Source organism: Coffea arabica, chromosome 4e (genome assembly GCF_036785885.1).
Source record: "Coffea arabica cultivar ET-39 chromosome 4e, Coffea Arabica ET-39 HiFi, whole genome shotgun sequence".
Classification (NCBI taxonomy): Eukaryota; Viridiplantae; Streptophyta; class Magnoliopsida; order Gentianales; family Rubiaceae; genus Coffea; species Coffea arabica.
The window spans coordinates 11,451,403-11,520,241 of record NC_092317.1 but is presented as its reverse complement, the minus strand read 5'-3'; the positions used below and the strand labels follow the sequence as shown (position 1 = coordinate 11,520,241).

Genomic DNA, 68,839 nt, shown 5'->3' with positions numbered 1-68,839 from the left:
ATCATGGCATTGTAAGTCCAAAACTAACTCTTCGAAAGAATAAGAAACATTATTCTAAATCAAATAAATAAGGAGCTAATATCTATTTAAGAAAAGCAAAAGGCAAGAAAAACATATGAGGCATTTTTGTTTAAGTTCGCCTTTTCTTGGGTTCTTATTAGCTACTCAAAATAGAAATTCATATTTTAGTTACCAAATTTATTGCATTAATATACTCATGTAATTTGGCTTATTCCAGGTGAAAATCCAAAGGAGTTTCAACTGTTGTAGAAGTTTTGCTTTTAATTAATATGAGTGAAGGACTAAAAGGTAGTAAATTTATTTGGAGAACAATTTTTGCATCATTAACTATTAGGACCCATAACATAAGTATGCTTATATAAGTATGCCTCCAACTGAGGAGTAATAAGACAAGACAGGTTAAAAAAAAAAGCAATCTATACTTTGTGACAAAATTATTAATCACATGGTCTGATTAAATATTTTTTGAGTGTTATATCTACATTATGATATAAATGTAGAACATCTCTACTAAACCGATGATTCATTCTTCTTAGATAAACATAATTTGGAATAGCTTAAACCATAAAACTCTTTTTCTTTTTAGAGTAAAATACACTTTACCTCGCCTGTGGTTTAGTGATTATTTGCATAATCCTCTCATGATTTGGACTAAAATATCAAAATGATGAAAATGATCCTCTATAACGGAACTCACTGAAATGTTGAAATTAACATTATTTAAAAGTTAAAAGGGCAAATTATCCCAGTGGCCACTAAACTTTAGCCATCGTCGAGTTTTGGTCACTCAACTATTAAAAGGCTGGTTTTGACCATCAAACTGTATAAAAGGTAGACTCGAGCCCATTCTGTTAGATTTAGTCGTTAACTTTGCAGAGGTGTCCGTTTGCGCGATTTCCAATACAAAAGGTAGGGTCAATTTAGGAAGTCGAAAATAGATCTTCTTGTTCTTCTTGTATAAAACTAATAAAGATTACTTACCCGAGAGAAACTACAAGAGAAGGAAATGGAAGAAGCCCAACTTGGATTAGAGGAAGCAGGACCAAGATCAACGCCACCAAGAGTCGGGCCAGCAAGATCCATGCCACCTACATCGTTGACACCCATTTTGCCTACTTGTGTTTGTGGGATGAAGACAGTAATGATAACTTCATGAACTGCACAAAATCCGGGAAGAAGATTTGCCAAATGCGCATTGGGGGAGGTTTGTAACATTTTTTTAGATACTTAATTTATTATTGTGTAAGAAATATAATGAATTTGTTTTTTTTTGAAGGATGGCTGTGGCTATTGGGGTTGGATAGATGATGAAATGTGCGCTCGATCTACAATGATTATACCGGGTCTACTCAGAAAGATCAATGGAATGGAGGAAAAAATGGTTGAATTTGAAAAAGTTGCAAGAAAGTGGGAAGCAAAAGCTGTGAAATTGGAGGGTAAAATGAAGCCACTTCAAACTGAAATTGCCAAGTACAAATCAGCCAATAAGCGACTCATTCGATGCGCAGTGTTGCCTTGGCTAATAGTTGTCTTAGCAATGTTAGTTATGAGAATAGATAATTCTGGTGGCATGCTACAAATTTGTGGCATCGTTGAAAATCCTTGAAGAATAGCTACTCTGTTGTAATGGTAGCATATTGAAAGGGAAAGGGCAAATGGCTTTATAAAGCCCCTTTTGTACCCCTCTGTATAAACATTTTGATGTATAAAAGTTGTATTGTTCACATGAATAAATAGTTATTATTTGGTGTCAAAAAAGGTTTGAAACAACACATTTCAGCTCTACTAATTTCATCAATAAATGACAGAGACATAAGAACTAAACAAAAGTGCTGCATTAACATAGAACAATCTGTGTAGATTGGACAAAATAAATTGTTTGTACATATGGACCATGTTCGTAATAGGTCAGCATATCAAATCCAAAACAAACTTCAAACAAAAAGACAAAATGTAGTTGCATTATGTCCCAATCTAACTATAGCTTTACTTCCTCTTCAATTTGATCCTCTTTTGACTCTTGGTTGTCCTCTGGTAGTTGTTGCTGAAGTTCCTCCTCTTCTAGTACCAGCTCTACTCCATTTTCCTCTCCAATTTTCAACAGTGAAAGGAGGTTCTTTACCTAAATATGCATAATTGGCATTGATCTGCCCCTTTTCTGAATCTGTTAACTTTCGTTTTCCTGCTTTCCTTTGTTGATGAGCCCCTTGGCTCTGAGACTGTTGTTGATTTTGTACAACTTCTTCCTGCTGTCGATACTGTGCATGTTCACTTTCCTCAACAGCAGATTGTGATTGCTGTTCTTGTTGGTTCTGCTGATACTCTTGATCCTGCTGCTGCTGTTGATTCTGCTGTTGTTGCTGATCCTGCTGCTGATGTTGATTCTGTTGCTGGTGTTGCTGATTTTGCTGCTGCTGATATTGATCCTGCTGCTGGTGTTGCTGGTGCTGGTGCTGCTGTTGGGTCTGCTGCTGCCTCTGGTGCTGGTGTTGGGTCTGATGTTGCCTCTGGTGCTGGTGTTGGGTCTGATGTTGCCTCTGCTGCTGGTGTTGGGTCTGTTCATGCTGACTCTGGTGTTGGTGTTGGGTCTGTTCATGCTGACTCTGGTGCTGGTGTTGGTTCTGTTGTTGCTGCTGCATGTTCTTAGAACCACGTTGCTGCTGTTGGTTCTGCTGCTGCTCCTCGCTATCCTGATTCTGCTGTTGTTGATTGTCTTGTTGCTGCACCTTGCAACCAGCTGCATTATGGCCGGCAACACCACATTTTCTGCAATGGATGACTATTCTTCTCCGCAACCTGTTTCCAGTCTTTTGAGTTTCAGTAGGATCTCTTCTCCTGGCCTTCTTAGGTCTGCCAGGTTGCACTATCCTTTCTGGTGGATCAAGATCCACCCCATCAGTTTCAGGCCACATTACTTGTCCATTGATAGGATACAAAACATTTTTGTAAATTTTTAGAAACAGATCTCTGTTGTAGCAGTCATACACCTCTTTATAGGGGTCGCCATTATTTCTGTGAATTGCTGCAATAGCATGACAGCAAGGAATACCTGATAGATCCCACAGTTTGCATGTGCAGGATTTTTTCTTTAAATAAACAGCAAACTGGGCCCCCCTTGGTCCCCTAACCTGGTATCCATCCACAACATTCCAAATGGTCCTCCATTGTCTTGATTCTATCACCCTATCATCAATTATTTTTTTAATTAGTGGGCCAATGGACAATTCAAACTTCTCCATTGCAGTTGTCCTTCTCTGTATCCTCTCCATCAGAAATATCCTAATGGACTCTAACATTGTGATAATTGGCTGCTGCCTAGCTTCAAGTATATGACCATTAAAACTTTCACACAAATTATTAACCAACATATCGCATCGAGTATGTTCTGAAAAAAAAGTCTTACACCAATGACTGGGATGTGGTGCTTTCTTCACCCATTCATATGCTTCCTTGTCAAAATTTTCCAGATCTGCTGATGCTTTCTTGAATAGTCCCTCAGTAGTACTTGCTGCAATGTTCCACAGTTTTGTCTTCAGGGCAAGTCCACGATGTTTCTTCTTGAAGTTGTTATACAGGTGCTGCACACAGTATCTGTGCTCACTGTTTGGTAGTACCTCAGATAATGCTCGGTCAAGACCCTATAAATTATTACAAACAAAAGGCATTAGTAAATTGAAACAGATTTGTGTACTGTGCATATACAAAGGGAAGGAGTTAATACCTTCTGCTGGTCAGAAACAAAGGTGTAGCTGTACCCATTTTCAATCTGCAAGTCATTCTTCAGCAGCTCAAAAAACCATTTCCACTGTTCAGTTGCTTCCCTCTCAACCACTGCCCAAGCAATGGGCCACCATCCATTGTTGGGATCTACTCCAATAGCAGTCAACAGCTGTCCCCGATATTCAGCCTTTATGTGGCATCCATCAACCCTAATAATGGGCCTACAACCGTCAAGAAAGCCTTGTTTTAATGGTCCCAAACAACAATAAAGTCTCATGAATTTTGGGTTGCATCCAGGTTGTCTGAAGGGAGTAAACATAACTTCCATTGTGGTATTTGGGTGTGTCCTCTTAATTTCTGCACAATATCTCCATATGTCCTTATATTGCTGCTCTGCATTCCCTTGAATCTCCTTTTTAGCAATTGCCCTTGCATTGTATGCCACCCATTTTGAAATTTCAGCTTTGAAGTCCTCATCAACTATTTGTCTTAATAATCTTGGAGGCATTTCAACATTACATCTAAATCTCTCCATGTACTTGTTTGCAAGCCACTTAGCAGAAATATTCTTGTTCTTCCATACATGACTGCAGTTTGTGTGCTCATTATTCATGCTCTTGACAACCAAATCAGCTATTCCAAGTTCCCTCTCAACTGAAGCATAAACAAACCATTGGCAAGGAGGTTTGCATTTTGCTCTAAACCTTTTTTTTTTCATTTGTGTATGGCTTTACTGGTTTTCCTTTCATGATGGAATATGTTCTAACAGCTAATCTTAGCTGTTCAGCTGACTCAAACTTCATTCCTATGTGAAACTCAAAATTAGGGTCTTTTAGATCTCTCTCCGGATTGAAATCAACATACCTATTCCTCCAGTCATCATCATTCTCTTCATCTGAGGAGCCAGCATCACTATGCAACTCAGTCACCACTGTGTCTTTATCTAATGCATGGACATCATCTAAATGAGGAGCTGCCTCTTCTCCTGATGCTCTATTGTTGTTTCTTCTCCTTCTAACTTGCTTCTTCCTCCGCGACTGTTGGTTTCCAGTTCCCACATCCGTGGGTTGTTCTTCATTTGTCTCAGGCTGCTGCTGATGTTCAAATTCAGTTTCAAGTCCTGATTGTTGTGACCATGGATCCATCCCAACTGTTTGTTGTTGTCTGCCTAGCTCATCTACAACTGATTCTTGCTGTTGTGCAGCATTATTACAATCATCATTAGAATTGGGATGCTGTGAAGATCTAGGTTGCTCTGTATTTGAAGAATCCACACCAGATTTTAGCCCCTCAACAATCAATTCTTCTAACATTTCTTCATCCCTACAGAAATCCCTATCAGCACTAAAGCGATCACAGTCTCCATCCGAATCAGTATCAGTCTCCACTTGGCCATCTATATTTCCTCTATCATTTGCATCCCCATCATCCCCATTATTCAAGGCATTCTCTTTAGAAGAGTTCCCAACATCTATCTTGCCAATTGATCTTGTAAATGGCACTAGTTCAAATCCAGGTTCCCTAATAACATTTCCATTTTCGTCAAGTTCCTCGATGGTGACTGCGGCTTTTTTACTCAGTTGTAGATCAGAAGGAAGGGACTTTGTGGCCATCATCTTGATTTCATTCTTTGACTGGTGGTCACAGTACACCTCCATGATTTTATGCTTATAAGCCCAATTGCAAAAACTGATAATGGCTTTATCAGTAGATAATTCCTTCAACCCATTTCGAAAATCTTTTCCAGGCTCAACATAGTAATACACCATACATCCATAATGCCCTAATTTATCCACCATGTAGTTTATTTCATGCACAGACATTGTTTCCGCATCACATAAATCAACATAATCTACATGCCCATCAATGTATCTGTAATTTTGCCAATTGAATTTACCCCCATGATACATTCGTATGGTGAACAGAGAAGAACCTGGCACTGCATGACATGCGATTAGTTAAAAAAATTAAAATTTTAGTCAAAACTAGTAAACCCAAATTCAATGAATGAATTATTTATTAACCCCTTTTTCCAGCATTAAGAATACTTTAATCAGTGTACTATGAAATCTCTATGCTTTATTGCAAAAAGCCAAAACAACGATAAAATGTAGCCCATACATACATGAAACACACAATCTATTCTGGGATGTGGATAACTAAATAAACTTAGGGATTTTAAAACTTTACCGTATGCATCAGATGGATCAAAATGCTGGCCCCTTGGTCTAATCACCCACTTGGGCCACTCCATCGTTCCACGAAATGAAGATCTTGTTTGTCAACCCGTTCTGCTGTCGCTCAATCCCCCAAATTTCTTCGTTGTTGCGTTTTTCTTTAATTGTCAATTGTTTGATGTTTGGGTTTAGGCAAGGAAGAAAAAGAACAGATGCATGGGAGAGGAAGAAGAGGTGCAAGTGATATTTTCGACTTCCTAAATTGACCCTACCTTTTGTATTGAAAATCGCGCGGACAGACACCTCTGCGAAGTTAACGACTAAATCTAACAGAATGGGCTCGAATCTACCTTTTATACAGTTTGATGGTCAAAACCAGCCTTTTAATAGTTGAGTGACCAAAACTCGACGATGGTAAAAGTTTAGTGGCCACTGGGATAATTTGCTCAAGTTAAAATGACCGAAGTGACCAAAATATATAAACAAAATATGCATGATACTTTAACCTCTTGTTGTTTTTGTATTTTACCACATAACCCACTTTTTGTTTAGTACTTTATCATGTAACCCTTGTATGGTTTCCAAAATATATAGATAACTTCTCTATGGTTAATAAATAATTTCTAATTTTATATAGGGGTATTTTTGATATTTTAGTTGATTCCGTCATGCAATGGAATGCAAATTCTGTCACTTTGATACTTGAGTTCAAATTATAAGGGGATGATATTTAACTTTTGAAACTACAGGAAAGTTACGTGGAATAGCATATTTTACCCTTCTTTTTATTAGTTTTGAGATGATTATCGTTTCACTAGCTAGAATAGAGGTAACGAACTAACATGCAAAGCATGTACTGTTTGACTAATCTTAATAAAAATAAACAAAAGAATTACCTCCAATTCTATGTTAGTATTCCTCGCAGTATTACACCAACTTTTGTAGGTTTCTCGTAATCTTATTATCTTAAGAATGACACGAAATTTTTTGTACATAATCGTGGAACCTCCATTGTTACTCCCTATCGTTATTGCATATTAATCATCACTTGCTGGAGTAATATATATGTATAACAGTTCTCAAGAATTCATGTATTAACAATTCTTGTCAATGCCATTAGTAACTTTGACGGGGAAAATTGGAGATTGAAGATTGAAAGTTACCATTGCTCAAAGACTTTAGTATTGGTGTATCATCTCCTCCAAAAATTCAAAAAGAAAAAAAGATAAAGTCTCATCCCGTAAAAGGTTCCTCCGGCATCAGAATCTACATTTCCATGGAGCGCATAAATGCTCTAGAATCCGAACAATGTGTGTAAGATAAAGAATTTTTTTCCCTATCTTAAGGGGATATTTTCATAATTGGTTAATACCACAGACGAACCACTGCAACTTAGAGAGACACCAACAAATTCCTCTATGGTCCATCTTATCTAATACTATAAATCGTTTCAAAGAAATGTTAGTGTAGCGCATCTTGGTTGATATGATAATGGTTTAAGAAATTTCATTAGATCATGCTGCAAAAAAAGAAAATGAAGTATGAATTCTAAAAGTTTTGCTTATTCAGCCAAAGAGACTTCAGGCTATAGCAGAATCTACAGATTTTCACACAGTATACTTTACTTTTATCAATAATGTGATATGTTGATAAAATAAATGAATAACTGAACGGTACGGGGAAGCTTGAAAGTGGAAAGAGGTATAGTCTTTGAACATTATGCAGAATGAGAAAAAGATTTTTAGTTTTCCTGATTAATTAAAATATTTCAGGATCAGAGTCACACATTCTTCTAAAATGTTTCATGATCCAGTTTTGTACTTGGTCCAAATTTCTATTTTTTGTGACTAAAGGTAGCCCATGTTTCCTCTAGTAGCCAATCTTATAATATTTGCACAATTCATGTCAGAACCTTTAAGTTGATCAGTTCTGATCTTTTGTAGTGTTTCCTCTTGTAGTCAATCTTATACATGTTTGCACAATTCTTGTCAGAACCTTTAAGTTGATTAGTTCTGATATTTTGCAGTATGGAAAAACCATGTAATAAAACCTATGTTAATTGATGTTTGTCTCTCTTAATTCTCTTTTTGAGAACTAAATATGGTGGGATTTGAAAGCAAACTTGCTTTCTGAAGTTCAATTTGAGCACGGCAAACCTTGCTTTTCCTTTGTTTCCTAGCTTGTCTATTTTCATATAAAACCAAAACATCTTGTTATACATTTGGGGCTTTCATAGTCTGATATGTCTATAAAGAAAACAGCGCATTTGTGCTTTCTTCCAGAAAGATGGTAGAAAAACTACAAAGCTTTTTCGTACAATAAAGATTGCATCACATGCTTTCCAGTTTGTTCATCTTTTCAGTGAGCCATCGTCATCTTGTAATAGAACATAGTGGGATGTTTTGATTAGTGATTTCTAACCTGGCACAGGCACTGTTTATAGGACAAGCTAACAGTTCTGATAGGTGGTGTTGTGATGGAAAATTGAGGGGATTCCCTACAATATTCCCATGCTTAGATGGCACATTTTTCAATTATCCCTCTTTGTCCATGAGTTGGCTGATTTATCGAATTGATTGACCAAAAAAAAATAAAGTTAGAGAGACTAGTTCTTTTTTTTGGGGTCCATTTTGCACATTTTTCAAGTTAGAAACCGATATTTTAAAGTTGTTTACCTTTGTAATGTGGTAATCAAAGTATTAAAACCCTCGCTAATTCCATAGTCAAGTGATATTTGGTCTAAATTCAAGCTGCCATTTTCACTCAAAATCCAAATTCATTATCTTCTTTCTTGAGGGGGGCTCAAGAAGGGCAACTTATTGCTCAAAACCAAGCATGAAATGATTCTAATAATTAATTTTGGCTAAGGTTGAGGTATGAAAACGTGAAGATTTTGAGCTCTAATTCTTTCTTAAATTTCATCCTTTCTTTACTAGGAAAAAAATTTGAAAATAAACAAAGAACAACAGCTCGAGCAAAATAATTGGATAGTTCCTTCAGGCATATAAGGCAGGCAGAACCTTTTGATTCCTAATGGCTGAAGCCTGAAAGCCTGAAACCAGATGAATATCTTCTGCACAGGGAATGAGGCCTGTATGCTATATATTCTCTAGTAGAGTAGAGTAGAGTATAGGCTTGAAGAATTCAATGTCTCTGTCAAAATATGCATTTATATAATTGGTGCTGTTGAAATCAAGAGAGAATGTGCAAAAAAAAAAAATGATAAAGCTGTTCAAGAATAATGCTTTACAATTAATTTTAAAGGGTATACTTTTATTATTTCTATGTCAAATTCAACAGGCTGGCAGCCTTTTGTGCACTTTATCAAAAAAAAGGTGACATATAAAACTTTCAAAGCAATTCCGTCTAATTAATCTCCTTCATATCTAAGCAATACATGATGTAATGTTCTTTTTTTAATATACATAATCAGAATATTACAAGCAAGCAAACATTATACATGTCACTAACACGAGTTTTAAGAAGATATATGGTTGCAATTTATTAAGTAAAAACTCATATAACTATAAATTATACTTTTTTTTAGGTTGTGGGTGGGAATCTATTCTTTCATGCCAACTTTACAAAAAGGGCATGTTTCCACTGAGATAACATGAATACTCTTTGCTATTGTTTACAAGGAGAGTGACACTTTATCATGGGCCAATATCAAGAAAGAATACATCCTTATCTTTGCAGCAGAAGTGGATGGGAAATGTGAGTGGGTTTTTGTGAAAAGAAGAGACAATTAAAGTAATACTACTAGTACTAAGGGCAGTCTTATAGTGGAGGGCACCAGAACCCTATAAAAGAGAGCCTTTGATAGGGCCCAAACTTTTTGTGCTTACCCAAATTAAGTGGCATACCACAATGCTAACTCTTGAGGATTCCCCAAGTAGTTGAATGTCTACATTTCTTCTAGTGGTTGATGCATTCCTGACTTCAATTGGAAAAGGACACTACTATATTAAATGAATGCAAAAAGGGTTTTTCTGAAAATAAATTCCCTAAATTTTTTTTTCATATTTTCACCTCATTTTCTAATTCACTACATATTCTAACATGCAGGTGGTTACCATATACTTCTTCAAACTGGAGAAAGACGCCTACATGAAATTGGCCACCTCTAAAGTGGTGAAAATATAAGGCAAAATATCTTTCTCTTTTATTTAGAAAAAAAAAAATTTGTAGTGAACAAGATGCTATATGGTATCTCTAGATTATTTTATTCTTTAAATGGTGTGAAAAAAATTAATGTGGGAAAAGTAGCATTGAGGAAAAAGATTGCAGTTGTTCGAATCCAATTATTTGAGGAAGGAGACAATGTCCAAGAACCTTTTCAATCAAATCTCTGGTTAATTAACTACCACATGAGTAATTTATTTCATCAATTAAGAGGTTAAGTTACAAATAAAATAAGAGTAAATCTTATATATACTGGCAGTGTATACATTATCACCGTTGGATCTATGACATATGTGTAAAAGTTAAATTTCAAATTCAAATTTTGCATAATTGTTATTCATCTAATGCTGATAGTATATACACTCTCACTGTAGAAAAAATTAATCCATAAAATAATTCATTAATCATTTTCAAATTTATGAGGACCACAAAAGGGCCATTCTGTTAATATAAAGAGGAGCAACATTATTTTCTTTCTAGATGTTGGATCTTATTCGACTTTTCCACTGCAAAGTGATCCAAAGCTTCTTAGGTGAAACTGTTTTTCAGCTGGCAATGGTGCAAAATGCTAAGGAAATGTGTCAACAGAAAACGCAAATATTTTTTTCTAGAAAATAGTAATCCAAACATGGCCTAAGATGCATATTCTATCCGGGGCTCCGCAATTACCATGCAATCACTAATGTTAACTGCATGATGGAATATATGTACTACTATGACGGCATATATACATAGTAATGTAATAAATATAGACACTAAGATAATAATGTGTAAAAAAATAGATAAGTTTTTTATTTGTTGAAAATTATATATCATAATCAAACCCACTATTTTATTTTAAATTCACCCACCTAGGCCATCAATTAGATGGTGCAATTGTTTTCACAATTTCACAGAATCCCTTCCCATTCTGATTTATGTAATGCAATTGGATTTCTAATGAAAGTTAATTCAAGATATGCTTAATTGCAAGTTGCTCCTTTGTAATTAGAAAATACATGAATTGCCTTTCTACAAACACTTGGTCAAGCATCTGGATTAAATTTTAGGTGTGAAAAGATAGTCATACCCTTGATTACATAATGATTTCTTCATTTTATTCTTCGGAACGGATGTTACTATATTTTTTTTGTAGTAAAAAACATTTTGTGTCTAGAAAATGGTAATAGAATAATAATATATCTTTAAATATATATATATGTAATATTCAATGCTTATTTACATATATATATATATGTACATTTATGTATGTATGTATGTATGTACATATGTATATTTCACTTTCAAAGAAAGAAAAATGACATTGAAATACATATATGCACAACCTTGATATTATTCAATCGTGAAATGTATTTTTCAGTTTTCCTATAAAAAAGCATTCTATCAAAAATGAAAAGTAAATATTCATCAAAAGTATTTCACTTTCAATTTTCTTTCTTTGTTCTTATTAATAATTTCTTTTGATGTTTAAATGCATGTCATCATTTTCTAATGAAAAATATTTAAATCGAATAAATTATCATAAGTAACTAGAATATATATTTACTATAAATAATTCATGGAAGTCTATAATTATTTATTTCTACAATTGTATTGTCATTTTCCTAGATAAAACACTTTTTTAATTAAAAATAATAATAATATCATTTCCTTAGGATGAAACTATCAAAGCATTGCATATCCGAAGGCATCATTGTCTTTTCATACCTAAAATATAACCCAAGTGTTTGGTTATTTATTTGCAGGGAATAATTTGTAGGTTTTCTAATTATAGAGGGCAATCTGGTACTTACTCCATATTACAAACAAATAATGCTACAAGACTGCTAGTGCACAAGTTCATTGGCAGAAGAGAGGGATGGATGTGTTAAATAATACGAGGAACCAAATAAGTATACATGAGAGCTGTAAATAAGAGATTTCGAATTTAAAACCTTTCTCCCCTCACACTAAACAAAAGTTCATTGGTAGAAGTGCTGCTGAGAATCTTTTACTTTTAGTTATTCAAGGTCAAAATTCATAAATCATGATAATCTTGATTATGATTTAGGTTATGATGATTCTCAAAAATAGCAAGTCAAAAATGATATACTTTATTTTTTGCATCATCATGATGTGTCTCTATTCTAGTGTATATTTTACATTTTTCTGATGGTAATCATTATCTTCATGTTTGTGCAAATCATGTGTCTTATATATGGTCCACCAAAAAATGTCCGCTTTGTACAATCCTTCATTTACTCTACCTGTATTGGTACTGCAATCATTATGTAGCGACCATTCATACAGATTCATCATTATATCAAGTAGTTGTCCAATTAAACTCCACTTCATTTTAGACTCAAGAATCAACAGTCAATGAGTTCCAATCTACAGTGGTAAACATTCTCCACTTGTCTTACTAATACGCCAAAACTTGCAGGACAAAATATAAGAAACAAGAATCTGAAAGTTTGAAATGTGGAGTTTTTGTTTTTTAACTAATGAATTATACTAGTATATTATACAGGATTGACGAGCATGCAAAAAGTGGAAATAAACATGCAAAGAACCATAATCTGAACCCTGCAAAAAGTTGAAAAGATGGAGAAAAAGGAAAACAAATAATGCCTTGAATTCTAGTTCTATCATCAGGTAAACAACCCCTAATGCCTGTTACTCTATTAAAATAAGGCCCTTTTGACCAGAATCCCTTGTGTCAATAACCTCCTCTGGTAGGGGCCTATTTTAACAAGCCCAGGCTGAAGGTTGTGTGTGTCAGAAACACAAGACCAAGACACACTAGAAACACAATCCCTGAGGAAGAGAGAGAGGAAAAAGAAGTATAGAAAATGTTGAGGAGTGAACCGGTTTAACTTTTCTGTTGGATGTTTTAGTTTGTACACATTTGAATTGTTTGTTGATGGGTATGTAATGCTGGTGGCCATTCGACAAACTTTTGGAATAAACCATGTTTCTGTTTTGTAAATTAGATCATAGACTATAGAGAGGACACACAAATGCATACAAACTCAAACCAAATTAACAGAAGAAACAACCACACAAGGACATTCAACAAGAAGCTGCAGTATGGCTTCTTCTTCCACTACAACATCTTACAGAAAACTTCCAATCATTTTCACATTTGTTGTTTTGTCAGTTCTTGTTTCCTTTAATACTGCTCCTGTCTCGTCCAAGCCTACTATCCATGCATCAGATTCCAGTCATAACGTTCTCTTATCCAACCAAACTTTCCGGCCGCGATCAGAATTGCATAGGTTGAGGAGGATTAGAAGTTATCTGAAGAAGATCAACAAGCCAGCAGTCAAGACAATTAAGGCATTCTTCTCTGACTTTTGTAGTTCTGTTTCTTACCAAATTTGATAAGTTTTGATGTCTCGTTAGGTTTGAGTCTACTGATTTAATGTTATTCTATAATTCCTGCAGAGCCCAGATGGTGATGTAATAGATTGTGTTCTATCTCATCTTCAACCAGCTTTTGATCACCCTCAGCTCAAAGGACAGAAGCCACTGGTACTCTTATAAGTTCAGATCAAAGCAGAACTCTTCAATTTTGTGTTTGTATAAAATCTCTGTCATTTGTGATTCCCTGAAAAATATTGATCAAGTAAATGCAGGAACCGCCAGAGAGGCCTAAAGGCCATGACTCCATTGATGCATTGACAGAGAGCTTTCAACTATGGACTGATTCTGGTGAAGCCTGTCCAGAAGGGACCATACCAATTAGAAGAACTACCGAGAAAGATGTCCTGAGAGCTAGCAAGCTGAGAAGATTTGGAAGAAAAATCAGAAATGTACGCCATGACACCATGAGCAGTGATCATGAGGTTAGTATGTGAAGTTTGTAGCATAATTCAGAGGAAAATACACAGAGAAGAAACCTTTATTTCCTAAGTGAATTAGATTCTATTTACTAAGGATAGGGAAGTGGGGGGACTAAAAAGCCTTAGTTAGTTGCTTTTATAAAACATGTCATTTATTCAGATAGATGTAGCTGAAGATGTGACTGTTCTATCCATAAGAGAAAAGATGGTTAGACATGAGGTAAACTGTCCTATTCCGCCCTCTTCTCTTTTGTGTATAGTTACAACCAAAGGGCTAGTGCTCTTTCAAATAAAATTACTAATTGGAGTGGCATGGTATAAGACCTTAGTTATATTTGCGGAAATTTCATTTTGAAAAAGTGAATATACCATGGTTGCTTCAGTCTGTAGTCTGAATTCCAAAGCCCCTAATACATCTTTTGCTCTCAGCTTTAGTCTAACTGTAGCATCAAAAGATCAACATAAAGGGGTCGAATAACAGTGCACAAATTCATGGTTATCTAGCATGAATTTGGTCATTGTGATGATACTTGTTTCTTTGCAATGTAGCATGCAGTTGCTTTTGTAAATGGAGATCAGTTTTATGGAGCTAAGGTCAGCATAAATGTATGGACACCTCGCGTCACAGACCCATATGAGTTCAGTTTGTCCCAAGTCTGGATCATTTCTGGCACTTTTGGAAATGATCTTAATACCATTGAAGCCGGTTGGCAGGTATGTACAAGTGGAAAAGTTTATCTTCTGTGTCTTTTGTTCTAAGGGGGAAACATGTTTCTTTTGTTCAATTTTTCCAGTATTAACAGGAAAGATGTTTCTTGTGAAACTAAACACCTTCTTAGAAGCATGGTCAAAACTTAATTTTGTTCCGCAAAAATGATAGTCATCTAGATTTTATTAGAAAAGTTTCCCAGCAGATAGGTTTTTATGATTGTATACTGCATTTTATGTTTGAGTCAATGTAGATTGAGCAAGACATTTAAGAATTTGCCAATTCACACTTTTCCAGGTTAGTCCAGAGTTATATGGAGATGGCAATCCGAGGTTCTTCACCTATTGGACGGTAACTATCAAAAGTTGAATTCTTCATATGCACTTATATTCATGTTTTAAGACATTGAAAGCTTACCGTTAATGACCTAATTTACAGACTGATGCATACCAAGCCACAGGATGCTACAATTTACTGTGTTCAGGATTTGTACAGACAAATAATAGAATTTCTATAGGGGCAGCAATCTCTCCAAGGTCATCTTACAGTAGCAGACAATTTGATATTGGTGTTATGATATGGAAGGTAAATGACAGACTCCCTAATACTTTTCTCCAGGTCTCTTTTCTTTTCTTTTCAACCTAAAGATATCTAACATTTTTTGGCTACTTCAGCAACACGAGTGATTTCTTTAAGCCGTACAATGTCATTTCCATCTGAACACATGAAACTAGGAAAAGAATGAGCCAACTAAGCACTTCCTGTTCAATTACTTAATGGTTAGCATTGATTATGATTTTTCTGTTAGAAGACAACAGGTTGACCAATGTTTTAGCAAGTCTACGATATGCGCGAAACATCCTCGATTACATTATTTTGTATTTGAAGTTGTCCAACTGTTCTTGACATTTAAATGTCAGATTCTCCTCTCTGTTAGGGGCATCTCTGAGTAAAAAAAATTCTCTTTCCCTTCCTTCTGAATTATTAAGTATATTTCTTGCTAGTAGACAACAACTGGCTTTTGAAGGTAATAGTAGAATACTCAGACTATCCTACATATTGAGTTGAATTATTGCCTGATAGGCCAGAAATAAGTAGAGCAAACGCGTGAATGCAGCTGGTGAATGCCCCTACTTATGGCATTTTTTCAAATTACATTTCCTTCCCATTGACTTACAAAAAATGTTAAAAGAGGAAGCAGTAATTTAAAATTGCATTCATGAAATTGGGAACTCATAAATTTTGATTTTGTAGGATCCTAAGCATGGACATTGGTGGCTCGAATTCGGTTCAGGATTGCTTGTGGGATACTGGCCATCATTTCTGTTCAGTCATCTACGAAGCCATGCCAGCATGGTTCAGTTTGGTGGAGAAATAGTAAACACCAGATCAACAGGATATCACACATCAACACAGATGGGAAGTGGCCATTTTGCAGATGAAGGATTTGGCAAAGCATCTTACTTCAGAAATTTGCAAGTTGTTGATTGGGATAACAGCTTAATTCCTCTATCTAATCTTCATCTCTTGGCTGATCATCCTACTTGTTATGATATAAAAGCAGGAAGAAACAATGTCTGGGGAAATTACTTCTACTATGGTGGCCCTGGAAGGAACTCAAGGTGTCCTTAAAAGGGCATAAAAGTGTAGGGTGGTCACATATTATTGGCCTAAAACTTTCCATTGGTCCCCAATTTCCCCTTTCCTTTAAATAGACATAGACCATTTCAAAATTCTTTTGAAAAGCATTCCATTTCACCCCCCCAACAAAAAGTTTTTACCCATTACTTTGTAGCAAGAAGATAAATAGGAGTATTGTGTGTAATTTACTTTCTACTTTTGTACCTTGTGGATATGGAAAGTTACGTGCATGCACAGAGAAGAAAGCTATGTATGGTATTAATGCAATTCTTTATCCTTCTCAAAGTTGATGTTCAGGCAAAATGACCAATATGCCATTGATTGTCCATCTTGAAAGCTGAAACAAGAACCTAGCCAATGGCACTGCAGTATTAGTCTTCCTTTGTGTATTAGATTAAGCAATTTGATTAAGACATGAAAATGAGTGGTTAACGTTCTATGAGCAGACTTGCATGTGCCAAGCATGGGGAAAACAAAAAAAAATGTAACATTTCTGTCACCAACCTCAGTTTATAATATAACATGAACCTTCCTTGTAAGACAAAATCACTTAAACAAGACTTGATAACAGCTCTCAAGCAAAGAAAAACAGTGAAAATGACAAACTAAATCTGAGTTAGGCCATCAAGACAGATTGTTTGTTTGCCAAAGACAGATTCTGCTTAGGCACATGCAACTAACAGCAAGTACTGATATAGATACATTTTACCTATATGAATTGGCTATATTTTTCTCAGATGGAATCATGGAATTGATAATCTCTAAAATAAAATAATAAGAGGGTATAAAACAATTTTAGACATAACAGTGATTTTCAAGTCAGCATATGTAGAGTGAGATGCTTTTACCTGAACTAAATGTCAAATACATTGGAATCTGAAGTCAACTAAATTTGTGTACACCCACCCTGACTTCTTAGGTTAGAAAAGAAGGAAACAAAATCTGAAAAACAGGAAGACAAATTAGCAAGACAAATTGAGAGTCGATTAATAGATTAATATCGATGAGGAGGCTGATATGCGCCCACCAACCAGCTAGCTGTGGAGATTAAGCAAGCCACATGAATTTGACCTACACAAAAGTGAAAACCAAGCAGCAAATTATAACTTAGATTCCATCTGCATCTGCTGTCATCCCTAAGCTAGCTGCACTGAGCAAGCAAATAAGTTTTGAATCTTTAACTTATGCATTAATTTGCAAGTCCTTTTGTCTGTGCACATTCTTTATGATAACCAGTTGAGTTTCGTAGACTATCAATATATTACTGGTGAAACCTCCTATACTCATTAATGCTTATTGGGAGACTACTATAACATTATAGAATCTTTGAAAAGCCAGAGATAGGAGGGAAGAAAGTTCAAAATGTTGAGGGAGAGTTGATTTGACTTTTTCTTTGATTGGTTTGTTGGGTAATATAAATGATTTGATAAACTTTCTAACAATCCAGGGTTGACTTCTTGCATTTGGATGGCTTCTTGAGCACTACAGCTATCTTGGTGGACAATCATTTTTTAGTAAACCATGATTCTGTCGTTCAGAATGTCATGGTGGCCAATACAAATGCGTGATATTTGTATTTAGGAGAAACACTAAGTTAAGAGAAGCAGAAATAGATATATACAGAACAAGCATGGCCTCTGCCAGATGTTACAAAACAGTCCGAATTATCTTCACTTTGGTTGTACTTATTGCTTCTTCTATTTCATCTGCCTTTTCTATGCCAAATGATATATTGGATTCCAGTGACAACCACCTGTTACGCAATCAAACTATCCATCTGAGTCAAAGGGTGCAGAAGTCAAAGAGAATTAGAAGGTATCTGAGGAGGATTAACAAACTCGCAATCAAGACAATTGAGGCAATTCTTTTTCATACCTTTCCAGTACTGTGGCTAGCTAAATTTGGCATCTTTTTAGTGGTTTTCAGGTTTACTAATTTCAATTTGCCTAACTTCTTTGACACAGAGTCCAGATGGTGATCTAATAGATTGTGTCCCATCTCATCTCCAACCGGCTTTTGATCATCCTCTGCTCAAAGGACTGAAGCCACTGGTAATTGTGTTCAGAATCAGATCATTTGCTCTATGTTTCTGCAGAAACTAGAGTCTAAGGAAACTATTTTGTTAAAAGTACATTTACACATACCTAGTAATGGGCTGATAAAATTAAAGCATATCCAGATTTAACCTGGCACTATGATGAAAGAAATTTGATGTCTTGAAAAAGTTTTGTTTGGACTGATTCTGGTATCGACAGAGCTTTCAACTGTAACTCCGCCGATATTTGGACAGAGACCAACCAACCATGGCTGGAGGAAGAGCATTCAACTGTGGACTGATTCTGGTGAATCGTGCCCGGATGGTACTGTACCTATCAGAAGAACTACAATGAAAGATGTCCTGAGAGCTGGTTCACTGCACAAATTCGGCCGAAAATCTTTCAGTAAACAGAATACTAAGATAAGCAGTAATGATCAACTGGTAAGTCTATGAAATGAAGTAAAATGGCACTCAAAAAAGCTTGGTTCAGTTAGTTTTTAAGAAACTAGTTAGGTCAGTTTCTCAGATTTATCAAGGCAATGATTTCTAAATCAATGCATAAGCGACTCGAAGTTTGGGGAAACTTATCTTATCTTCTTCCTATAATTACATCCAAATGTCTCTCTCTCTCTCTCCGAAAAATAGATCATGTCATTTTCTTATTCTCTCCTCAAAATAATTACATTTCTGGAACAATGCCAAACAAATGAGAAGTTTGAGAAGAGAATAAAAGTGAAATTCTTACCAAAGGAAAAAGTGATATTTAAGAACCTCATTGGACAATATGAATAAATCAAGTTGCAAATCAAATTGCTGTTAACATATTTTGGCTCTGTCTAAGCTTTTAAGTTTCCAATCGTAGCATCAAAAGTTCATAGATTCGGATTTTATACACCTGATCTTTTCTTTATTTGCAATGTAGAGACCTGTTGGCGATGTTACTGGAGATTGTTACTCTGGAGCACGGCTCTACATACATGTCTGGAAAGCTAATGAGACGGACCAATATGACTTCAGACTGTCACAAGTCTGGATGGCCTCTGGTAATAGTACTAGTAATGATCTTAATACCGTTGAAGCCGGCTGGCAGGTACGTAAACTAGACACAAGAGTCACTTTTTCTAAGTCTTCTAGGGTGGAAGAAGAAGAAGACATCTAAGGATCAGCCATTTTTAAATTCTCCAGGTTAATCCGAAATTATTTGGAGACAACTCCCCCAGATTCTTCACGTATTGGACGGTAAACCATCAAATATGCATCCTTAAGTTACGTCTGTATGTGCCAGACATAAAAGTTCTTGATTGCGGATCACTTTCAATCTACAGGCTGATTCATATGGAACCACAGGATGCTATAACCTCCTGTGTTCAGGCTTTGTACAAACTAATAATAGAATTTCTTTAGGGGCAGCAATCTCTCCAAGATTTTCCCAGAATGGCAGAGAACTTGATATCGGCATACCGATGATCATCGCAAAGGTAAGCTCAATGCTATCTTATGTAACCTTCAAGTTCAGATTCTTAGACTTTAATTGAAACATCCTGAGTTTTTGTCTTGCAAAATCAAACTAAATTCACATATTTACATTCGACACGTGAAACTAAGAAAAGTACAACCCTGTTATTATTTGCCTGCTCAAATTAGGTAAGAGTATGTCATAACATACAAATGGTTTTATATCATCCTCATTATAATATCTTTCTGGCTTTCCAACTATTCTTGATATAGTTAATTGATTGTCAGATTCTCCTCTCTGTCAGGGCATCAGGATTTTTATTAATTTATTTATTTTTCCTTTGTTGACAACAACTAAACATTTTTTTTTTTTTTTGGTTGACAACAACGAAACTTCTGTTACTAGTTCATAACAACTGGTTTTAAATGAAGCTTATACAAGTAGCTCTTGTCCCATTTCTTGAACTCCACTAAACCACACAACTTCCATCAAAGTAATGGATCACAAATAATTAAAGGCAAGTGGCAAGGGCAGTTAGCAAGTGGTAAGGGCAGTTAGCAAGTGCATGCCACCTTTAATATCTCCACAAAAAAAGAATATATTGGGTTACTAGTAAAATGCACGTGCTTCTGTTGGTTTTTTGGGGCATACACTAAAAAACAATACCTTAGTGTTGCAAAAAAAAAACTTATAAGAGACTTGTATTGAAAGTAGAAAATGAGTTTGTATTATTCATTCATCAACTTACTATTTATAGTGATTACATGAAATAAACTAGCAAAATATCAACTAACAATTATCCTAAAAATCTCAACAAAATGTAATCTTCCTCTACTAGCAATCTTAGGTAAAATATTTGTTAACAAACCAACATGATCTTTGGTTAACAAATATCCTTATTTTTCTAATAACTAAATTATTTTGATATCAAACTCAATCTGATAAAATCTGTTATATCCCCTCATAGTTTGGATTAAGGTATTAAAGTGATAGAAATGATCATCTGTAACGAAACCTAGGACAATATCGAAATTACCATTGTTTAAAAACTAAAATGACTGAAGTGACCAAAATATATAAACATAATATGCATCACACTCTAACCCCATATGATTTTATATTTTATCATATAACTCCCTTATGGTTTAATGCTTTATCATATAACCCCCTTATGGTTTTTAATATATATAAACATAACCCCCTTGTGGTTAATAAGTAATTTTCTACTTTACATGGGGATATTTTTGACATTTTACTTGACTCCGTGATGGATTGCAAATTCCGTTACTTTGACGCTTTAATCCAAACTATGAGGGGGTTATATATAGTTTTTGAAACCATAGGAGAATTATATAAGGAAACACTAAACTATAGGGTGGAAAAGTGTAATTTGCCCTTAGTATATGATGTTGAACTTAATCAAAATTAATGTCATTGTAGGCAAGAAAAATCAAATGTCAAAGAATCTATTGATGTTTAAAGTTGAATTGGTCCTATGTTTTAGTTCTTAGAGTGAATAAAAAGAAAAAGACAGGAATACATTGTCACGTGAAAAACCATGGCTATGGCTTTATAAAGAGATACAATTGATTAAGTTGAAAGATATATATCACACCATCAAATTTTAAATTCTAAGCAAAAAGATTGAACAAAATTCTACAAACTCTTACATGACTAATAGCAAAATTGGTAAAAATAGTGAAGAGTTGTATGGTGTATAAGCTTTGTAGACTTTCTTTTTTCATCCATTCTTTAGTTTGTTGTCTACTTTAGTGTGCAACACATGAAGTGATCTCCTTCTCACTAATTTATTCTTTAATTTTTTTTATTTCAATTGCATTCCTTTTTATACTTATCAACAATTTACTTTAGTTTTTTTCTCTCTTTATGGCAATAAATGTTGGAATTTTTTTTTTTGGAAATTTACATTTTCTATCATCCATGCATAATTTTTCATATTTTAGTTACCATGACTTTCCATTTTTTTAATTATTTTATTAACTAACTATTGGTTTAAGCCTCACTCTTAAGATACTAAAGTAGATCTTAGGCAATGCCATTTGATAACTGAGATAGTAATGACATTCTAATATTTTATAATTTAATCACTTAGTACTCATAAAACCAATCTAATTTAATAAAGATATTTTTTCTACATGAAAGAGGTTATAAATAAAAGAAATTCACATTCGTTATACATATTTGATTGGTTTGGCATATACTATACATGCTGAAGATTTATAATTATTGGCTTTACCTTATTATAGAAGATATTACCAAAATTGTATCAACTATACAATTAAACACATTTATTTAAATTCATGGGTAAAATACACGGAACCCCCCTATGGTTTCGCGAAAAGACACATTACCCCCCTATCGTTTAGAAACATACACATAAACACCCTAAACTTCATAACTAAAGTGGAAATAGACCTATAACCGGCTGAACGACCTACTGATGATGGGTATGCGAGATTCTTTTGAAAAGATCTTGAGTTTCATTCCCAAGTTACCCTTCAGTTGCTATATTGAAGTGACATATCAGGGGAGAAGAGATTTCAAGCTATCAAAGAGTGAAAGGAAAAAGGGAGAAGATCTACGGAGAAGTTTTCACCTTTCGGACCTAAATAATAAGCCCTCATCGCTAAAAGGTTTGGATGCCTGATCTTCCCCAGTATATTAACCTCAGTTTCAAATTCCCTTTGTCCTTTTGTAATCTTCTCTCTCAATCTCTTCACTGCAGCAACACTGCATCCTCCAATGCTGCCTTATATACTGTTCCATAAGTGCTCTTACCCATGATCTCTGCTGTGGCACACAACAGATCGTCTGCTGTAAAAACCATGGGTCCATCAAAGTGGACAATCTTTCCTCCTGCTTCTCCAGCTGCTTCAACTTCACCTGCAGTTGGAGGAGTGCCTTTTTCTCCGGAGATGAGGAGAGCCCCAGCTGCGATGAGAATAATGTCTTTAGTGCTCAGTCTATGATGTTTCTTTGCTGGAGATTCTGGTGGAGTTGATGGGCCCAGAGAGGGTGGTATTGGACATTGGGTTAATGCACTGTATCCGCATAGCTCAAGATTGCCCACGAAGGCGCTTGCATTGAACTTTTGAGCAAGCTTAGTTGGAACAGGACCGGACAGATTGTTGTAAGACACATTAAAGGAACTAAGATTAGGTAAATCACCTATAGATGCTGGAATCTCTCCACTAAACTTGTTTTGAGATAAATCAACTTGTGTCAGGAAAGAAATGTTCCCAACTGTTGCTGGAATAGGACCAGCAAATTGGTTATTTCTCAAGTTGAGAACAGATAGTTTCTGTAGTTTGTTTACAGCTGCAGGAATTTGGTGGTCAAGATGGTAGCTTTCCAAGTTCAAAACTACAAGGTTTGATAAATTGGAAAGAGCGGCAGGTAAGCTCCCATTGAGTGCATTATATGAGAAATCAAGTGTTCTAAGCCTAGATAGTCTTCCAATTTCATTGGGTATCAATCCAGCCATGTTGTTATGACTGAGTGAAATCTCTTGGAGCTCACTTAAGTTGCCAAGAGAAGCTGGAATTGTCCCAGAAAATGAATTGTGACCAAGTGTTAGGGACTGAAGTTGATAGAGGGCCTTCACATTTCCACCCCAAGAGTCAGGAATGGAACCAGAGAGATTGTTGTGCTCTAGAGCAAGAAAAATCAGCGATTGCGATTGAGTAAGGCTGGTGGGAATTGAACCAGACAAAGAGTTGTAGCTAAAATTAAGCCTAAAGAGCCTGGTTGAATTGGCAAGAGTAGCCGGAATAGTTCCAGAGAGGGAGTTGTTACAGAAATCTAGTGATTGAAGAAGGGGACTCAAACCAAGTGTAGGTGGGATTGAACCAGAAAATCGATTATTGAATAATTGAACACCTCTGAGGTTAGGCAAAAGCCCCAACGAGGAAGGAATTGCACCACCAATTGCATTATTGTGGAGGCTAAGCTTTCTGAGAGCTTGAAGCTGCCCAATTTTTTCAGTTACTCGACCACCTAGACCTTTCCAGGGAAGCTGGATTACAATTACTAGTCGCCGAGCACATTTAATCCCGGCCAAGCCACCCGAACAAGCTCCAATACCACTGTTGTTCCAGCTTCTCAGGAACCCTTTAGGATCAACCAATTCATGTCCGAAAGGCAGCCACGCTGTTTTCAACTCAGATTCATGATATTTCAGCAACAATTTAGTATACAAATCCCTTGTTTTAGGGTTTTTTTTTCTTACACAGGATGAACGAGAGAGAGTGAACGAGAGAGAGTCAGTTCTTGATTCTCTCTCCCTCTCTATTATAAATGAGGGTATTTTGGGTATTCGACCTGCAGCTGGTAACTCAGCCGGTTAAGAAGTCAATTTCCACTTTAGTTATGAAGTTTAGGGTGTTTATGTGTATGTTTCTAAACGATAGGGGGATAATGTGTCTTTTCGCGAAACCATAGGGGAGTTCCGTGTATTTTACCCTAAATTCATAGATATTTTAATTTGAATCTTTAGAAATCTTTTTTTTTTTCAGTTACATTTTGACTATATATGTTTTGAGATTTTCTTCAAATTTTAGTTTGGAAGAAGTTCAAATCCTTTCTACTTTTTATTTTTGTGATACAAAATATGGAAAGTGTCTAATAGAAAAATGTTTTTACAAAGTTAATTTTATTTATCCATGTAGCCCTTTTTTTTTATTCTGAATAGTTTCTGATTGACATTTGTGATTTTAGTCAAAATACGATTACATTATATAGTAATAGATATGGTCTATATTTACACGTCTGTATCTCTTAAAAAAGGTGGATACCCATGGTGGTACCCGTAATTTATGTAAAAGAAGTTCCCAATTAATAAACTCATATGTAACAAGCTTGTTAGCCCCGATGCAACCAAATACAACCAAAATACTCAACCAGACAAGTAGTCAAGTAAATACGATGACAAAGAATATAAGCAATTTTAAAGCACGAAAATAGAGTAACAATAAAGTAAAAGAAATTCAAACCAATCAAACTCCCAAGCTTCTTCCAAACTTGGAGTTGAATCCATCAAATAGTTTCTTCAATTGATGGTAGTGCTAACCAACTTGTACAAGTGAAGGCTCACTCCTTCCTCACCCCAAACATACTTTGGTTGAGCAAAGGAATTTTACTACTCTCCAAGTAAACCCTCAACTAGCTACAATTGAAAGCTTACCCACTCAATTAAGAACTACTTTATACAAGTGAGGCAACCTTTATCAAGCTTTTACCACTCCAAGTGATAGGTTCACCTTCACCAAGGTTTTACTCCTCCTAGAGAGTAACCTTCACTTGAGCAACCTCACAACCCAACTTTCCCAACCCCTTATACAACCAACAAAGAATATTTCTATTCAAAGATCTCACTTGTAAGCTTGTATTTAGTGTTGGCAAAAGTCTGTGTCTTCTTGTGTTTTGGGGTATTTATAGAAGGTGAGAAATGGCTCCAAAAGGTTCTCCAACGGTCAAATATTAAATGCTGTCGAAACTAGCCGTTGGCCTGTCGGACGTCCGAACCATTTGCTCTGCGTCCGAACCATGCGTCTGAACCACCTATCGGACGTCCGAACCATTTGTTCTGCGTCCGAACCCTGCGTCCGATAGAAGTCAGAATGTTCAACTTTCATTCTTTTTGTGTTGGACGGCCGAAGCAATGAATGAGCGTCTGATCCAAGCGTCCGAAGAGTATCGTCGTCTGTCGGACGTCCGATCCTCTATTGAGCGTCCGATCCTCTACGTCCGAACCTTCATATTTCTTAACTTCTCTTTGATTCAAATCTTTTCGATTCTCTTTTGGATCAATGACCTGTTCTAACAAATTTCTCACATAAAAACATTAGTCCAAATCTACATTTTGGTTTGTTAATCATCAAAACCAAGGATTGATCAACCAAGGTCAACAATCTCCCCATTTTTGATGATGACAAACAAAATGAAGATTTCTTTGATCAAATAAGTTCAAATAAAACTCCCCCTTAGAAAATGCCAACATACAAAGAAATTTCAATAAATCCTACTCCCCCTTTTGGCATCAATCAAAAAGCAAACTCCTCCTTTATTTTTCAAATCAAGACCATATTGAATGTCAAAACTTTCAAATGTACTTTCAACCATTTAGCACTTTTTGGATTAAATCTTCATGATGTACCTAAGTATGAGAAATTTCATTTGGTATTTTTTCTTTATAGGGTCCTTGGGAGTTAGTACAACATGATCTAGCAATCCACATGGATTTCATACCTTTTCTCATATTTTTCTTTACATAGCAATCATTTTGCATATGTCCAAATTGGCAACAAAAGTGACACATGATAGAAGTATTTTGCACATAAGTGGATTTAATGCAACTAATTTTCTTACTTCTTATCATAGCAAACTTATTTGTGCCTTGAAAAGATTTGCTTTCTTTTGTTTGAGAAAACTTTTGTTTTTCATTTTGGAGAAACTCGTTCAAATCATTAATTCTTTTCTTTAACAAATTTTGTTCCTCCAACATTTTTTCATAAAACTTTGTTTTCTCTTCCAACTTCCTTTTCAAATTATTTTTACAATCAAAAACACCTTTTTGATTTTTTAAATCATCATTTTCCATTCTCAAACATTTGTTTTCTTGAAAAAGTTTGAAGTTTTCTTCCAACAAATCATTTATTTTTGTTTTCAAATCTTTATTTTTAGCATAAGATTCTCTCAAACTTTTATGTATTTTAATCATAAGAATTTGCACATCATCATCTTCATTATCTTCATCACTAGAAGAGTGATAAGAATTTACCTCATCTTCTCCAAAGGCCATTAGTGCCATTTGGGCCAACTCTTCTTTTTCTCTTTTTGAATTGCATTCATCTCATGTAATTTTGCAATCTCCTCTTGAACTTCTCTTGTTGAAGATCTTCTTGAAACTTTTGATGTGAGGAGTTATATCATTGTCCACTTCCATGTTTTCATTACCCATGAAGGATGGGTTATCCCCCACTTGAGATGCTTTAAAAACTATGCCTCTCTTATACATTCTTGCATTTTCTTCCTCTTGCACTTTGAATTTCAGCTTTAATTCATAAGAGGTTAGGGAATTCACAAGAGATTCAATGGACATAGAATTTAAATCATTTGCCTCTTCTATAGCATTTATTTTGTTTTCCCATTCTTTTGACAAGACATTCAAAATCTTTCTATTTTTCTCACCCAAAAAATATTCTTTTCCAAGCAATTTAAGATCTTGAATAATGTCACAAAATCTACTACACATCTTATCAACATTTTCAAGAGGATGCATTTTGAAAAATTCATATTGAGAAACAAGCAAAGATTTCTTTTGTTCTTTAATATCTTGGTTACCTTCATGAAATTCACCCAATTTATCCCAAATATCTTTAGCTGATTTACAACCTTTAATTCTACTAGATTCATTTACATCTAATGCATTGCACAATATATACATGGTCTTGGCATTCAAAGAAAGGTATCTCTTGTCTTTTTCATTCAATTCTTGTCTAGTCTTTAATCTACTCAAATTAGTGGTAGAGTCAACTATTCTAGCTTCATAAGGACCATCTTCTACCACATACCATAATTCAATATAAACGGATTGTAAGAAAATCATCATTCTTTGTTTCCACATGCTAAAATGAGAACCATTAAACATAGGTGGTCTATCAATAGATTGCCCTTCTAAAAAAGAAACATTTATGGTTGCCATGATCTTTACTCTAAGCGGTTAAGCTTAATCTCTAGGAGACCAAACTCTGATGCCAATTGTTAGCCCCGATGCAACCAAATACAACCAAAATACTCAACCAGACAAGTAGTCAAGTAAATACGATGACAAAAAATATAAGCAATTTTAAAGCACAAAAATAGAGTAACAATAAAGTAAAAGAAATTCAAACCAATCAAACTCCCAAGTTTCTTCCAAACTTGGAGTTGAATCCACCAAATAGTTTCTTCAATTGATGGTAGTGCTAACCAACTTGTACAAGTGAAGGCTCACTCCTTCCTCACCCCAAACATACTTTGGTTGAGCAAAGGAATTTTACTACTCTCCAAGTAAACCCTCAACTAGCTACAATTGAAAGTTTACCCACTCAATTAAGAACTACTTTATACAAGTGAGGCAACCTTTATCAAACTTTTACCACTCCAAGTGATAGGTTCACCTTCACCAAGGTTTTACTCCTCCTAGAGAGTAACCTTCACTTGAGCAACCTCACAACCCAACTTTCCCAACCCCTTATACAACCAACAAAGAATATTTCTACTCAAAGATCTCACTTGTAAGCTTGTATTTAGTGTTGGCAAAAGTCTGTGTTTTCTTGTGTTTTGGGGTATTTATAGAAGGTGAGAAATGGCTCCAAAAGGCTCTCCAACGGTCAAATATTAAATGCTGTCGAAACTAGCCGTTGGCCTGTCGAACGTCCGAACCATTTGCTCTGCGTCCGAACCATGCGTCCGAACCACCTATCGGACGTCCGAACCATTTGTTCTGCGTCCGAACCCTGCGTCCGATAGAAGTCAGAATGTTCAACTTTCATTCTTTTTGTGTTGGACGGCCGAAGCAATGAATAAGCGTCCGATCCAAGCGTCCGATCCAAGCGTCCGAAGAGTATCGTCGTCTGTCGGACGTCCGATCCTCTATCGAGCGTCCGATTCTCTACGTCCGAACCTTCATATTTCTTAACTTCTCTTTGATTCAAATCTTTTCGATTCTCTTTTGGATCAATGACCTGTTCTAACAAATTTCTCACATAAAAAAATTAGTCCAAATCTACATTTTGGTTTGTTAATCATCAAAACCAAGGACTGATCAACCAAGGTCAACAAAGCTTGAACTAATCATGTCACAAGTCATTTTATTCAAATGTCAAATATCTATTTTTTTTTTTTTTTGCATATTTGATAGAGTAGTAATCATGTTTGGATTGGTATTGTTTTGTAAAATATTATTTGCTTGTGTTACAAACACATTTTTTTATTCTCCTTTTATCTTTTTAATCACTATTTTTTTAAAAGGAAAATCTCATATATATCACCAAAGATGGAACTAGGGGATGTGGGAAGAGCCTCCTTCAAGTCTATTAAAATTTAAGTTTCCTCCCTTATGAGATTAAAAATTTTTCAAAATCACTCTTTATAAATTGAAGGGTAAATTACTTATGATCCCTTGTAGTTTTACAAAATGATAGACCCTCCTAAGGCTTTAAAATAGCCAAATAACTCCCTTGTAGTTTTATGTAAAGTGAAAAATGGAAGGAATGCACAATCAGTTTAAACATTTATACCAAACGTGCTTTAATATCCCTGTAACCCCCTTATGATTTGTATAAATATCCATTTTACCTCCTGTGATTTTTGCATTTATCTACGTAATCTCTCTATACTTTTATATAAGGTGGTTAAGCCGTCGATTAATTTAGTATTTAAGTAAGGACACTATTGATAATTCAACTAATGACATTAGATAACTATTTTCCATCAAACTTCCACTTCATATAAAACCATAGGGAGTGAAGTGGACATTTTGAAGCGTTGGGGGATCATGTAGTAACAGATGAAACCACAGGGGGTTATATGTAAATGATTCTAAATTTCAAATCTCACCCCTACAAAAACTCAAAAATATTTTAGGTTATACATTTAAGTTTAGGTATATTAAAGCTTAAACCCTCAAGATATATTTTTTAGTTCCATCTATGTATGTCACGTTATAATAGTACTACATTAGTCAAGTAATATTTCAAATAATTTCCTGTCCAAACACACTGTCTTTATACGACTCAAGTTTCATTTTTGTAGGATGCTAAGCATGGGCATTGGTGGCTCGAAATCGGGCCAGGGATAGTTGTTGGATATTGGCCATCACTTCTGTTTAGTCGTCTACATAGCCATGCAAACATGGTTCAGTTTGGGGGAATAATGGTTAAAGCCAGATCAATGGGACTGAATGCACCAGCTCAAATTACAGCAGGTGATATTTCAGTAGGAGGAGTTGGCAAAGCAACGAACACTCAAGACTTGGAAGCTGCTGAAGCCCTTGATAAATTAGTGCCTTTATGTAGTGTAGGAATCTTTGCAAGACAGCATATGTAGGATATTTCAGTGTAGTGTAGGAATCATGTGTAGGATATTTCAGTAGGAGGAGTTGGCAAAGCAACGAACACTCAAGACTTGGAAGCTGCTGAAGCCCTTGATAAATTAGTGCCTTTATGTAGTGTAGGAATCTTTGCAAGACAGCATTTCGCGGTGTCTAACATGGTCGAATAATGGCTTCACATGATTGTGACTGGCTTGTCTTCATATTTGGTATGTTTTGTATCATTCAGCAGACTATATTGTGGATTCACGGACATCTATCTATCCATCCATCCATTCAGTCCCTTCCCAATAAAATTCCGTTTTGATCCCTGTTCCTCTTCCATGATGTAAACTTTCTGTGCTTTTGTGATTTACGCAAATACTAAGTTTTAAAGTTAGTTTTATTCTTCTAGCAAGGGAGGGGATAAGGGAAAATGAGCCAAGAATCTCTAATTTCTGAAATCTCAATTTTATCTTCTACATCAAGGCCTCCTTAGCCACGCAAATACTAATAATTCATCTATTTATACTGAAAAAAAAGGACGTGGTTTTTGTATACATTTTTTTTATTGGCATTGTAGTACTAGTTGCTTTTGTATACATTTCATTGGTAGTGTAGTATTAGCCGCTATAGTGTTTCATTGTTGTTGGGTGTAGCTTTGGATATTTGGGGTGATTTTGCACAAGGGATTGGTGGCAGCAACCTGTTACTGTTGATAATATGAGTGCCTTGATTAGGGCTGCAAACGAACTGCGGCTCGCGAGCGGCTCGAGTCAAGCTCGACTCGAGCTCGAGCTGGCTCGAGTCAAATTTGACCTCGAACTCGAGGTCAAGATATTAAGCCCGGCTCACGAGCTCGAGTATATATATATATATATATATATATATATATATATATATATATATATATATATATATATATATATATATATATATATATATATATATATTAAGTATATATATTTTTTAATTTTAAGTATATATATATTTTTTTATTTTTTTATTTTAATAGTAAAATTACATATATATCCTTAATCTTTTATTATTAATTAAGAAAAAAAATTATATTATTTATTTTTTTAAAAAATAAAATAAATTTTTTTTTTCGAGCTCGAGCTCGAGCTTTAAATTGTCGGCTCGTCGAGCTCGAGCTCGAGTTCGAGTTCACTAAAATTAAGTCAAGACTCGACTCGATTAGGCTAAAACTCGAGTCGGCTCGACTCGTTTGCAGCCCTATGCGTGATCTTGGCGTGGTGGTCAAGTCTTTTTGGTTTTTCTTCTTTCGACAATTTTTTTTTCAAGTTTTTAACACCTTCCGGTGGCAATCATCTAGCATTATTTGAAAAAAGGGCAAATTACACTTTACCCATCTGCGGTATAACTAATTTACACATAACCCTCCCACTAGTTTTAAAAGTTATATATAACCCCCTCATAATTTGGATTAAAGTATTAAAGTGATGGAAATGATCACCTGTAATGGAACCTATGAAAATATCGAAATTACCTTTGTTTAAAAACTAAAATAACCAAAATATATATAAATAATATGCATGATATTCTAACCCTATATGATTTTATATTTTACCATATAACCCCCTCATGCTTTAGTGATTTATCATATAACTCTCTTATGATTTTTAATATATATACATAATCCCCTGTGGTTAATAAATAATTTTTAACTTTATATAGGAGTATTTTTGATATTATAGTTGACTCCGTTATGGATTGTAAGTTCCATCACTTTGACACTTTAATCTAAAGCATGAGGGGTTATGTATAGCTTTTGAAACCATAAGGGGTTATGCAATAAAACACTAAACCACATGGGGTAAATTGTAATTAGCCCTTGAAAAAATAGTAATAAATGTTCTATTTATATGCATGTTCATATGATTGGTGTAAACTGTAACCTTCTTGTGAACTTTGGAGATGCAACAATCCTGCATCAAATGCCATATACAGTGCCTTTGTATAGTGGTATCAAATAATATTTTAATAGATAAAAAATGAAGTAGTTTCCTACCATAATATAATCTATTCCTGAACTCAAATTGTTAGAACAAATTTCAAATACTTCAAATATGACTTCTATTACTGAGACAGGTAGAAGAAAACGAAGGTAGATAAGCAAAGACACGAGATCCCAACTTTTTGGAGGACTTCGTATTTTTCAACGTTTTCTAGTTGTATGGTCTTGTCCACCTAGCATTAGAATTCAATTCTTATACAATTTCTTATTTGTGGTAAGGAAGCTTTCTCAATATCCTTCAAGCAGATGACATAAGCCGCCAGAGGACAAGCAAGCTACCTTTATTTATCCACCTTCTCCGGCAGGGAAGAGAATGAAAATGGACCGTGGAAGGCGTGGAGGGAGCGAACAATTCTATCATTTTGCATTTTCTCCGGCGGATCCATCTTGTTGGGGATAATATAGGAGAAAATGACTAAAAGTTACAAAGCAAGTGAGACAAAAAGACTTCAAATCGTGACTCAAAATCACTTTTCTTTAGACTTTATTTATCAAAAATTTTGTATTCAAAGGTTTTGGACAAATATCCTTTAAAATAATTTGAAGGGTATTTTGTCTTAACTCTTGCACAAAGTTAGACAAACTTACTTAAACTATGTTGTGTTTTTGCAGAGAATTCTAGTAGTAGGAAATTGATCTTCTGCAGCAAACCATCCCTACCAGACATTTATGTAGTTGAGATTGAAATGACCAAGAGTTGCAACCTTTCACCGCTGATTTGTGTATTTGTATTGGTCAAAATGTTCCTCAATATCAATGCAAGCGTTCACATAATTTTTGCATGTTTAAACACTATTTAGATAGTAGTTAACTATCAAAAATATGAAAATGTGTCAAGTAGACTTGAACAACTTCTGAGTATTGTAGGAACCAAACAGTGATGGATCTTATGTCAGATCCTAAGATGCCCCGTCTTGCAACTGATCAAATTTTGAAAATATCTAACACATCTTTCCATCGTACTAGAGCGATTCGAGAAGAACGCTTTGGATATTCTAGTATGACTGGCTGAAATTAAGTTTCAGCCAAGTCTAATAAGAAACATTCTTTCTTACTATCATACTAATGTCGTCCCCTCTTCCTGTTCTTCTCAATCAACCCCTCTTCATATCCCGATGTTTACGATAAAAATCTGAGAACAACTTGATAGATCAGAAGCATCCAAAGCCCCCGCATTGTCAATTTTACTCCTGTATATATTTACAACTGTTTAGTCGAAAAAAGAGGACAGACAAGTGGATATGACTTCAGATAAATGTAAAATCCCACATTGGTGAGATTGCCCATAATTACACCACCTGTAAGATGATATATGATTGATAATACAAAGTTGTTTATCGTACTGATCCGATCAGAAGCAGGGTGTGAATCCAATTCAATTTCCTCGAGTAGCCTGGGGAGCAAGGTCGAGTGGTTGGATGAAGATTCCAACGACCATCAGCATGCAGGATAGGCAGAGGAGAAGTGGCCTGTCGAGGCGAATTTTGTCCGAGCATGAGACATGGGCACCGCTAAAGATTGGAAAGGATCTAAGTTGGGAACTGGGAAGTAACTTAGATTAGAAAAGAGTTGTGTAACATTTTTCTAAAAAAAGAGAATTTGTAAAGATAGGATGACTCTGATGCAAAATAAGTGTGTGGTATTTTGGTTTCTTTTGCCTTTTATCTGCCTTGTAAAAGTTTTTCACCACCTAACGTCCTATTCCTTAGAATTTTGATTCTTTGCCATCAAGTTGTGGATTCTACCTTTCGCAAGACTCTTTGCAGCTCCAGATTTGCCTTTTTAATGAAAGAATTGGAGTTGCAGTTTTTTATTATTTTGGCCCCTTTCATCTGATGAAAGTAGAACTTGTAATCGAGAATAGGGACAAGCAAAAAGATTAATGAGAAATGAAAAGCTAACCGGAGGGGTTAGTATTCAGGTGATGACACAGGGGGTGAGCCAGGGGGAGGGGTTAGTGGATGAGTTGACTGACCTTATGTGGGTTGATGGGGAGAGAGATGGGAAGAGGGGGTTGGGGGATGAAAGGGAGAGGATAGGGAACAGGGGGGCTATGGAGGAAAGGAGGAAGACAGGGAAGCAGGGGGGTAGAAAGAAAGGTTCTGATAGGACAAACAAAACCTGGAAAAGATTGGTTCTGGAAGTTAGTAAGAGAAGACCCCTAGTGGAAGTCAATCAGGTGGAGGGGGGGATGGAGAAGGGAAAAAGGAAGATGGAGACTGTGGAATGGGAGGGGAAAGAGGATCAGGAAGGGAAGGAAAATATGAAGAAAATAAAGTCTGATGGTGGGAACTGTGAGGAGATGGAACTTGCTGAGGGGTTGGAGTCCACCCTTATTGGGGCTCCAAGTGTCAAATGAGGGCTGTGGTGTGGAACTGTCGAGGTGTGGGGAGCCCCTTGACAGTTCCCCAGTTGAGGGAGGTCGTAAGACTCCACTTTCCATCTCTGGTCTTTTTGGCTGAAACAAAAAAGAAAAAAAGCTTTTTGAACAGTGTTAAGCAATGGATTCAGTTTGATAATGTCTTTGTGGTTGATCCAGTTGGGTTGGCGGGAGGTTTGGCAGTGCTATGGAAACAGGAGTTAAAGGTTAAAAAAGTGTTGTTTACCAGTTTCACTATAGAATTACTTATAGATGATAGTGAAAGAGGGGTTGAATAGTGGTGCATCTGTGCTTATGCTAGTGCAGATGCTAGTATTAGGAGAGAACAGTGGAAGGTTATTGCTAGGAGGAGGTGTATCTGGGGGGAGTCCTGGGCAATTATGGGAGACTTGAATGACATCAGATCAAATGTTGAAAAGTGGGGTGGTAGACAAAGAGCTAATGTGAGTTTTCAAGATTTTAATTCTTTTATAAATGAAAATGAGTTGGTGGACATTGGGGCTGAGGGAGTCCCTTGGACTTGGTGCAATAATTGGAACAGGGAGGGGGAGGTGAAGGAAAGGATAGATAGGATTTTGGGAAGTAAAGGGTGGATAGGGAAGTTTGAGAAGGCAAGTTGTGCACATATAGAGGTAGAGGCTTCTGATCACTGTATCTTGTTGTTTGATACTAAGCCTGTTAGGAAAAAAGGGAAGAGGAGGTTTATGTTTGACAGGAGATGGCTGCAAAATAGTGATGTAGAGGAGGTGGTAGATAGAGCTTGGGGAAGTAAGCAAAAGGGATCCAGGTTGTTCATGGTTCAGGCAAAAATAAAGGAAGTTAGAGTGGATTTGCTTAGTTGGAGCAAGCAGATGGGAGGTAATTCTAAGAGTATGATAGGAAAAGTGAAGCAGGAGATCAAAGAGGTTAAGGAATGTAAAGGTGATGGGTATAGGATCAAGTTGGCAAGTCTAAAAAGGAAACTGGCAGAGGCTTATAAAAGGGAAGAGATATATTGGAGTCAGAAGGCTAGGGTGAAGTGGTTGCAAGAAGGGGATAAGAACACCAGTTATTTTCATGCCACGGTGGCTGGGAGGAGGAGGATTAATAGATTAGGTGTGCTACAGAAGAGGTCTGGAGAGTGGTGTAAGGATGAGGAGGAAACATGCCAGGAGATTCTGGACTATTTTCAGCAGATTTATACGACAGAGGAACCTGAGGTTTTTTCTGAGATTTTAGAAGGAATTCCACAGACCATTACTGATGAGATGAACAGGGAGCTTACCAGGAAGGTTACAGAGCAGGAGATCAGTCAAGCTGTGTTTTCGATGCATCCAAATAAGTCCCCTGGACCAGATGGTATGTCCCCAATTTTCTTTCAAAAGTTTTGGTCAATCTTAAAAACTGATATCTGTAATGCTGTCAATAGTTTCTTTGCTTCTGGTTTCATTCTTAAGTCCATTAATGAGACTCTGATTAGTCTTATCCCCAAATCTGTTCCCCCTAGCACTATGGCAGATCTCAGACCTATAAGCCTGTGTAATGTGTTGTACAAAATAATTGCCAAGGTGATCACCAATAGATTAAAGTTGGTTCTGAATCTTTGTATTAGTAAGGCACAGTCTGCTTTTGTCCCTGGTAGGCAGATCCTGGATAATGTCCTGATTGCTCATGAGTACATTCATTTCCTAAAAAACAAAAGATCTGGGAGGGAAGGCTTTATGGCTGTTAAGCTTGATATGTCAAAGGCCTATGATAGAGTAGAGTGGACTTTTCTGGCAAAAGTTATGGGGAAAATGGGTTTCTGTCCTAAGTGGATTCAGTGGGTGATGCAGTGTGTTTCTAGTGTTACTTATGCTATAAACTTTAATGGTCAGAAAAGAGGTTTCATTAGGCCAACAAGAGGTTTGAGGCAGGGAGATCCTTTGTCTCCTTATCTATTTCTGATATGTGCTGAAGGTTTCTCATCATTGTTGAATCAAGCTGTGGTGCAGGGCAAGCTGTCTGGGTTAAAGATTGCAAGGAAGGCTCCTAGGCTGTCTCACTTGTTTTTTGCAGATGACTCTCTGATTTTCTGTAGAGCATCTGTTTTGGAGGCTGAGCAGCTAAGGAGAATCTTAGAGGTATACAGAAAAGCCTCTGGACAGCTGATCAATATTGAGAAATCTTCTCTATTTTTTAGCAGGAATGTGATGAGTAGACATAAGGAAGGGGTGATGAGAGAACTGCAAGGGATGAAGCAGGTTGAACAAAGTAGGTATTTGGGGCTACCTTTAGTCATTGGGAGATCCAAAAGACAGACTTTTGAGTATATCTGTCAGAAAACAATAGCGAGGTTGAAGGGATGGAAGGAGAAATTGTTGAGCCAGGCTGGTAAAGAGGTGTTGATCAAGTCAGTTCTCATGGCCTTGCCCATTTATGTGATGTCCTGCTGTTTGATACCTATGGACTTGTGTAGGAGGATTAGTTCTGAAATGGCAAAGTTCTGGTGGGGTTCAAAGGAGAAGGAGCAGAGAATTCACTGGTTGAACTGGGGGAAGTTGGCTGAGGGGAAGGGTGAGGGGGGTTTAGGCTTTAGGGAGTTGCAGGAGTTCAATCTGGCTTTGCTGGCAAAGCAGCTCTGGAGGATCTTAACTAAGCCAAATTTGCTGATGAGTAAGGTCATGAGGGCAAGGTATTTTAGAGGGACTTCAATTTGGGCAATGCAAGGCCATGGTACTGATTCCTGGTACTGGAGAAGTTTATTGAGGGCGAGGGAACTGTTGGAGGAGGGGGTCAGGAAACGGGTGGGGGATGGCAAGTCAATTGATATTTGGGAAGATAGATGGTTACCAGACACAGAGGATGGGAGAGTGAAGACTCCAAGAACTGAGGAGGTGGTTGTTCAGAGGGTGAGTGATCTTATAAATAATGGCAAGTGGGATAGGGAACTGATTGCACAGGTTTTTGATGAGAAGGAAGGGAAGGAGATACTGAGAATACCTTTAAGTGTATGTAGTATGAAAGATAGGTTATACTGGAGAAAGTCAAATACGGGGGAATATACAGTTAAGTCAGGTTATAAACTGGCTAAATGCATTAAAAAGAGAAGGGCTCCTGTTGGGAGGAATGTTGAATCTAGCAGTAACAGGAGATGCTCAGCTCAGAGTTGGAGCTTTCTTTGGGGGTTGAATATAAAACAGAAGCTGAAACACTTCCTTTGGAAGTGTCTACAAGATATCCTGCCAGTGAACGCAACTGTAAAGGCAAGGTGCTCCAAGGGGGATCATATGTGCAGGTGTTGTGGGGAACATACAGAGACTTTAGAGCACTTGCTGTTTTTTTGTGACCATGCAAAGGCCATCTGGGAAGTGGCGCCAGTTAGTTGGGAGGGGCTGGAGACATATAGGTATAAATTCTGGCATTGGTGGGAGGAGCTGAAGGATGCAGTGAAGGGGAAGATGGGGCAGGAGCGTATTGGTGTGACTGTGAACTTGTTATGGCAGATATGGAAGTCAAGGAATGCGAGACAGTTTGAAGCAAAAGCCAGGGATCCCATGGGAGTGGTCCAAAAAGCTATTGGGGAATGGAGAGAGTTCCAGGAGGTGCAGATGGAGGAAAAAGATTTAGTCAGAGTTAGAGGGGAGGGGAAGGTGGAACCAGGTGCATGGCAGGAACCAGGTGAGGCATGGGTGAAAATAAATTCTGATGCAGCAGTTCAACAAGACAAGGAGAAAGCAGGATGGGGGTTGGTGGCAAGGGACTGGCAGAAGGAAGTAGTGGGAGCTTGGGCAGTGCCGGGCTCAAGTTGTTCAACCCCAAAGATGGAGGAAGCTTTAGCATTAAGAGCAGCAATGCTGGTGGCCAAACAACAAGGGTGGAGGAGGGTGGAGTTCGAATCTGATTGTAAGTATGTTATTGATAGGATAAATAGTGAAGAAGATGATGTAGAGATTGCAACTGTGCTTTCAGATATTAAAAGGCTGAAGCTCAGTTTTTATGAATGTTGCTTTTCCTTCACTAGAAGGGAGAGCAACTCTGTTAGTCACCATATAGCAAAGTTTGCTATAAATTTGGAAAAAACAGCTGAATGGAAGTTTGACTTCCCAGCGTGGTTGCTTGATTTGGTTCAGGCAGATTGTTGGAGCAGTTGCTCCAAAGATTGTACTCTGGTTTAGTTTAATGAATGATGAGTTGCCGTTTTGAAAAAAAAAAAGAGAAATGAAAAACTAATGACTTAGACCCTGTTTCCTAATTCAATTCAGTGCTTAAAGTTAATGGATTCAGATATTAATATATTTACACCATTTGATAATAAAAAATTGAACATCTGAACTAAATTAAATGACACTGAATTTCTTAGGCAAAACTTGCTCTTAAAATTAAGTGATAAACTATTCACTTATCATTGAATGTGATATGCACTCAAATGTATTAAATTTAATACTTAACAATTCAATAACTTAATGGATTCAAACTTCACATTTTAGATTTCAAACTTCACATTTTAGATTTCAAACTTCAGTTTTATCAAATGCACCCTTAGTATGAAATTAGATAGGAAATCTTGATAGAGAAATTAGATTAAAAAAAAATCCCAATTAAGCGCCTTACTATCATTGCGTTTAGGAAAGAAAACGAAATAAGAAAATATTAAGGAAAATAAGCTTTTAGAAGCATGAAACAAGCAATGAAGGTAGAAAAGGGAAAAGAAAAACTAATACTAGATTTTTTTAAAACAAAAGGAAAAGTAAGAAGTGCCAAAAGGAAAATTTAATGGAGAAAGAGAAGGAAAAGCTTTCTTTATTACCTGAAAATCAACATTATCAACAAAGAGACCAAACAAGCAGAACTGTAGAAGTGAAAACAAAAAAACAAAAAAACCTTCAATACTTCTTGTATCATCCAAGGATTATATCCTTAACATGAAATCTTTGTTATACGACAAAGAAAACCACAAGAAAGTACGAGCAACAAATGGCATCAAATCAAGGTCAATAATGCAGAACGAGGACGTGGAAGTCGATAATTTCATTCTGGGTGGTATCATTGTAAGCATAGATTATTGCTGTAACCAATCCACGGGCCAATCGAAAAGCCCCAGAACCACCTACTATTGGCATCTCCTTGTACTTCTGGAAGAAGGGATAATCACCTAGAACGCTAAGGGTGCTACCATTGAACTTGCCATCGTTGAATACCAAGTTCATGATGGCAATTTGTGAAGCATCATCCTCTTTCGATGCCGAACTGGATATGCCCTGGGCGTGACCGATGATCTGGGAACTGGGCTCAGGTCCCAGTGTCATCGGGTCATCGAAGACGTAGGTTGCCCCGAACATCGTGGGAGATTTGCTAGTAGCGTTGGCTTGAGCAACTAGCACAGATGTGGGGCTCTCTGCAGTTACCCTGTCATGAACATAGAAGTGAAGCTCTGTCAACTTCTCCTTTGCATGTCGAAGCTCTTTGAACCAATTTTTAACGGCTTCAGGACTTTGATCAATGCTGCCATGAGCCAATATTGGCAGGGCCATCATCGCCACGACCCACCACAGTATTGCAATGAGTTGTGTTGTCTTCATCTTCATGTTGATCTTGTCCACAGTAGGGGAGAATTAGAGCAGTGCTTTGAAAGGCTAATAGTGTTGGGATGAAGCTTTTTTTTTTATTTATTTAATTTCTTCAGTGCACAGGCAAAATGACCAATATGCTATTGTTATCCATCTTGAAAGTTGAAGATGAACCTAGCCACAGCCACAGCCACTTTGTCTTCCTTTGTCTATTAGATTAAGAAATTTAATTAAGACATGAAAATGATCAGTGCTTAATGTTCTATGAGTAGACTTGCATGTGCCAAGCATATGCAGAAAAACCTCAGTTTATTATATGACATGAGCCTTCTTTGAAAGACAAAATCACATAAACAAGACTCGCTAACAGCTCACAAACAAAGAGAAGCTGTGAAAATGACAAACTAAAAATTATTTAGGCCGGCAAAGCAGATTGTTTGTTTGCCAAAGACACGTTCTGCTAAGGCACATGTAAGTAACAGCAAGTGCAGAGATAGATTTATTTTCCCTATATGAATTGGCTGTATTTCTTGAAGATGGAATCGTGGAAATGACAATATCTAATATTAAATTACAAGACGGAGTAGAACAATTGTAAATAGGGTAAATTACTTATTACCCTCTATGGTTTTACATAATGCTATATGACCCTCCTAAGGTTTTAAAATATCCACGTAAACCCCCTATAGTTTTATATAAAGTGGAAAATGGACGAAATGCACAATCACTTGTGGCATTTATACCAAATGTGCTTTAAAAGCACATGTGATAAAATTTTATTATCCATGTAATCTCCTTATGATTTGTATAAATATCCACTTTATCACATATGATTTTTGCATTTATTCACATAATTTTCCTATGCTTTTATACATAGTGGTTAAGCCATCAATTGATTTAGCATTTAATTAATTAGGGCACTATTGATATTTCAACTAACGACGTTATATAGGTTGTTTGTTGTCAAATTTTCACTTTATATAAAACCATAGGGGTATGAAATGGACATTTTGAAACGTTAGGAGGGTCATGTGGTAATAGATGAAACCACATGGGAGTTATATGTAATTTACCATTGTAAATATTACAGTGATTTTCAAGTCGGCATATATATGTACATTGAGCTGCATTTACCTAAACAAAATGTCAAAGAAATTGTAATCTGAAGTTAACGAAATTTGTGTATTTACACCCAGACTTCTTAGGTTAGGAAAAGAAAAATTAGCAAAGACAAATTGAGATTTGATCAATAGATTTATACTGATGAGACTGATGAAATGCGCCGACCAGCCAGCTAGCTCTGGAGATTAAGCAAGCCACAAGAACTTGACCTACACAAAAGTGAAAACCAAGCAAAAACAATTTCTTAATAATAGCTTATATTCCATTTCCACCTGTTATCATTCCTAAGCAAGCAGTAGTCGGCAAGGAAGCAAGTCTTTGAACCTTTAACTTATGCATTAATTTGCAAATCATTTTGTTTGTGTACGTATATTCTTTAAGCTAACCAAATAAGTTCTTTGGACTACAATTTATTATACTGATTTTTGAGAGGCTACTGTAAAAATATAGAATCTTTGAAGAGCCAGAGATAGAAAGACCACCAAAAAAAAAAAAGAAAAAAAAAAGAGTGAGAGAGCCAGAGATTGGAGGGGAAAAAATTTCAAGACGTTGAGTCAGTGAGTTGGTTTGACCTTTTCTTTGATTGGTTCCTTGAGCTAATAGGGTTAATTCCACTTTGTCCCCCCAAACTTTGGACGATTACCTACTTAAGTCCCTAAACTTCAAAATTGGACACTTAAATCCCTAAACTTATAAATACCTCCCACTTAAGGAAAATTGTTAACAAATCCTGAATGCCGTTGGTGGTCGAAGTGTCCCATTTTATGAGGGTTTAGGGATTAAAGTGTCCCATTTTATAAGTTCAGGGACTTAAGTGGGAGGTATTTATAAGTTTAGGGATTTAAGTGTCCCATTTTGAAGTTTAGGGACTTAAGTGGATAATCGTCCAAAGTTTGGGGGGACAAAGTGGAATTAACCCTAATATAAATGAACTGATAAACTTTCCTGTAATCCAGGGCTGACCTCTTGCATTTGGATGGCTTCTTGAGCACTACTGCTATCTTGATGGACCACCTTTTTTTTTTTTAGTATACCATGATCGTGTGTTGTTCACAATGTCATGGTGGTCAATAGAAACGCGTGATATTTATATTTAAGAGAAACGAAAGTTAAGAGAAGAAGAAATAGATATACACAGAGCAAGCATGGCTTCTGCTAGATCTTACAAAACAGTTCAAATTATATTCATCTTGATTATAATTACTGCTTCTTCTATTTCATCAGTCTTGTCTAAGCCAAATGATGTATTGGATTTCAGTGACAACCACGCAATCAAACTATCCGTCTGAGTCAAAGGCTGCAGAAGTTAAAGAGAATTAGAAGTTATCTGAGGAGGATTAACAAACTAGCAATCAAGACAATTGAGGCAATTCTACTTCATACCTTTCCAGAACTGTTTCTAGCTAAAGTTGGCATCTTTTTAGTGGATTTCAGGTTTACTGATTTCAATTTGCCTTGCTACTTTGATACAGAGTCCAGATGGTGATCTAATAGATTGTGTCCCATCTCATCTCCAACCAGCTTTTGATCATCCTCTGCTCAAAGGACAGAAGCCACTGGTAATTGAGTTCAAAATCAGGTCATTTCCTCCATGTTTCTGCAGAAACTACAGTTTAAGGAAACTATTTTGTCAAAAGTACAATTACACATGCTTAGTAATGGGCTGAGATAATCAAAACATATTCAGAATTAACCTGGTACACCACATTGACAGAAATTTGATGTCTTGAAAAGTTTTGTTTGGACTGGTTCTGGGATAGACAGAGCTTTTAACTATAACTCTGCTGATATTTTGACAGAAACCAACCCACCATGGTTCGAGGAAGAGCATTCAACTGTGGACTGATTCTGGTGAATCGTGCCCTGATGCTACTGTACCTATCAGAAGAACTACAATGAAAGATGTCCTGAGAGCTGGTTCACTGCACAAATTTAGCAGAAAAATTTTCAGTAAACAGAATGCTAAGATAAGCAGTGATGATCAACTGGTAAGTCTATGAAATGTAGTAAAATGGCACTCAAACAATCTAGGTTCAGTTAGTTTTTAAGGAACTAGCTAGGTCAGTTTCACAGATTTATCAAGGCAATGATTTCTAAATCAATGCATAAGCAACTCGAAGCTTGAGGAAACTTCCCACAATCCCATATTTTCTTCCTATGATTACATCGATATGTCTCTCTCTCCTAAATTAGATCATGCCATTTTCTTGTTCTTTCCTAAGAATAATTACGTTTGTGGAACACTGCCACACAAATGAGAAGTTTGTGAAGAGAATAAAAGTGAAATTCTTACCAAAAGAGAAAGTGATATTTAAGAAACTAATTGGACAATTTGAACAACTCAACTTGTGAATCAAATTGCAGTTAACATATTCTGGCTCTGTCTAAGCTTTGAAGTTTCCTTTCGTAGCATCAAAAGTTCATAGATTCAGATTCAGTATACATGATCTTTTCTTTATTTTCAATGTAGAAAACTGTTGCCACTGTTACTGAAGATTGTTTGTATGGAACGCGAGTCAAGATACATGTCTGGAAAGCTAATGAGACGGACCAATACGACTTCAGACTGTCACAAGTCTGGATAGCCTCTGGTAATACTACTAGTAATGATCTTAATACTGTTGAAGCCGGCTGGCAGGTAAGTAAACTTGACACAAGAATCATGTTTTCTAAGTCTTCTGGGTGCAAGAAGACATCTAGGGATCAGCCATTTTTAAATTCTCCAGGTTAATCCGAAATTATTCGGAGACAACTCCCCCAGATTATTCACGTACTGGACGGTAAACCATCAAATACACATCCTTAAGTTACGTCTGTATGTGCTAGACATAAAAGCTCTAGACTGCTGATCACTTTCAATCTACAGGCTGATTCATATGGAACCACAGGATGCTATAGCCTCCTGTGTTCAGGCTTTGTACAAACTAATAACAGAATTTCTTTAGGGGCAGCAATCTCTCCAAGATTTACTCAGAATGGCAGAGAACTTGATATCGACATACCGATGATGATTGCAAAGGTAAGTTCAGTGCTATCTTATGCAACCTTCAAGTTCAGATTCTTATAGACTTTAATTGAAACATCCTGAGTTTTTGTCTTGCAAAATCAAACCAAATTCACATATTTGCATTTCAACAAATGAAACTAAGAAAAGTACAACCCTATTATTTGCCTGCTCAAATTAGGAAGAGTATTGTCATTTTTTGTCTAACAAACAAATGGTTAACCATGACATTACAACTGTATATCATCCTCATTCTGATACCTTTCTAACTTACCAACTATTCTTGATATAGTTAATTGACTGTCAGATTATCCTCTCTGTCAGGGCATCGGGATTTTACTTATTTTTTTATTTATCCTTTGTTGGCGACGACTAAGGTTCTGTTACTAGTTCATAACAACTGGCTTTAAATGATGCTTGTAGCTTTTGTCCCAACTCCATCAAAACCACACAACTTCTATCAAGTAATGGATCACAAACAAGTAAAGGCAAGTGGTAAGGGCAGTTTGCAAGTGCCATTTAATGCCAATTTCATGTATCCACAAAAGAAGAATATCTACAAGGAACAATGATTCAAAACATCTCTGGTATTTTGTTAAATGAATTTTTCATCCTTCAATTTTAAAATAGCAACTTTACGTCTACTCCAAAATCAAATGGATAAATTTTGGTCCCAATCTAGTCTTTGACCATTTTTTTACCTTGAATCCATCACGTGAACGACACATGATTTTTTTAGGGGTAAAAGAATTAGATTCCATTTGTAGTTAAATACAATGACTCGATCCATATTCATTTTTGTCCTAAAAAGGTAGGATCTAACCTAAACCATATTCATTTTTCTTAAAAAAAGTGGGATCGAATCAAATTTAAATTCATTTTTGTCACTAAAAATATAGGATTTGACCTTTTTGTATATAAAAAAATGACTGCATTTGAGTTACATGATGATTTCAGGCTAAAAAAGTGATAGAAAACTTAGGTTACGACCAAATTTTGCTAACTTAAATTTGTAAGGAACATAAAATTAATATTTTAAAATTGAAGGACGAAAAAATTCATTTGACCAAATGTGAAAAGCATTTTGAACCATTTTTCTTATTTATAACTATATAAGTGTGTCTTTCAAAAATGGTGGATCCCCTTGGCGAGACCCGCAATTTATGTATAAAAGTGCCAATTAATAAACTCATATATATTAATAAACTCATATATAAACCACCAAATACTAAGGCTCCCCTATAGGCCCAATTGGGTCTCCTCCTAGATTAGGTTAGAATAGGAGTAAAGTAGATAAATGATGAATGAAAAAAAAAACTCATATAAGTACCTTGAAACTAATCATGTCTCAACTCATTTTGTTCAAATGTAAAATATCTTCTTTTTTTTTTTTTTGCATATTTGACATATATAATCTAGTCCCTGATAATATATTAACCGGCTTGTTGATAGTGTAGGAAACATGTTTGGATTAGCATTATTTTGTAAAATTTACTTGCATTACAAATACATCTTTTATCACTTTTTTTTTTATCTCATATATATCATCAAAGATGAAATTAGGGGACAGCGAAAGGGCTCTCACCTCCCCAAGTTTTATAAAATTCAAATTTCCTTCCTTATGAAATTAAAAAATTTCCAAAATCACTCTTTATAAATTTAAAACCCCACCCCTATGAAAACCCAAAAATATTTTAGGTTGCACGATTAAGTGTTGGTATATTAAAACTCACCCGCTCAAGATATATTTTCTAGTTCCATCTATGTATATGACATCATAATAGTGCTACACTAATCATTCTAAATAATATTTCAGATAATCTCCAATTAAAATATACTATCTTAATTATACAACTCAAGTTCCATTTTTGTAGGATGCTGAGCATGGACATTGGTGGCTTGAAATCGGGCCAGGGTTCGTTGTTGGATATTGGCCATCATTTCTGTTTAGTCATCTACATAGCCATGCAAACATGGTTCAGTTTGGGGGAATAATAGTTAAAACCAGATCAATGAGATTGAATGCACCAACTCAAATTAGAACCCGTGATATTTCAGATGGAGGGATTGGCAAAGCATCGACCAGTCAAGACTTGAAAGTTACTGAAGGCGTTGATAAATTAGTACCTTTATGTAGTGTAGAAATCTTTGGAAGAAAGCTTTTCAAGGCGTCTCACATGATCGAATAGTAGCTTCACACGACTGTGACTGGCTTGTCTAATATTTGGTAATTCGTATGTTTTGCATCATTTAGCAGACTATATATTGTGGATTCACAGACATCTATCTATCCTTTCAGCCCCTTCCCAATTAAATTTCCTTTTGATCCTTGTTTCTCTTCCGTGAGGTAGACTCTCTGTGCATTTGTGACTTACACAAATACTAATTTTTTGTTACTTATTTTTATTCTTGTATTAGGAGAGGGGATAAAAAGAAATGAATCCAAAATCTTTAATTTCTGAGATCTCAATTTTAGCTACTAGATCAAGGGCTTATTGACTACACAAATACTAATAATTCATCTGTTTGCACTAAAAAAGAGGGCTTGGGCTTTGTATACATTTCATTGGCCGTGTAGTTCTAGTGGCTTTTGTATACATTTCATTGATAGTGAAGTGTTAGTGGCTATGGTGTTTCATGGTTGGTGGGTGTAGCTTTGGATGTTGGGGGTGCCATGGTGGTTAAGTCTTTATGTTTTTTTTGGGACAATTATTTTTTATTAAAGTTTTTAACACCTTACAGTGGCAACCATCTAGCAGTATTTGAAAAACTCATACTGTTGCACTAGTGGTCAAGGGCACACTCAATGTGTGTGTAATTTAAAAATAAATTATTTTTTATGTAAATTTATTTTACATAAAATTTTTATTATTAAACAAAACTTTAATCTTTTAAGTTTTTTTTTTTTTTACTTTAAGACTATAATGATGTTCATAAGTCAATGGGTAGTTATATTGGGAAGATATGATTTTGTAGTTACAATGAAAATAGATTGCAGTTAGAGTAAAAAATTTTAAAAAGTCATAAATGAAAATTTAAAATGTCATAAAAAATGTTTACACCAAACCTAGCCTTCCACTTTATATATAGTATGTATATAGTATAGATGTTCATATAATCGGTGTAAACTTTAACATTCTTATAAACTTTAGGGAGATGCTACAGGCCTGCATAATGCTATAGTCCCTTCGTCTTACACCATTTTGGTATCATACTCATCATAGCCTACTAAAACCGTGAAATCAAATTTTTTTTTTTTAAATAGATGCCATCCCTTATTTTATTTATAACCGAAAAGAGTACAGCGAATTAGAGGAGGGTCAAACCTGACCTCTGTTAAGTAAAAAGGGACAACTAAGGATCAACAATAATATGCATAGATGGAAAAATCTACGAATCTAAACACATAACAGATTAATCGAACGAAATCATCCACATGAGGGTGCCCCACATTTGTGGGATTGTGAGTGAGCATAGGAATTTGGTTTAACATATTAACGTGTTTGCATTATTTGACCTGTTTTTGAGAGCTGCTTCCTCCCTTTCTTTGAAATAACTTGGGTAAATTGCTCGTGAACTAGGTTCTGGTCTTGATCTCTGTCTTTATCGCGTTGTGAATCATCTTCTTTTTCTTCATTTTTGGCATCCTTGCATATTGTTCTTGAATGGCGAAAAGGCTTTTGATATCGTGAAATCAAATGTTAACAGACAAAATGAAGTATATGATTTCCTACCATAATATATTCCGGAACTTTAACTCAGAGTAAAGGCAATTGTTAGACAAATTTCAACTTCAAATATTACTTCTAATATACTAAAATTAGAATAAACAAAGGCAGATAATCGAAGACATGAGATCCTTTTTTTTTTTTCTTTTGTTTTTGAGGACATCATTTTTCTTTTCCTTTTTCTAGTTTTAAGGTCTTCCCACCTAGCATTAGAATTTGATTCTTAAAATTTCTTGTTTGTGACAAGGAAGAAGCGTTTCTCAGTATCCTTCACATAGACGACATAAGCAGCCATCAGTCCATGAGAGAAGCAAGCTATCTTTCTTTGATCCACCTTCTTAGGGAAGAGAACAAAAATGGACCGCACGATGCGCGGGGGAGTGAACTCTTCTATGGTGTTGCATTTGCTCTTGGTGATCTATCTTTTCATCGTACTTTAGTGTTTTGAGAGGAACGAATAGGGTGTTGTAGCATGTCTAAGTAAACTTCAGTTTCAGCGAATTCTGACAAAAAAATGTTCTTACTATCACATTAATGTCGTCCCCTCGTCCTATTCTTCTCATTCAACCCCTCTTCTTGTCCCGGTGTTGACAATAAAAATCTAAGAAAACTTGATATATCAGAAGTAACCAAAGCCCTTGCATTGTCAACTTTGCTCTTGTGTCTGTGTGTCTGTGTGTCTATATATATATATATATAAATAGATATATATATATATATATATATATATATATATATATATATATATAGACACACACACACACGACCGTTTCCAAAGTTGAAAAAAGAGGAGAAGCAAGTGGCTGTGATTTCAGATAAATATAAAATCCCACATTAATGAGATGCCCATGGGAAGGCACGTCCATTTAGAGGGAAAGCATGCTCATTTAGAATTAGACTAGAAGGGAGTTTTGGCATATCTTTGAGTTTTTTTTTTTTTTTTTTTAAATGTAAGGTGCAAAGTTTGAACCATCAACTTATACCTTAACAAGGATTTTAGATCTATTTTGGTGGTCAACTTACCTAAGACAAGTTTATTTTTCCTTTTTTGTGTGATTTGTAAAAGTTTTTCAGCACCTATTCGACGTCCTGTCCCTTAGAAGTTTTATTATTTGCCATCAAGTCGTGGATTCTACCTTTTGCAAGATTCTTTGCAGCTCCAGATTTGCCTTTTTCACGCAAGAATTGGAGTTTTTTTTTTTTTTTTTTTTTTAATGAAAGTAGAACTTGTGATCGAGAAAGCCGCAAGCAAAAAGTCTTAAGGAGAGATCAAAAGCCACCTTATCGATGTTGTAATTAGAAATTTGGACAGAGAAATTAGATAAAAGATTCCAGGCGCCTTACTACCATTGCGCATCTGAAAGAAAAACGAAATAAAAAAATATTAAGGAAAATAAACTTTTCCAAGTATGAAACAAGCAACGAAGGTAGAAAAAGAAAAAAAAAACAACCAATACTAGATTTTTTTAAAAACAGAAGAAAAAAGTAAGAAAAAAAAAAACACTTCAATACTTCTTGTATCATCCAAGGATCGTGTCCTTAATATGAAGTCTTTATTATACGGACAAAGGAAATTAAGAAAACTATAGCTGGGATACAAACAGCAGAGGAGAACACCACAAGCAAAATACAAGGAACAAATGGCATCAATTCAAATCAGGGTCAATAATGCAGAACGAGGACGTGAAACTCGATGATTTCATTCAGGCCATCGGTAGCAATGGCTCTTGCCGTAACTATTCCACGGGCCAATCGAAAAGCCCCAGAACCACCTAGTATTGGCATCTCCTTGTACTTCTGCGACAGGGGATAACTACCAAGAACGCTGAGGGTGCTACCTTTGAACTGACCATCGTTGAATGCCAAGTTCAGGATCACAATTAGTGAAGCGTCCTCCTTCGAAACCGAACTGTATACGCCGTGAGCTCGACCGATGACCTTGGAACTGGGCTCAGGTCCTACTGTCATCGGATCATCGAAGACGTAGGTTGCCCCGAACATCGTGGGTGATTTGCTGGTAGTGTTGGCTTGAGCAACTAGAATAGCCGAGGGGTTCTTGGCAGTTACCGTGTCATGAACATAGAAGTGAAGCTCTGTCAACTTCTCCTTTGCATGTCCAAGCTCTTTGAACCATTTTTTAACGGCTTCAGGACTTTGATCAATGCTGCCATGAGCCAATATTGGCATGGCCATCATCGCCACGACCCACCACAGTACTGCAATGAGTAGTGTTGTCTTCATCTTCGTGCTTATCTGGTCCATTTCCGTGCCTCTTCTATCCCTTTTTATAGTAGGAACTAGGAACTAGGAAGGATCGTAGAAATGTAGCCAATTCAATGTAAGCATGTACTACCTTGACTAAACTTTCAATTTTAATTAAGGGAATTGATTACGAAACAACGCTTAAAATGTAATCATGATTGGAATGACTATATTTCTATTCTTCTAAGTTCTTACCCTCTTTGGTTGAGTTGACTTTCCCATAATAGGGGTGAATAAGATAGCAAAGATCTTCTATTACAACTTTTCCTATTACACTATTTATCCAATTGACATGTGCCTCGTGAAATAATTGATAAAAATTCAAAATTTAAATATTTGTCTTGATGACGGGACACTTGTCACTTTAAGAAATTTTGTAAGGTAATGTAACATAGAAATGTGAAATAGAAAACCTCAAGCCAAATACAAGCAGTGCTTTAAAAGACTAATATAATTGTGTTAGAGTGGGGTTGTATTTTTCGGGGCAAGGCAAAAACCCTGAAGCATGGGGTTAAGTGTGTTAGAATGGTGTGTTTTTCTATTTTTCGGGGCAAAGCAAAAGCCCTGAAGCATAGGCGTAACCCTAGAGGAATTTTTTTTTTTTTTATGAATAAAATTTTTGTAAGGTTTTAGATAGACATATCAAAAAAAAAAAAGTATCAGAAATTTCTCTATCAAAGACCCTAATCATCCTCCTAAAGAAATGGTCAAAATTAGAAAGATTAGTGATAATATTCCGCGGAACAAGGGATCAAATGTAATTTCTTGCATATTTTGGGATTTAGTCAATATTGGGGACCTGAATTCGAGATATAAAATTCCCTAACACCTACACTAAATTCGCCTCCCATCACCTCTCCTCTTCTTTACGCAAAATCATTGATTAAAAAACATCCACCATTAGTTCTCTTTCATCCAATAACTTAAACTTCCCTTCACATCTTCTATTGACCAACAGGAACTCTATATTCATTACCATGTGACTCGAAATTAATTGGTTAAATGATTGCTTAACAAATCAATTTCCCCTCACCAAGAATTATTAGTGAGAGACCGCAATTGGCTTCATTTTATTTTATTTTATTTTTTGGCCCTCTTCAACGCCAAAGGGTGTGAATTTGGGTTTCTTGCGTTTTGGGCGTTGCCCTAATAGTTGAGGCGTTTTGGGATGCTCACTCACGGATAAGTAACTAACGCCTTCTGCTATTTTTTTTTTTTTAAAAAAAAGCCTTCTTTCATTGCCTCGGGCATTTAAAAATAACTTGGTGTGAGTCAAAAGTCTATAGGGTGCGTGGGGTGGGGGAGGGGGGAAAGAGGAAACTTCCAAAATATAGGAAGAATATTAAGGTTTGTAATCAAAGTTGTCTAACCTCATGTTTAAGGTTTAATACTATCTAAGGGAAACTCACGGCCCAACTCAAAAGGCATGCTGACTTTCAAGCCACACCGAGAACCTTAAGTAGTATACACACACACCACTCACAATCGATGTGGGATTGAGGAAAGGGGGAGGGGAAACACCTAGACTATTGCGCAAAGGTTCACCAACGGCTTTTAACCACTCCAGCAATTTCTTTCCCCTCAGCAGTTTCACTCCAGCAGTATTAATATAATACTCATATTAATGTTTCTATTGTAGTTATAATACATGTTTGTACGTATAATACAAAAAACTTTCATATTTCATATATTTTAAAAACGCAATAAAATTACTTGTACTTTTCAATTAAGTGTACAAAACATGTAATAAGCATCTTGATGTATTATTCTGACAAAATTCGTTTAATGGTTCAAACTAACATTAAAAAAAAAAGATTTAATTTCTGCAGTTACTACCTTAGGCATACGAGATGATCTCACCAAGAGACACCTAATAGAAGATGCTCCAACAAATTTCTAAAATCTAAATTTAGTAAAGCAATGTGCTAGCTTAGGGATATGATCATATGCTTTTGTGAAGAGGTGCATGCCTAAATAAAAATCCTCCAGTTGATGCATAAATTCAAAGTTTAGTACAAAAATTCGGGTCCCAGTTGTTAATTTTTAACAAAGTTGTTAGTTAGATTAGTAATTGATTAGATCACAGGGAGCTAAAATGCAAACGTATGCTTTCAGATGGTAACTTGTATACACGCAAAAATTCAAAATAATTATGCTAAAAGCCAGCAAGTGCAATAAAATCACCTTAATTTATATATCTTGTAACTATATTTTTCTTGTTAAGGATTCTTTCACTAATATGGACTGTGTACTACTAATCTTAATTAAGAGAGCCCTCCCTTGTCTACACATGATCCTTTTGCATCCAGCCCTTTCTATTTTTCATCTAATTAAAATCCATACTCTCTTATCTTAACTACACCAAAATCTTGCTTTTAGCGCTTCTCTCGAGAAACCCTTCACAACTTTTGCCGACCAGCTTGTGGCACTTGGGAAAGATCTTTCAAAGAGTGGCATTTGGAGAATTGTGGTTTTCATGAGCGGTCATTCATCTTAGGACTTTGGCTTTTCACAATTAGTTTAAAGGCCATATGTCATGCATTAGGACTCGTTGTTGTAACTCATAGTGCAAAATAATAATGATGAAGATGATGTGTTACAAGTACTATATAAACTAAGTAACATAGGTAAGACATGAAATTGAGTGTTTAAAGTTCTACTAAATGGCTCCAATGTGCCAAGCATGGGGAATACTAAAGGGAGAAATACAGGTTTAGTCCCCAGTACATAGTTTATGTGTTAAATTAATCTTTAATGTATTGATAAAATAAATGTGGTCCACAATGTGTTTCTTGTTATGACCATATTTAAGATAATTGATGGGAATCCAACAATGGCTTATGCTCAAATCAAATTGCCATTAGTCAAAATCTTTGATTTTGCACTTTGAATCCCTAACTTTTAGAGTTTGAATCATTGTAGTCTGTAAAATTTCAAATAGTGATGTTGACGGTTTTAGAATGAATTAAGATACAATTACGGAACAAAAATTGTGTTGAATGTGTAATATGAGTTTTTATAGTAAGAAGACGAAGAAAATATACTAATTTGCCATAAACTTCTTCTCTTTTACATAGTTGGAATAATATTTGGCAATTTGCTAAAAATTAACATCTAGTTGGACTAAATTTGTTTTATCTCAAAGTATGATGGATTAGTTTGACACATAGGACAAACATTAGGGACCAAATTTCATTTCTCCCAAACTAAATATGAAGAGCAAATCTGTCACAACCTCATTATTGATTAGGATAACAGGAACCTTCCTAGAAAAGACTATCAGGTAATAACTTGCCAACAGCTCAAACAAAGGAAACCTATGAAAATATCTAATTCAATCTCAGTTAGGCCATCAAGAAAGATTTTTTCTCTGCACACAACAGCAAGTACTGACATAGATGCATTGCCAAGTGTATGATTTGTTATACTTCTCCTAGAATGAACCATGGAGACGAAAATCACTTACATTCAATTATATGAGGAATCAAACAACTCTAAACATAGCATTGAATTTCAAGTCACCAAGTAAATTTCAAATAATTTAGAATTTGGAGTGAAACAAATTTGTACATTTAGCCTTTGAACTCTTAGACTAGAAAAAATAAATATAGAAAATGAAAATAAGAAATTTTGGAAGATGGAATTGGCGATGCAAATCAAGATTTGACCAATAAATTGATACGGATGAAACTGATAAAATATGCAACCAATCTTCTGTTCCACCCTCTTTCAATGGTTCGTGTGTAATACAAGTTTCTTCACGGATAAACTTACAAGATATCCTACAATCTCTTTTGAGTATCATACCTTTAGGTTACAATTTGCTATTGGATAGTAAAATAAATTATTTTGACTCTTAGATTGTAACAATATATTTAAAATATCCGCTGCTATCATTATTAAAGGGGATAAACTGGGGAAATGATTCTTTAAAAGTACCATAGGATTTTTTTTGAACTTTATACTAATCCAAGGTTGACTTTACAATGCCTTCTAAGTTAAATATTGGTGATATGAAAACGAAAAGAAAATTTAGAGTGTAATCAATTCAAAATAATTTTCACATCAAAAGGCAAAATGGGAGTACTTAAGGTGAAGAACCTGAATTCAAAGTGTGAACTCTTTCTTATTTTGGCAAGTGGTCGATGTCAATTCATTCATTTTTTACAAAAAAAAAAAAATGAAATTAATAGATTGTAATGCTGGAAATGAATACGGAATGCAAGTCATACGTTTGTTCATCTTGATCAAGTATGAGAAGAAGGTTCTTACTTGAACTTGTGGACATTAATATATCCTTTGGGTACTCTTTATTCTTGAACAGTTAGACTTTTTTCTTTTGTTTTTTTTTTTTTTTTGAGGTTGCTTCGTCGCATGAAAAAATTATACACAATCGACCTCCAAAGGCAGCGTAAAACCTACTACTGATTTTATGTTTTTTTTTTTTTTGGTTCAAAAAGCCTTGTTTTTTCCAGCAGAGGAGAGTACCACAATATAACATTTTGAAATTCAAAACTAAAATCTGGTCTCTAAGATTGGTTGAAACTAGGCCTTGGCCAGGTACAGATAAGAAGAAGAAAAAACCCCCAAGGACAAGATAACTAACAAACGGCCACCTTTCTTCCCATTCTTCGTCTTCAACCACTCTTCTTATTTAGGAGTATAAGAAGCGCAAAAAGGAATATGAACGGAGAAGGAAAAGGAAAAGCTCTCCCTATGAGCTGAAAGTCAGTATTATCAAGAAGATGACAAACAAATAGAAGTGAAACAAAGAAAAAAAATTTTCAAGTTATCGTCTTAATTCACTATTAAATTATTCAAGAATTACATACTTAACATGAAATGAATGCCATGAAAATCCATACGATCGATATGACAAAGGAAACAAGGAAATAAAATAGGAGGAACAAATGCATCGAATCAAGGTCAATAATGCAGAACGAGGACGTGGTGCTCAGCAATAGCATTTTTTGTGGTAACATTGACAGCATAGGATTTTTCTGTAGCTATTCCACGGGCCAATCTGAAAGCCCCAGTACCACCTAGTATTGGCATCTCCCTGTACTCGTTGAATATGGGATTACTACCCAGAAGGCTAAGGGTGCTGCCATTAAACTTGCCATAGTTGAATATCAAATTCAGAATCATAATCTGTGAATATCCCTCTTGGGAAACCGAACTGTATATACCTTGGGCGTGACCGATGATCTTGGAAGAGGGCTCAGGTCCCACTGTCAATGGGTCATCGAGGACTACGGTTTCTCCGAACAGCGTTGGTGATTTGCTAGTCATGTTGGCTTGAGCCACTTGTACAGTTGTGGGGTTCTTGGCAGTTACCGTGTCGTGCAAATAGAAGTGAAGCTTTGTCAACTTCTCCTCTCCATGACGAAGCTCCTTGAACCATTTTTCCACCGCTTTGGGGCTTTGATCAACGCTTCCATAAGCCGATGGCATGGCAATGGATATGGCCACCCACCAAAGCAATGCAGCATTTATCAGCTTCATCTTCTTCATTTTCATGCTTAACTTGTCCAGTTTCCATGCCTCCTCAATCCTTTTTATAGGAGGACCTGGGAAGGATAGATCCTGCAGCATATGTTGAGAAATTTAAAAAAGTGTAAGCCGGCAGTAGTCTTGTCGCTCGTGATGTCTGGGGCGGATAAAATGAGGAAACTTTTAAAGAAGTTTATTTTTTAAAAAAAAAAGAGTTTGTTTTTTTTTTAATGTTTTATTTTAGTTTTAAAAGAAGTAAAGAGAATACTAAGGTCTGTACCCAAGGCTTTCTCCCCATAATTCGAATTTCCGTAAAGTCCAAAGAAGTACAAACCAATTTCTATTGTAGGAAACTCGTAGGACTAATTCTACTACTTTGCATCTCTAACTTGCACAACTTTCTTAGTTTGCACTTTAAACTTTAATTTTGGACCCTTTGTATCATGAGTTTTTAATTTTGAACACTTTATATCTTATGCTTTTGAGTTTATCCTATTTAAGTCTAATCCATGATAACGTTACCAAAATTAACAAGATTAATGGTGGTACAAATTATTGATAATATATTGTTTTGTTTTAGTTGTGATCCCTTGGCTCATTTTGACCACTTTTAGTACATTGTCATTAATTTATATAGTCCGAGTCACTAATATTATTAGCAGGATTAATGAGGAAAAAGATGATGCGAATTCATAACAATGTATCATTTTGTTCTAGTTATAATATCTTGGCTCCGTTTGACCATTTTCAGCAAGTTATCATTGATTTGTAATGTTTTCTATGCCATTAATTTTGCAAACATTGACATTGATTGAATTTAAATGCGATAAATTTGAGAATATTGAGATGCAAAGTGCGCAAAATCAGAATAGGAGTAACAGCTTCAATCATTTGAAATGCATACTACTATCAAAATTGCTTAGTTCTAGCCTACCAAGGGTCTCAAAATAACCACATTATTTAACAACCGGTCCTCCTAGGAGACCGCTCCACTCTTACGGTGATTAATTCTCAACATCTCATTCTAAATTTGTACCATAGAGACCTTATTTTCTTTAGAATCTTTTTTTTTTAAATTCACTACTGATGTTAAGTATGGATAGTTTAGTTGCTCTTGGGGACTGCATGCTTGTCTTTTTAAGTTCTTTGTGTTTTACAATTGGAATTCCGGCTGCAAAGGTAAGCATGACCAATCCAGGCATTGATTTGATTCATTCAACTATAGAACATTCGGATCCTAGTTGTTAATTTTTAACAAAATTGTTATTTAGATTAGTACGTGATTAGATCCCAGGTATGCTTTCAGATGGTAACTTGTATATACACAAAAGTTCAAAATAATTATATGCTAAAAGCCGGCGAGTGCAATAAAATCACCTTATCTTGTAACTATGTGTTTTGGTCGAGGACTCTCTCACTAATATGGACTATGTACTACTAATCTTGAGGGAAACTCCCCTTGTCTACACATGTACCTTTGGTTATGCAGAGTTTGATAAGTGTATACATTGCCTATTGTTTCGTATATATTTTGGGTGGATTGTAGTTGAATTGGGCTTAAAATAATTATGAGAATGGCTATTTTGATGATTAGGTATAACTTGTTGATGTAGTAAGCAAAGTGCAAAAATTTGTGCGAAGCTGGGCAGACTTACTTATTAAACTCATTTTGGCAGATATACAAGGTATACGTGGCCGGATTGTTATCAGAGGCAACTTCAAGAAGTAGGAAATTATCCGGCGCCGGGTACGTTCAATTGCACCAGATTCTGCGAAAATATCAAACAGTAGATAGAGGGAGTCGAGCCGGATACGGCACCGTATACTCGTCAGAAAGTTTACAATAGTAAGGGTGTTGAGAGGTATTTAATGAAAGATGAGCCGGATATTGAGTCGGATACTGGAGCGAACATTTTCAAGTTGTGGAACTTGCAGCCATTATTTCAAACCTTTTTCTATGACAGTTAGGACATTTTGGATCCAAAACATCAACTTTTGTTACTTTTTTGCAACTTTATGTCATCTCAACATCAAATTATGTCAAGAAAGCATGAATCAAGGCTATTTGGAGAAAGCTTCTTAAAGAAAAGTCTTGAATTTTTTTTGGGGCCATTTGACAAAAAAAAAAAAAAAGATGCATGTTAGGATGTAGTTTTTAGTCTAGAATACACACACTCTCTCTAGAAAGGAGGATTTTTGGAAAAACCTGTGTTAACCTCTTGAAGTAATCTTAACATCTCGAATGCGAGGGAGAATTTGGAGTTCGGAGACCTTTGTTTTTTTACTAGAATAAGCATTTTCTTCTCCCTTTATCTTTATTTCATTGGATTTATGTTGAGATTTGTCAAAAATCCAAACTTTATTTGTTTATTCCTCATGTCTAACTAATATATTTGTTCTAGGGATGGATGATGTCTCCTGCTTCTTGATTTTGGTTTGAATGAGTTGACGAATGTTACCTTTTGTATTTGCTAGATCATTTAAGCTTGGTTGAACATTTATGAATGATTGATACCATTTATAAATCAATTTACTTATTGTTCATTAATGAAATTTGGTAGATAATGATGGAATCGACGTAGATGAAATTGATAAGCAATGTTTTAAAAACCGGACCGTTAATTGAACCGGTGAAGTGAAAGGGTCGAGGTTCAACCGGTCGGATCGGTTCAACCTCGGTTCAATGAATTTTTTAAAAAATAATTTATATAAATATATATATGTACAAAATAAGACATGTAATGGACTAATTTAATATTTTATATGATGAAAAGTTTACTATTTTTTAATAACTTGGATTTTTAAAAATAAATTTTTTAAATTATAAGTTAAAACAAATAAATTTCATCTCAATTTCAATTATATCTAAATCCAACCCCAAAATATCACAATATTTTGAAATTATACAAAATTCATGTCTCTGAGAATTTAGATATTATGAACTTAAATTTTAATTTACATTTAGGGATTTAGAAATTGCAATTTAAAAAAGAAAATTTGGAGTTCGAAGGAAGTCAAGAAAATCGAAAATAGAAATATAAACTTGATAAAAAACACAAAATAAGATAAAAGTGAGTGGTTGTGGCATTAAATAATTTGGGTTAAAAAAAATTCTTTTTTAACTTTTTTCAATTTAATGGACAAAAACAAAATTAAAAGATGGAAGAAAACATCAATAAATTAAAAATAAAGAGGTTTGATTAAAAAGGGAGTGACAAAAGAAAAGAGGAGAGAGAGAGAGAGAGAGAGAGAGTTGAAAATTAAAAAGAAAGAGCCATGAGGGGATGAGATTTTGTAAGAAAAATGGAAACAAAAAATATGAGTGTTTGTTTTATATAAATAAGTTATCAAAAAAAACTAATAAGATGTGATGGTGCAACGGTTAATACATTGGTATTTTATTACAAAAGTCTTGGGTTCGAATCTTGATAGCTGCATTTTGCAAAACTTAAAAAAAAAAAAAAATGGTAAAGCTGAAAACCGGAAAACCGCCGGTTCAATCCGGTTCGGCGGTTTTCACGGTTCAACCGGTCTTTGACCGGTTTTCTAACAAAGTCAACAATGTCATTGAACCGGACCGGTGCCATGGCCGGTTTGCGGTTCAACCGGTCGAACCGGCCGGTCCAGTCCAATTTTCAAAACATTGTTGATAAGTCACAATTTTGTTATTTATTTTATAATTAATTTCTCGTATTACTTTATCAAGTGTGAATTAATTGTCAGATTCTACTCACTTTTAGAAATTTGTAATTATTACAAGAATAGAACAAAATACCATAAAAAGTATGCGGCAGCCAAGGGCAATTTTGGAAGACTGGGCCACCTTTCTTCTCGTTGGCGGTTTCCAAAGAGGAGGAAGTCAATGGGGACTAGGAGTCTTCCTTTTACCCCTTATTGGTAGCCGAATAGGAAGTAGAGATTATATAGGAATTTAGTGAGAAAAAGTAGCAGTGATTCTTGACGCCCTTTTTGGGGCAATTGACTTTTCTCATCTTTTGTATTGCCTGTTCTTTTTCCAACGTAGGGCGGACACTAAAGTAAAAAAAAAAAAAACAATTAGCCATTCTTTGTAGTCTTTGTTTTTTCTTTTCTTGATTCCAACGAATTGAATCATCTCAGTTGGAGACGATGTACGCCGCAAGTATTTCCACAATTATGCGTGGATTTTTCACAACAGGGATGAACTAATCTCATTTTCTAGTCAAGAAATAACGAAAAATTTGGTTCGACTTAAATTGTGAAATTTAACTGATTTTAGTTTTCCTATTATTTTCTAGGATTCGTATATTGCCTGCGTTATTTTCGTATGGTTATTGTATTATTCCATTATCCTGAGCCCGGATGTTAGATTAATTCAATGACCCGAAACCAATTAGAATAATTAAATCTGTAATTATTTGATTGTTCTAAATTAGTGGCAATTGATATAATCGGGTTATGTCAGGAAAATATACGGGCTAATTTGTAAGTAACACTCGTAGCGCGTTGTTTGGTTAGAACAGGATTTCTCTAAATCTTAAAGCAATTGTGCAATTCAATTCTATAGTCGTACCTAAGATTACTTTGCAATTAGAGTAATAGCTTACGGTCGTACCTTAACTATCGATAATTAAGGAAAAATTGATTGTCATCGTTCGTGTGACAATTATAACTTGTTTATCAGTTTATATGTGGAATTATTCTTGCATCGAGGATCAATTAGAATAACCATTTCCGAAATTGCTTCTTGACTAGAGCTTTCCAATACTGTTTGAGTTTTTACCTTATTGCTATTTAATTGTTATTTAATTCCTGTTCAATTGCAATATTTGATTAATATAGCTCATTGTTAATTTCCCCTAGAAATCCTCCATAACTTGAACTTTAGTAGAAACGAATTACTCCCAGTCCGTGAGGATACGACGCTACTTGCCCTATATATAAATTATAGATTTCTCGTGAACAAATTCTAGTATATCGGGTTAAACAAACTCTTCGGAACCAGGGTGAATCAAGTAATCCATTACATATCTAGAGTCTCTGCTCCAGTACTAGAATTGACACGAAACTACTTTGTTGGCACTTAGGATAATTATTATTATTATTGCACAGGTTCGACAACCTGTCAGAAACCTAGGAACTTGACACATGAAAGTAGTCTTGAGATTAGTTGGGCCTTAGAGCATTCTTGAACTTAATGGCATCATGCTTGTTTCATAAAAATAGGGAAATGCATGTGTAGGTAACATTTGATCCTTCACAAAATTGGATTTCAAATACTCTCTATGAATGAGCCCTTAGCAAAACAAGTAGTATAGCATTTGTGACTCAATTGAACTGGAGTCAAGAATATTTGGTTGATTCTAAACCCCAGAACTTATATGTTAGTTGAATTCATCTAGTCACTTGTACTTGTTATACATTTGTATCTAGAGTAGCTTTTGCTCCTTATAATTGGTGATTGTCTTGATAATAAAGTAGTTTAGAGTTCTAGTAATTGTAAGTGCTCTCCATGGAATCAACCCTAGTTTTTTTGGACTATGAAACCAGCCTGTATACTCGCAGTCAATGAGAAAAATTAGTGAGTAAAGCAAGAGTGCTTCTGTAGACCTCATCAGATTCCTGGCGCAAGTTATAAAGCAATTAAGATATGACAAATCCCAAAAGACAAAATTTCTGGAATCCTCTAGATAACTTGAAATAGCCTGATTCCAATGATTGAAATGTTCTTTAAATATGGTCCACTTGGAATCGAAACTCTTGTAAGTTTCTTAATGCTAAAAGCTGGAGCTCCAAATGGACAGTCGCTAGGTTTAGAAATGGAGATGAGAGACAAGTTTGTTTTGAGAAATTCTGTATTGTCGCTTGAGATCTTTCGATTTTCATCTAATTGGAATCCATACACTCTTGTTTTAACTAGGCCAAAATCTTGCTTTTGGCACTTCTATGGAGACAGCAGTTGTCAATCCTTCACTACTTTTGGCAGCCCGCTTACGCCACTTGGCAAAGGTCTTTCAAACAGTGGCATTTGGAAAATTGTGCTCCCTATAATTAGGTGTTTTTAAGGAATTTTGTTGTATATTACATTGCAACATTGTACACGAAAAATTTTTATTGTAATTGTTTATTGGGACCAGACGAAAGTGAAAACCAAACTAAAATAATTATGCCTTGTATTCCATTTCCGCTTGTTATCATTCCTAAGCTAGAAGCGATCAGCAACCAAATAAGTCTTTGTGCCTTGAACTGAAGAATAAATTTGCAAGTCCTTTTGAGTTCGTACTTTCTCCAAGATAAGCTACCCTTTCAATACAACTTATTGCTGGCACAGTCAGAGACAAATTTACGCCGAAGATAGGAGTAAAAAAAAGATCAAAACAAAAAAGTTCAAAATGGTGAGCTACGGAGTTGATTTGACTTTTTCTTTCAATGGTTCAAGTGAAACTAGTTTCTTGATGGACAAACTTATAGGAGATTTTATAATCTCTTTTCGATATCATACATTTAGGTTTCAATTTGTTGTTGGATAGAAAAATAAGTTATTTTGACACTCAGATTGTAACAATTAATTATTTAAAATATTCACTGCTATCATTATTAAAGGGTATAAATTGAGGAAATGATTCTTTAAAAATACCATAGGATTTTTCCAAACTGTATATTAATCCAAGGTTGACTTTACAATGACTTCTAAGTTAAATATTGGTGTTATGAAAATGAAAAGATAATTTACAGTGGAATCAATTCAAAGTAGTTTTCACATCAAAAGGCAAAATGGGAGTACTTAAGGTGAAGAACTTGAATTGAAAGTGTGAGCTCTTTCTTATTTTGGCAAGTGGTGGATGTCAGTTAATATCATTATCCTTATACTATATAAGAATGAATTGCTGTCAAAGAAGGTTTGAATTTCAACCGCATGGATAATGGCTTTTTGGGAATGTGAAATATTGCATAGTTTTTTTTTTAACTTTTAGTACAACTAAGGGCAATACGTATTTAGATATATTTATCAAAATGCCCTCATTTTGGTACATTTAAAGCTTTGATTATGAAGACATCTCGGTATTTCTGTAATATGAAATTATTTTGTAACTGTTTTGCATCGAGTACAACTCATATAAACTTATATATTGGTATAATTACTGAAATGGTGTTATAGATACATTTAATTAAAGTGTGGCTTTTGTTGTGTAATTAATTCAAAAACATATTAACATGTTGTGCAATTAACATGTTGCTATAACTAACCATTGGAGAATATTCCTTTGTATGAAATAACTTATGTTTGCTCTTAGACGATTTTCAACTGACATCTGTTGGAATCTTTTGGGAATGATAAAATTGTAAAAGCATTGATAAACTAAAGTGTACAAGTATATGTTGCAACTAGAATATATTATTATTCTTTTGAGAATGTATTATTATTTGTCCAATAAAAAATCCTCTCTAACCACAGGTACTAAACACTCGCGCGCGATGCATACTCGCACGATGCACGGGCTCTCCCCCTAGTTTTCTATATATAAAACAAATGAAATTAATAGATTGTAATGCTGGAAAGGAATACGGAATGCAAGTCATACGTTTGTTCATCTTGATCAAGTATGAGAAGAAGGTTCTTTCTTGAACCTGTGGACATTAATATATCCTTTGGGTGCTCTTTATTCTTTGAGTTCTTTTTTTTTTTTTTTTTGAGCTCTTTTTTGTCGCACAAAAAATTTATACGCAATCTAACTCCAAAAGCAGCGTATGACCTACTTCTGATTTTATCTTTTTTTTAGTCCAAAAAGTCTTGTTTTCTCCAGCAGGGGAGAGTACCACAATATAACATTTTAGAAATTCAAAACTAAAATCTGGTCTCTAAGATTAGTTTAAAATAGGCCTTGGCCATGTACAGATAAAGAAGAAAAAAAACTCCTAAGGACAAGATGACTAACAAACGGCCACCTCTCTTCCCATTCTTTTTCTTCAACCTCTCTTCTTATTTAGATGTCTTAGAAGTGCAAAAAGGAATATGAATGGAGAAGTAAAAGGAAAAGCTCTCCGTATGAGCTGATGATCAGTATTATCTAGAAAGATACCAAACAAATAGAAGTGAAACAAAGAAATTTAAGTCATCGTCTTAATGCGTTATTAAATTATTCAAGAATTACATCCTTAACATGAAATGAAGGCCATGAAAATCCTTATTGTGATCGATATGACAAATGAAACAAGCAAATAAAATAGGAGGAACAAATGGCATCGAATCAAGGTCAATAATGTAGAACGAGGACGTGGTATTCAACAACAGCATTTCGTGTGGTAGTATTGCTGGCATAGGTTTTTGCTGTAGCTATTCCGCGGGCGAATCTGAAAACCCCAGTACCACCAAGTATCGGCATCTCCCTGTACTCGTGGAATATGGAATTACTGCCCAGAAGGCTAAGGGTGCTGCCGTTAAACTTGCCATCGTTGAATACCAAATTCAGAATCATAATCAGGGAACGTTCCTCTTTGGAAACCGAACTATATATACCTTGGGCGTGACCAATGATCTTGGAAGAGGGCTCAGGTCCCAGTGTCAGTGGATCGTCGACGACCAAGGTTTCCCCGAACCGCGTTGGTGATTTGCTAGTAATGTTGGCCTGAGCAACTCGTATTGCCGTGGGGTTCTTGTCAGTTACAGTGTCGTGAAAATAGAAGTGAAGCTTTGTCAACTTCTCCTTTGCTTGCGGAAGCCTCTTGAACCAGTTTTCCACCGCTTTGGGGCTTTGATCAATGCTGCCATGAGCCAATGGCACGGCAAATATTACAACCACCCACCAAAGCATTGCAATATTGAGTGCTCTCATCTTCATCTTCTATGCTCAACTTGTCCATTTCCAAAGCTTTCCTCTATCCTTATATCTATGGGAACTGGAATTAAGGGTGCATATGCCCGGAAATTAAAAAAACAATGCAAGTTCGCAGCAGTTGACTAACAAAGATGTTGGTAGCACAGCTAATCTGTGATATATGGGGTGGGGGGAAATGAAGAAACATTTAAGAAAGTTGAAAACAATATTAAGGTTTGTACTAGCAAACCTTAATAAATTAAAAATGTAAGCCCGCGGTAGTTGACTAACGAAGATGTTGGTAGTACAGCTAATCTGTCGTTATGCATGGGATGTGGGCGAATGAAGAAACATTTTAAAAAGTTGAAAACAATAATATTAAGGTTGTCTCCATGTGATTTGAATTTCTATAGCTCATACATCTTAGTAAATTAAAGCAGAAAGTACAAACAAGAACAATCCAGTTGTATACTTGTATTGTAGGAAAATTCTAACTTCGTGTTCAGAACCGACTACACAGCCTCAACAGTCATCCTCACGCATCCAAACATGCCAACTATTTTGTAAGTGCAGCCAATTATGATCATACTATTCGCGTCTTGATTCCATACTTGACATTTGGAATCCGTTATTTAAACTCACATGATCACCACAATAATCAGTAAAACTCGTTTTAGACTTGCCTTTTGTTTCTCATCTTCTGGGAATGAAAGTGTTCCTCAATGTTGTATTTCGTCTTCTGATGTAGAAGAAGATGATCTAAGGATCTTCCATGTTTGATTTTTCCAGATCAATCCAAATTTGTATCGAGATAAATTCCCTAGATTCTTCACAAATAGGACGGTAATTATCAATGATATGTCCTGGATTCTTCACGAATTCATCATTTGTATGGATTAGACATGAAAGTTTCTGACTCCTAACTGCCTTCAATCTGCAGACTGATCTAAATTTGACTGGGGGATGCTACAACTTACTGTGTTCAGGCTTTGTACAAACTAACAACAGAATTTCTTTAGGCGCAGCAATATCTCCAAGATTGTCTCAAGGTGGCAGAAAACTTGATTTTCTTCCCATTCTTCTTCAACCCCTCTTCTTATTCAGTTATCTAAGAAGTGCAAAAAAGAATTTGGATGGATAAAGAAAAGGTGAAGCACTCTCTATGGGTTGAAAATCAGTATTACTCCCTCCAACCCATAAAATTTGTTATATTTGTCACTTTTTCTTTTTCAAATTAATTGCTATATTAGAAAAGTCAATCCACTTTTTTCAATAAAATTTTATCTTTACCTTTCATCCGAACAGCCACGTTATTTTTTTGCACTTTATTCCCTAACGTTATTTTTTTTTCACTTTATCTCCTAAGCCGTTAGTCAATTCTAATATTATGTAATAGTGATGTCAAAAGAACACTTATACCCCTTAGAGCTGACTACAGTAAGATCCCTTAAAGTATAGCTTGTTTTGCACTTTATCCCCTAATATCACTTTTTATCAATTTGTTTATTTTTTAGGGATAATTTGAGAAACCTCCCCTGAGATTTTTGACAATTTCACTGAGCTCCCCTGAAGTTTGAAAAATTACACAGACCTCCCTTATCATTTAAAATGACAATTTTACCCTTAAATATTTTAATGAAATTCTCTTATTTGGTATGCTTATACTTAAAATGAGTTTTAAATTTATTTTTTCAACCTTTTTCCTTCTTATTCCTTTCTTTAAATTTTTCGCCAATAAAACTGTAGAACTATCACTATTGTCTCTAGGTTTCTATTATAACCAAATGTCGAACTAGTACTTTTTTGATGAGTTAATTTTATATGTAATCCAATGTTTTTGCTGATCTTTGTTTTCTATTTTTTGGTATTAAAATTAACAATAAATCAAAAAGAAATGGCCCAAAAACACTACTAAATTACAATAATTTCACTACTCCAAAAATTTATAAACTCTAAATGAATTATTTCAACATTTTCTGTTCTATCTTATAAATTTGAATCCATAATACAATACCATAAAAAATATCATATCATAGTAATAAAAGTATCATTATAGTTGTTTATCAAATAGTAGATAGAAACATGAAAAATTTGGCACATTTTCCTTATAATTATACTAAATAATCTTATAATTGTATAGGAAAATAAATTAAAACTCATTCCACAAGGGCATTTTTTGGATATTTAATTAAAAAATTGTCCAAGTCAATATTATTTTAAGGTTTTGTTACTAAAACTATCAAATCAAGAGAGGTAAGTGTAATTTTTCAAACCTTAGGGGAGCTCAGTGAAATTGTCAGAAACCTCAGGGGAGGTTTTTGAAATTATCCCTATTTTTAACTAAAAGCATTACTACTCCAATATTTGATAACACCCAGAACAATTAATATCTAAAAAATCAATATTGCTAATGTAATAATAAAACACTATATTATATATATATATGGTACTAGTTAAATTTCGTTGCATAATTGCACTTTTTTATAGATTGAGGAGCATATCTTGCTAATTTGATTCAATAGTGGGGAAAAATAAAAATTATTATTAAAAAATTAAAATGCAAAAAATATTTTTGAAAGTCTAAAAATGATCGGATATTATCAATTTCTCTTTAGAAATGTGCATACAGCTAAACTTTTCTTTTAATAGCTAGATTTTTTTATATGGAAGTATACATTTTTTTCATTGATAATACTAAAAAAGAGAAATATGGTTGATTCGGAGTTCAAAATTTTCAGAGTTGTTCTTCTAATATACCATGCTTAGATGCTATTAAAATTTATTTGAATTGCTAAATTTTTCTTAAAAATTTTTATTACATCTAAAAAGTTTATGTTGAGTGGCACAAAATATTAGAGTTGACTACTAATTTTAGGGACGAATAAACAAATTAAGAGAAAAGTGATATCAACGAATAAAGTACAAAATAGCTATACTTTTAGGGAATTTACTATAACTAGCCTTAGGGGTGTCCATGTCTTTTTGATAATTTCATTATGCAATATTAGAGTTGATTAATGGTTTAGGGAGTAAAGTGAGAAAATAATAACATTAGGAGATAAAGTGCATACTTGTTAAACCTTAGGGGGGGTTTTTATAATTAACCCAATAAAAAATTTAACCATGCACTAGTTGACTAAACAACCAACTCATCTTAAGGGAATTGATCACAAGGGAGGGAACACATAAAATGCAGTCATACTGATAGTGTACCTGGTCTTTAACCTCCAGGTCCAATTGACTCTAACTTAGTTCAAGAGTAAGAGCATTAATGTTCTAATTGACGATAACGTTGGGCGAAGCTTTTTTTTTTTTTTTTCTTCCCTCTCTGAGGTGAGACTAAAGCTCGAGGTGTAGGGTGTAAGACCAGTAGGAATTAAATTTTCTACAACTAAAAACCTTATAATGTTATAGATGGACATGTAAAACAAAAGGTAGTTGAAATTTTTCTTTGTTATGATACTAATCATTCTAAGAAATGGTCAAAATTGATAGGAACCATTCATCACCTTGTCACCTCAATTTGGTTGGTTAAATGATTGTTTAACAAATCCAGTGACCCCTATTCCATTACCAATAGTTATCTCCCCGTGCCAACAACTGGCTTCATTTTATTCTTTTGGCCTCTTGAAAGCCTGGATTTCTTAAGCCTTGGGCATCACCTCGATAGTTGAGGCGTTTTGGGGTGTGCACTCATGGATGCTGATGCTCTTCCACAGCACTGAGTAGTAGTTTAGATGTTGCTGATTGAAAACAAAATTTAAGTTATTGTCTCAATTAATTATTAAATTATTCAAGAATTACATCCTTAACATGAAATGAAGGCCATGAAAATCCTTATTATGATCGATAGGACAAAGGAAACAAGCAAATAAAATAGGAGGAACAAATGGCATCGAATCAAAGTCAATAATGTAGAACGAGGACGTGGTACTCAGCAATAGCATTTTTTGTGGTAACATTGGCAGCATAGGTTTTTTCTGTAGCTATTCCACGGGCCAATCTGAAAGCCCCAGTACCACCTAGAATTGGCATCTCTCTGTACTCGTGGAGAAAGGGATTACTAGCCAGAAGGCTAAGGGTGCTGCCGTTAAACTTGCCATCTTTGAATACCAAGTTCAGAATCATAATCAGTGACTTTTCCTCCTTGGAAACAAAACTATATATACCTTGGGCGTGACCGATGATCTTCGAATAGGGCTCAGGTCCTTGTGTCAATGGGTCATCGAGGACTACAGTTTCTCCGAACTTCGTGGGTGATTTGCTAGTAATCTTAGCTTGAGCCACTATTACAGCTGTGGGGTTCTTAGCAGTTATGATGTCGTGAAGATAGAAGTGAAGCTTGGTCATCTCCTCCTTTCCACGGCGAAGCTCTTTGAACCATTTTTCCACCGCTTTGGGGCTTTGATCAATGCTGCCACGAGCCAATGGAGCTGCAAATATTACAACCGCCAACCAAAGCATTGCAATATTGAGTACTTGCATCTTCATCTTCAAGCTTAACTTGTCCATTTCCAAAGCCTCCTATATCCTTATATCATCAGTGGGAACTAGAATTAAGGGTAGATCATGCAGCATCTGCCAAGGAACTAAAAAAGTTGGCTAATGAAGATGTTGGTAGTAGA

At 35.4% G+C, this 68,839-nt stretch overlaps 9 protein-coding genes and 1 pseudogene across 11 annotated transcripts; 3 read left to right on the top strand and 7 right to left on the bottom strand.

The window, feature by feature from the left end:
- Window positions 1-2,706: 2,706 nt before the first annotated feature.
- On the bottom strand, window positions 2,707-4,354 carry LOC113740763 (protein FAR1-RELATED SEQUENCE 6-like). The gene is made up of 3 exons (XM_027268288.2): window positions 3,743-4,354; window positions 2,818-3,659; window positions 2,707-2,758 (listed from the first exon to the last, which is right to left on the bottom strand). The coding sequence occupies exons 1-3, from the start codon at window positions 4,352-4,354 to the stop codon at window positions 2,707-2,709; spliced, it is 1,506 nt and encodes a 501-aa protein (XP_027124089.2).
- Window positions 4,355-12,780: 8,426 nt separating this feature from the next.
- Window positions 12,781-16,562, top strand: LOC113742638 (protein neprosin-like). Its single transcript, XM_027270519.2, has 7 exons — window positions 12,781-13,421; window positions 13,530-13,616; window positions 13,721-13,930; window positions 14,477-14,641; window positions 14,934-14,987; window positions 15,075-15,221; window positions 15,891-16,562. The coding sequence occupies exons 1-7, from the start codon at window positions 13,173-13,175 to the stop codon at window positions 16,266-16,268; spliced, it is 1,290 nt and encodes a 429-aa protein (XP_027126320.1). The 5' UTR covers window positions 12,781-13,172; the 3' UTR covers window positions 16,269-16,562.
- A 1,345-nt stretch (window positions 16,563-17,907) lies between these two features.
- On the top strand, window positions 17,908-30,109 carry LOC113741983 (protein neprosin-like). Its single transcript, XM_072046460.1, has 7 exons — window positions 17,908-18,135; window positions 18,194-18,328; window positions 18,568-18,756; window positions 19,238-19,405; window positions 19,501-19,554; window positions 19,641-19,793; window positions 29,588-30,109. Exons 1-7 carry the CDS (start codon window positions 17,908-17,910, stop codon window positions 29,879-29,881), a joined length of 1,221 nt encoding a protein of 406 aa, XP_071902561.1. The 3' UTR covers window positions 29,882-30,109.
- Window positions 22,333-24,589, bottom strand: LOC113741685 (probable leucine-rich repeat receptor-like protein kinase IMK3; annotated as a pseudogene).
- A 9,125-nt stretch (window positions 30,110-39,234) lies between the features above and the next one.
- LOC113740762 (pterocarpan synthase 1-like) lies at window positions 39,235-39,828 on the bottom strand. Its single transcript, XM_027268287.1, has one exon. It carries the CDS (start codon window positions 39,826-39,828, stop codon window positions 39,235-39,237), a length of 594 nt encoding a protein of 197 aa, XP_027124088.1.
- A 2,211-nt stretch (window positions 39,829-42,039) lies between these two features.
- On the top strand, window positions 42,040-46,264 carry LOC113741984 (uncharacterized). 3 transcript variants are annotated; one of them, XM_072046734.1, is made up of 6 exons: window positions 42,040-42,298; window positions 42,405-42,491; window positions 42,732-42,920; window positions 43,403-43,712; window positions 43,799-43,951; window positions 45,811-46,264. In XM_072046734.1, exons 3-4 carry the CDS (start codon window positions 42,828-42,830, stop codon window positions 43,661-43,663), a joined length of 354 nt encoding a protein of 117 aa, XP_071902835.1. In that variant the 5' UTR covers window positions 42,040-42,298; window positions 42,405-42,491; window positions 42,732-42,827; the 3' UTR covers window positions 43,664-43,712; window positions 43,799-43,951; window positions 45,811-46,264. The 3 variants fall into 3 exon arrangements, with proteins under 3 accessions (XP_071902835.1, XP_071902833.1, XP_071902834.1); XM_072046732.1 differs by having other exon boundaries at window positions 43,403-43,951; XM_072046733.1 differs by having other exon boundaries at window positions 42,405-42,511; window positions 43,403-43,951.
- Window positions 46,265-49,150: 2,886 nt separating this feature from the next.
- Window positions 49,151-49,941, bottom strand: LOC113740761 (pterocarpan synthase 1-like). Its single transcript, XM_027268286.2, has one exon. The coding sequence runs from the start codon at window positions 49,924-49,926 to the stop codon at window positions 49,327-49,329; it is 600 nt and encodes a 199-aa protein (XP_027124087.1). The 5' UTR covers window positions 49,927-49,941; the 3' UTR covers window positions 49,151-49,326.
- Window positions 49,942-54,704: 4,763 nt separating this feature from the next.
- On the bottom strand, window positions 54,705-55,439 carry LOC113740760 (pterocarpan synthase 1-like). The gene has a single exon (XM_027268285.2). The coding sequence runs from the start codon at window positions 55,429-55,431 to the stop codon at window positions 54,853-54,855; it is 579 nt and encodes a 192-aa protein (XP_027124086.2). The 5' UTR covers window positions 55,432-55,439; the 3' UTR covers window positions 54,705-54,852.
- An 8,054-nt stretch (window positions 55,440-63,493) lies between these two features.
- LOC113742079 (pterocarpan synthase 1-like) lies at window positions 63,494-64,237 on the bottom strand. The gene has a single exon (XM_027269783.2). The coding sequence runs from the start codon at window positions 64,230-64,232 to the stop codon at window positions 63,654-63,656; it is 579 nt and encodes a 192-aa protein (XP_027125584.2). The 5' UTR covers window positions 64,233-64,237; the 3' UTR covers window positions 63,494-63,653.
- Window positions 64,238-68,022: 3,785 nt separating this feature from the next.
- LOC113740603 (pterocarpan synthase 1-like) lies at window positions 68,023-68,703 on the bottom strand. The gene has a single exon (XM_027268152.2). The coding sequence runs from the start codon at window positions 68,697-68,699 to the stop codon at window positions 68,121-68,123; it is 579 nt and encodes a 192-aa protein (XP_027123953.2). The 5' UTR covers window positions 68,700-68,703; the 3' UTR covers window positions 68,023-68,120.
- Window positions 68,704-68,839: the final 136 nt, after the last annotated feature.

Excerpts from the sequence above, each read along its gene's own strand:
- LOC113740763 (XM_027268288.2), bottom strand. The coding sequence starts at position 4,354 with ATGAATAATGAGCACACAAACTGCAGTCATGTATGGAAGAACAAGAAT. Across the intron at positions 3,660-3,742 it reads TTGTTTCTGACCAGCAGAAG|GGTCTTGACCGAGCATTATC; the intron begins GTATTAACTCCT and ends AATAATTTATAG. Across the intron at positions 2,759-2,817 it reads ACTCAAAAGACTGGAAACAG|CTGGTTGCAAGGTGCAGCAA; the intron begins GTTGCGGAGAAG and ends GCCATAATGCAG.
- LOC113742638 (XM_027270519.2), top strand. The coding sequence starts at position 13,173 with ATGGCTTCTTCTTCCACTACAACATCTTACAGAAAACTTCCAATCATT. Across the intron at positions 13,931-14,476 it reads CCATGAGCAGTGATCATGAG|CATGCAGTTGCTTTTGTAAA; the intron begins GTTAGTATGTGA and ends TTTGCAATGTAG. Across the intron at positions 14,642-14,933 it reads CCATTGAAGCCGGTTGGCAG|GTTAGTCCAGAGTTATATGG; the intron begins GTATGTACAAGT and ends ACACTTTTCCAG.
- LOC113741983 (XM_072046460.1), top strand. The coding sequence starts at position 17,908 with ATGGCCTCTGCCAGATGTTACAAAACAGTCCGAATTATCTTCACTTTG. Across the intron at positions 19,406-19,500 it reads CCGTTGAAGCCGGCTGGCAG|GTTAATCCGAAATTATTTGG; the intron begins GTACGTAAACTA and ends TAAATTCTCCAG. Across the intron at positions 19,794-29,587 it reads TACCGATGATCATCGCAAAG|GATGCTAAGCATGGGCATTG; the intron begins GTAAGCTCAATG and ends TCATTTTTGTAG.
- LOC113740762 (XM_027268287.1), bottom strand. The coding sequence starts at position 39,828 with ATGAAGATGAAGACAACACAACTCATTGCAATACTGTGGTGGGTCGTG.
- LOC113741984 (XM_072046734.1), top strand. The coding sequence starts at position 42,828 with ATGAAAGATGTCCTGAGAGCTGGTTCACTGCACAAATTTAGCAGAAAA. Across the intron at positions 42,921-43,402 it reads TAAGCAGTGATGATCAACTG|AAAACTGTTGCCACTGTTAC; the intron begins GTAAGTCTATGA and ends TTTTCAATGTAG.
- LOC113740761 (XM_027268286.2), bottom strand. The coding sequence starts at position 49,926 with ATGGACCAGATAAGCACGAAGATGAAGACAACACTACTCATTGCAGTA.
- LOC113740760 (XM_027268285.2), bottom strand. The coding sequence starts at position 55,431 with ATGAAGCTGATAAATGCTGCATTGCTTTGGTGGGTGGCCATATCCATT.
- LOC113742079 (XM_027269783.2), bottom strand. The coding sequence starts at position 64,232 with ATGAGAGCACTCAATATTGCAATGCTTTGGTGGGTGGTTGTAATATTT.
- LOC113740603 (XM_027268152.2), bottom strand. The coding sequence starts at position 68,699 with ATGCAAGTACTCAATATTGCAATGCTTTGGTTGGCGGTTGTAATATTT.